Raw genomic sequence first — 72,089 nt, 5'->3', positions numbered from 1 at the left:
ATAATATCACTGTTGTTTTAAAGGCAATGTTGAGGGATGGTTAAACCAAAGGGAAGCAGAAAGAAAAACTGTTTAATTGTAGTGCAGAAAGATCTTTCTTGTAGCTTATTTTAAATTCTCTGGGGCACCTAGTAATTTTGTAGCAATACCTGCTGCACAAGAATCTTAACAACAAAAAAAAACAAAAAACAGTAATAATAATCAGAAAGAACTTTGCATCGAGTTTTCTAATACTGGAGGGCTTATTTGTGTTGTGCTGATATTGCAACGCAATGTGCATACGGTCACACTGAGTGACAGCAAGGGGTCCCTCTCTGCTTCCAGGTCATGTGCAGGCGTGTGTGTAAGTGCTGGCTGTTCCGTGTGTCAGGCTCCAGTCTGGGTGAAGCACATCCACATTAATCGCCAGTTAGACAGCATTGTGCAGCTTTGCAACAAACTGGAGGAGCTGGTGAATCACAGAGACACTGCAGGTATGTCCAGCTTGGTCTGAATGCCTCTTTAAACTGCAAGGTCTCGCAATCATGTTCAATTGTACGCTATACATACTTCGAGTGCCTGTTCTGCTTTATCAAAAAAGAAAAAACCTTCCCTTAGATTAAATCAGAATTGTGGTGCTGCTGTCCTTAGTGGCAGCATGTACCAAAAACTGTGATAACCCAGTGCAATTATTTCAAGTTAACGAAGTATGAAATTACAAACAGACATCAGTTATCTTTTTTGTTGTTGTTTTTTTTTGTAGTTGCAGTTTGTTTTGTTAGCTACATCCCAGTTTATTTACATTAATTGAAAAAATAAAATATTTTACAGCAGCCTTGCTGTGTGACATGCATGATTGATGATTTCATAGCACTCTGCAATCAATCAGTGTTTAATGTGTTCTCAATTATCTATCCTTTTTTTTTTTTTTTCAGCAGACAAAAGAAAATGTATACCCCCAAACCAAAGAGTTGAGACCAATAATTTTTCTTCATGGCCTTTTGTTGCCTCTCAATACTTTCAATATGACAAGATGCATTAAATAGCATAAATGCAACTACATGTAGCTGCCCATGATGTATATCTGAAAAAATATAGAGCAGTGCTTTATCCCATACAACAGCATTTTAGATTATTTTGCGACAGATATAGATATATGAACAATATATATTTATGAATGATTTGGACACAGTTATCAGGGCTTTACTGTTCTCTGTGTATGGGTGTGGTACACAAAAACAATTCCTAAATAAATGGTGCTTCCCTAAATGAAGATATTATGGAGTATTTGTTTTATCTGTGCCCCTCCCATATTTTTTCTCCTTTTAGATGTAATAAAGGATCCAAAACCAATGCCAAGCAGTCCGCAGCGCGCTGCAAATACCAAACCGAAGAAGAACTTTAAACTCTGGTTCAGCCCACGGAGCCGCAAAGTGAGATGCAAGGTGCAGAAGCCAAAGGCATCTTCAAGGGTAGATCCACAGCAACAGAAAGAAAAGAGAGAGGGGGCCAAGGTAACCAACACTGTACCGGACACAGCTCACTTGTCCGTTTTCAATTTTCCACCTTCTTCTTCATCCCAGGGCTCTTTGAGCCCCCCTAGAAAACCTGCACCAAAAAGGAAGCCAACCGCCAAGGCAAGTAAAAAGAAAAGGCTGAAAGACATCAACCAAGAGTGGGGATTCGGGAAGAAGAGGACTGGACAAAGACAGAATAAGGAAAAACAAGAGAAAGAGGAGGAGGTTGATGAGGAAAGGCAGGTCAATGAACTTTCATCCAAGAAAGTGGTATCCTTCCTCCGCAGCCCTTCTGCGGAGATGGAGGCTGGAGAATCTGAGGAACCCAAGGTAAATGTTCCTCAAGTTGAAGTTGAGTCCAGGATAGGACCTTTACACACGGGCAGGACCTTAAAGAAGGGGAACGTGGTTGAGGATGGTCCAGCCACTGAGGGGAACAGTGATGATGAGACCAACCAGGAAAGTCCAAGGCCAAGTTCTCCAGGAACCAAAGATCCTTTAGGGCAAAGTCCCAAACGGTCAAGCTCAGTGTCTTCCAACCCCTCCACATTGCAAAGCCAAACCACCAAGCGGCCAAGACAGGTACAGGATTCAAGTGTTGATAGCACTCCCAAGAGGCCCAGGAAGTGTTCTGACCAGAGAAGGAGCCCCTCAGAGTCAAGTGTGGTCCAGACGACTCCTCCTGAAAGCTCCCGTGCTTCCACCCCCTCCAGGAAAGGAAGAAGCAGCAGCAGAGATCTGGGGGTAGCTCTTCCCACTTCTCCCCACACCCCTCTGTTGAAGTCCCAGAGTAGCAGTCTCCTAGGATCCCCTGGTGTTCTCACCTCCCAAGGAAGCCCTGGAGTCACCAAGAAGAACCACAAAGGAGAGACCCTGCTGCACCTTGCATGTATTAAGGTAAGGCGGCTGCCCAAGAGGCACGTGTGCATGTTAATGCACCATTTGAGAAACTGCATGTTTTGCGTCGGAGGTTTTTTTTTTTTTACCCCGATTTTATTATTTATATATAGTATTTATTGCTATAAATCCTATTGCCCAATAGCCCTGAACATAAGTGAAGGCCAGTTTATTCCCTGTGTAACAGCTAGTGATTGTACATGCTGAGTTGTATGCATAACTTCAAAGCTTTTACACCAGTCTTCAAAGATGAAGAAAAAAGAGAAGAGTGTAAAGCAGTGCATATGCACAGTCAGCAAAAAAGGTGCAAAGCATTTTGAGCATTGCTGCCTTTTACTATTCTTTGTGTATTCTGTACCAAGGCTACTGAAGCAAGCACCTTCAGGGCTTCATCCAGAGAGAATGGTGTACAGTGACTCTTTCCTTTATCACGCTGCAGCACATAGACAGAGTATCAAGGGGCCCGACCCTGGAAGCATGAACTGTGGAATGGGTTTTCTTGTAAATTACCCATTCATTACCCTGTAGTTGTAATTGCAGTACCAGCCTGGTAATTACCACCATTTTCTCATTAAATCTTTATTAATTAAGGGCTGGGCTGAGGTTAGCTGGAGAGTTGGGCTCTGCAGTAATCTGCAGCATGCTTTTCACAATGTAATTATCGGCTGGGAGACGTGGAAAAGCTTTAGCAGTGGTTCAGGGTTGCAGCAGGGCTGTGAGGAGGGGGAGGGAGGGGGTTCATAATAATCTTGTCTTTTTACAGGAAGCTGTTAATGGCTGGGGTGGGGAAGCAACATGGCTTTAATTTAATTTATTTATTTAATATAATCAGTGGGGGGGGAAAGGAAACAAATATAATTAGGTCTACTGCTGCATTCTTGTGCATTTTGGTGAGGGGGGGTGGAATTACTCATTAGCTAGACATTAAGTAGCATCACAGTGGCAACTGTATAAGCCTGACAGGAAATCCCCACATGCTTTACCAAGTAAAGGAGTTATTTCTGTCCCCCCCCAGGGCGATGTATCATCAGTAGAGCAGCTGCTGGAGAGTGGAGCAGATCCCAATCTCAAAGACCATGCAGGCTGGACCCCACTTGTGAGTGTCAGCTGACTTTTTTTCTCTTGTATGCAGGTGTGTTTTCAGATGAAGTAAAGATAGAAGACATTCAATTTACAGTTCCCAGAGAAAGAAACCAAATGGTTAAATTGGAATTGGTACTGTATCTAGTCAATATAAGCACTATTTGGGATTGTTCAAGGATGGCAATAAGACTCCTATTGCATAGCAGTTACACCCGTACCGGGTTTTACTACAAACTTGATTATCCAGTGTATAGGAAACAAACTCAAGCGTAACTTATTAAACTGAGTAAAATGTATTTTCCATCCCTGTTGTTTAATAACTGGAGGTCTGGACTAAGGACCGCAGCGTGAAGTGAAGTGTGAAAGTAGAAGCTACTCTGAGATGAGGCTGTTGTTCATGTTGCAGCATGAGGCCTGCAATCATGGGCACGTGAAGGTGGTGGAGCTGCTGCTGCAGCAGGGGGCGCTGTTGAACACCACCGGCTACCAGAACGAGTCCCCGCTGCACGACGCTGTGAAGAACGGACATGCTGGCATCGTGGAGCTCCTACTGCGCAATGGAGCCTCCCAAGAAGTGCTGTGAGTCTATAGCCATGTAATACAGCTGTGGGCAAAAGAATTATCTCATTTTGCATCATAAAGTCAAAGGAAACCTGCTGAATAATGTTATGTTAGCATATTGAATTACATACCGCTTTGTAGTTTTTCCATATGCTGACAAAAATTAATAATGTGACATTTTGAAATCTAACATGAAATACTGTACTACTATTATGGCTTCTGGTAGACTTTTGCGATATCATTTGGTAGTTTATTTGATAACATGATGTTAAATAAAAGATAAAAATTTATGTTCATACAGTTTTTTTTTTTTTTTTTAATTATACCCGGTGATGAAAACTTTTGTCCAGAGCTGTAGAATGGTTCCCCTGTGCCAGAATAAACTGTTTTGTTTATTTGTGTGAAATCTCTCAGCCTCTTTTTAGAGTGCCGTTCTCTGGGCCCTGCCCTCATTCTGTTCTTACAGTTTGGGTTCTCTGTTTTGGGGGTCCATGTAGGATGTTGGCCAAAATGAACTGATCTAACTGGACATGGCAACATTCTCATCTGTTATCATACTAAATGTGACTGTGTTATCCTGTCATTCCTAATCCGGTCACAAAGGGGCAGTCATGTCCAACTCGGCTATCAGGAGGGAATGGATCAGTGGGCTACCAGAATCCGTTCTATAATGGCAGTAACAGGTACCCGCTTTTTAAGTAACAACAACACCACCACAATACAGATCTTGCAATTGAACTGCAGATTTGTAATTTCCCAAAACTGTGAACAGGTCACAAAATACTGAACGTCAAGACGGTATACCAGTTAGACAGCTGGATTTCACAGGCTGATCAAGACTGGTACCACCATGAGTGAGCATGGTCTTGGTTTTCACTGAGGTCCCAGGAAGAGTGGCAGTATGTTATATAAATAAACAAGCAGACATGCCGTGCACAGTGCTCCCAATAATAACTCTTAAATCCTCAGCTCCGGTCCGTAAACCCTTCCCTTTTCCCAGTGATGGGTTGACAATGCTGGGGACTGACTGATGTACGCCAGAGAGTGCCCATGGAAAGATGGAGCTGTAGATTGATGCATGGACACATTGAGTGGATGGATGTTTGAATAGTTAGCTGGAAGGATAGGTAATGGATCCTGGGTGGTATGTAGATGGATGGATGGGTATTGCTTTGAGTAGAAGGATTATATGGATAGGGTATAATCATCTTTATGTACTTTGATTCGTCTTTATGTACTTTGATTTAATTGGACTCATTGAATCGGTCGGGCCTGCTGTCTTCTAGTTCATATATCTCTTTTTGGGAACCAGTCATCTGAATTTCCCCCCTGCCTGCCCTGGGTGGGATATTATAACAATATCCTGCAGGCTATAATTCCACAAAGCAGAAGGATAGTGTGAAGTACAAGAGTCTTGAGAATGTAGGTTTATTACTCTTGATCTGGGCTGGGACAGAGGGGTTGTACTGAACATTTTGAATTGACTTTTGATCGAAAATGCTCAAACCCAATTACAACGTTTGGCCACACTGAGGTGCTGTCATTCTAGCATCACCCATTAAGTACCACAAATATTTTTCTTTGAAAAATTCTGAACACAAGCTGTATTTATGTAATTTGATACATTACATTTAACCCTTTGCGGTCCTATGTCGGACCCTGTCCGAATTCATCGAAAAAAATACTTTTAAACAGCGTGTCTAAAAGTTACCATAGCGATATAGTTAGAGACAAGTCAAATAACGCAGATGGCAGTTACAAATGCTCCAAAAATGACAAAGTAGCCTGTCCTCAAATGAGCACTTGGTGGGTTAAAATGAATACCGGCTGCCAGCCAAAATTCATCATGTTGGTAGCTACCTGACAATGAGAGATGCTCTGTGTTAATTCAGTTCATTTTATGCATTTAACTGTTTTATTTTGCATTTATCCATTTCTAAGAACACCCTACAGGGGAGGGGGAAAAAAACGGATCAGAATACTCAAATAGCTTTTTCATTCCAATAGCTGAAAAATACTGCATGAATCCGAATTAAATATTTTATGGACCAGTGGACCTATTAATTGTCCCCTAGGATTTATCTGCAGAGCAGTTATTTAATCTCCAGAACCAAACCTATTTCTTTTATTTATTTATTTATTTATTTATTTATTTATTTGTTTGTTTGTGCTTCTTTTAATTAATCGCTTGGTATGGTTCCCAGCATTACCCTCCATTTCACTTGGAGCCGATCCCAAGCGCAATCTCCCTAAAAGTGTTTCCAATTCATATTAAACTTCACCGTCCTCTCTATCGAGCACCTCTTGGACGCTACAGGATGCTAATGAGAAGGGAGGCTGTGTTTTAGGCTCAAGTGTTGGATTCGACAGTTGGTTAGAAACAATGATTTTTTTACTTTGTGCTTTCTGAAGTGAAATTTATACAGAGAAAGACCGCCATGTAAAAAAAAACCAGGTTTTTACATAATTTTACAGTACCTGCAAGGTTAAAATCATGCTGGTTTTCTGTGACCTGCCCTGCGCATCATTCCAACCCCTTCCCAAATCAAATAAACAACCTGTACAGTCTGATCCTCCCAGTACAGTCTAGAAACAGAAATCTGTTTATCTTCAAACCAGAAACCTGCTACACTTCTGAATCTACCTGCCTGAGCTTGAGTTCATCGGTACTGGGATCTCTGCTTTGAATTTGCTGGCCAGACTTTTTTGTTGTGGGATTATGACTGTAGTCTTGCGTTTTACCCTGTCATGCATTCCTCAGGGTATTGGTCAGAAACTGATTCAGTTCTTTGCATTAGTCATTCCCCAACAGCTGTGCACCTCTGAGTAAGAACCCTACTGTCTTCTGAAATATTCAGGACTAAATACTACAAAGCAGTTGTGCAGGTAGTTGTCTTGCAAGACATTCTGTATCCGTCTGAAATATTGTAATGTAGGTGGCAAATTGATGTGTATTGACGCATTCAGATTGCATGTAATTTGTAGTTTGGTAGAACAAGCATTGCTTAGTGTTCAGAAGATGCAGTGCTGCAAGATGTGAATATGTTTTATATCTTCTCTACATTCATTGTCCTTTTTAATTGCAGCACATGTTGTCTTCATACTGTTGCATCTCCTGCATTGAAGTTCCACAAGTTGCAGTGTCGATATCGATTTGAAACCGAGCATGAGAGAATTTTTAAAGACAGCGGTCCCCAGTGTACGGTATAGATTGAATGAGTGTAATTACTCGAGTGATTTTCATGAAGACAGACAGCTTGGGGAAAATCCTTATTGTGTTCTCTTAGATTTGAACCAATTTAACAAGGACCTTCATTAAGGAGATGAGCACAGTGTATGAGGGCTGGGGATCACAGAGTGGGGGTGTGCTTATTGATTGAATGAATTGTGCTGAATCGGATCTCATTCCTGCAGTAATTCTTCAAATTGAACAGATACTTCCATTGTCGCTGCTCACTGGAAAATGTCATCTAAAACCAGCTTTGTGTTCTTGTGGTACTTGCTATTTCCACTTGCACTGCCTGCTGACTCGTGCAGCACGTCTGTATGGACTGGACTGTGTGGTGATTAAGTCGTATTCCGTTGTGTTCCCTTGCCACAGTAACATCTTCGGACTGCGGCCCATTGACCATGCAGAGACGGATGAGATGAGGGCTCTCCTACTGGCTGCACACAAGGGTCCCGCACCCATCCCTGCCCCACACCCCCCTTGCCAGAGTCTCAGCAAGGTACCAGGAACTTTAATTTTGCAGCAACAGAACCACTCAGAATGATCACAAACAGTATCAAATATCAATGGCACTATATTATAAAGCAATTAAAATGACAATCCAAGCTAATTACTCCTTAAATAAACAGCAGGGTTCTAATATATATTATAATACATAATGCGCAGTAAAGAAATGTCTACACAAAACAACTTAAACACATTGTCGATTCATGTAGTAGTATAATACATAATGTGTTTTTAGGGGGTGGGTGTACTTTGAAGTATAATTAGGGCTTCTGATTTTTGGTGTTAACGGATAAAACACGATTAAAACACCCCCGATACCAAAAAAAAATGAAATCGGTGGATAGCCAATAAACACCGGGAAAACTGTGGAAATGGTTAATCAATTTACGTTGACTTTACCTTTTTTCAATTAAAAAAAAAAAAAAAAACTACTACAAAAATAATAATAAATACATTTCCCAGTGCTGCTGGGCAATGTCCCGCCTTCCTGACTTGCCTCTATCATTGATTTGTTCTGAATACTTTAAACCCGCCCCAGCTACTGAGTGACAGCACATTCCTATATTTCTATTGGAGACTCTGCTTGCGAGATTTAAAACGAGATTACAATCAGGATGGAGGCTTGTTAGCGGGATTTAAAGCTGTATTACAGTTAAGATAGGAGGATTTTAAATAGAATTGTGGTGAAATGTACAAAAATGCCTACACACAAAAACCTCAGAAGAATGTGCCCGTGATCATAGGGATTTTGTTGTGGAATACAGCAAAGGAAAGAAGGTACAACTTAAGTGTGCAAGTACTGTCGAGTTACTACTATACATATTTTTGACAGAAAAAACAAAACAAAAAACGCTCAAGCATTTTGGAAAGTAACCAAAAACACTAATTTCATACAGTATATAAAAAACGAACGCCCTGAACAAAACGATTTACATAAAACGCGAAAATAGCTAAAAATAAGCACAGAAAAATACAATTAATAAAACATGAAAAACAGAAGCCCTAAATATAATTTACTTGTAAGTTTAAAAAAATAAAACAAAAAAAAACAAAAAAAAAACAAACTGAAGTGGGTAGCATCATAGATAATTGGTAAGAGTGACATTCCAATGCAGTTTAAGGCATTTCAGGCACTTTAATAAGACTTTTCCTATAGGCCATGGGCTTGAGTGAATCCAATTTAAGCCCACAGTAAAGCCTGAAATGGGTTAAACCGCCCTGTCACATTGGAGTACTGTTGAGCGTAATTCCTTCCTTTCTTCTAGACCCCAGTCAGCCAGAGACGCAGCGTGTTGCTGAGCAGCGGCCTGACAAGAGCGCAGCAATCCAAAGTGAACAAGCTGGCCACGCTGCTGAAAGCAGGGAAGAGCAACGAATTCAATAACTCGGGTATGGTACACAACAGGCTTCTTTTTTAATTTTTGTGGTTGGTAAAATTGTGTAGGAAATACTATTGAGTGAGAATCTGGGGATCTATCTGGGGATATAATATAGCAGTTGCATAACTGCTTCTCCAATTATGTTGAAACTTGGCAAAAAAAAAATCTGGACTCTGGAATCCGAGCGAGGAGCCCGTCTGGTCCTTTCTCCCGTTGGACTGTTTTTTCTTCCAGAACTGTAAATCGGTGTTGGGCTTGTATTTTTTTTGATTGAATTTGGGTTTTAGCATGCCATTGCCATTTATACTTTCTTTAGTTGTAGCAGCACTGTAACATAAACAAAATTCAGAACCTTTTCTTTCTTTCCTCCTTTTTCAGTGACCCATATTATCATCTCAGGTGACCATATGCCATGTACTATGAAGTGCCTTCTGGGGGTCTTGACAGGCTGCTGGATATTGAAGTTTCAGTGTAAGTACAAACGTACTGTGGTACTGTGGTTTTGACAGACCAACTTGCTGAGACAATAGACATGGGTTATGAAACATGCGTGACTATGGGGACTGGGATCTCTGATGGAATAGTATGTGAACATTAAGTAAAATGTCTCTGTGAAAAGAGATCTGTGGAAAGGATAAGGCCAGTGGATAAAACGATATGGCAGTGAAATGGTTCATTATCTCCATATCACCAGTCAATGCATCTTCATCACCAAGGCAGCTACATTCCTACATCAGAAGGAATGACAGTAACTTTGAAGCTCTCATTACAAACATGAGTAATAAAGCACAGATTCGTGTCTGGAGAGTTCCATGAAAGGCAACAATACAAGCAAAAGCAGAAAAGCCACATTGAGATTGAACTCCAGGGAATCAGCAGCCGTTGTTACAAAGCAGTACATTTGGTAACCAGGACAGCGGTGTGGAGGTGCAAGTCTTCCAGAGCTCTCTCTCTCTCGCTCTCTCTGCTCTCTCTCTTCTGCTGTTCACCTCTGTCTCTCCCAGCAGCAGTGTTCAGCTCAACTTTCTCCAAATGTTTATAATTAACAACATCCGTGTTGCTCCGATCTGTCTGAGTCACAGGTTTCCAATTAAGATTGTTGCAACAAATCCTGTATTTGGGCCCCCTGTTGAGGAAATATTTGTCTGAGAGGCAGGCTGTTTATTCTAGAAAGTCAGTGTTGGTGTTGGTCTGCTGCTTTTAGGATGTTAAGAGCATCTATTTATGTCACTGGCAGCTGATGCCCAGCTGTTAAGCCACCAGAGGAAAGCTAAAGCTTGGAGTTTTATTTCTTTCAAACAGTTCCAGTTATAGACGGTGGGATTTCCACTGATGCTACCCTGAATTGGCGTAGCTGCTCCTTTCATCTCATGATAAAGGTCTAATTTTTGGTGGCCTTAACAGCTGTTGTCAAGTTACTAGACTCCTTGTGCAACAGAGGGATGAATCAAACACATCCTCCTACAGTATACCATGCAGGAGCACGAGTGGCAATGCAGCGCCTTCTACAGGTCCCCAGACAAACAAGATTGGAACCAGGCTTGCATGACTGATGGCCACACACAGTATGTCAACGTTGCAAAAACAAAGAATTACCATAATATCTCTTCTCATGAGAAGGATTGCCTTCTGTCTATTGCTTGATTTCCTTGCCGTTAACGCAGCATATCAAATGCATTTTATTATACCGCAACATCCATGATGGAGGTAGTCTATTAAAGCAAGAGGACAATAGTAGTAAATTCTACAGAATTCAGATTGAACATGATGCAGTGATAATGTTCCTTCACAAATCCTGGCTGAAATGCAGATGAACTGAAGCCTGCATTAAAACTATTGCTCTCTAGCTCCTCTCTGAGTGTTCATTTGGGGGAATGATGTGGGGACCCTCTCTGTGAGTGTTCAGTTGGGAGAGCGATGTGGGGACCCTCTCTGTCGGTCTGTAGTCAATGGCATGCTGTGATTACTGGGGATTACTTTAGGAAAAAATATTGAAATGGCAATAGGCTGTTGGGCCAGCATGGGTAGGCTAGGAAGGCGCTGGTTTTGCATGATGAGAGCGCAGGATGTTTGGAGATTCCAGTCTCTTAAGATCTTCGCAAGGGGAAATCTCTGTTTTCTCTGCTCGTTTCGATACAGAACAAGGTATACTTGAAGACTCCCATTGCAGAGCAGTTTCAGCTGTTCCAGCTTTTGTACAAAACTTACAATCAAGATGCATGGGGCGGGAAAGAAAAACAGAAATGGCTCAAACCGCTAATCTCTGGAAGTCAGAAATTGTCCCCCATCTTCCGATAAGCTCCCCATGTAAGCCATCTATCAGTCAGTCACATAGGAAAAGACATCAGATCGAACAAACACTGGATGCAACAAGGCGATGCTGTGGAGCAGTTCATGTTGCAGGTGCTGCTAAAACAATTTCACAAGGAACGTCAGTATTTGTGTGTGTTTTAATTGCTATCTTACTCCTGGTTTCTTAGTTCCCACACATTCCTTTTGAAGCACATCAGCGGGTGCATAATTCAAAACGAATTCTTGCTTCGAATCTAACATTGAAACACTGGCAGGTGTGTTGGTGATACTTGTTGAAAAAAATCGATTTCCGTGTCAGATGCCAATGTGCCTCCTCTATCGGGACGCAGATTACGATGTCTTATTTACCCCCTGCAAATGAAGGTATTTGCCAGAGGCGGTTTAAGTGAATTAGTCACTGAGATGAAGCTGTTCCAGACGCTTGCTGCTGGTGTGCTTGTCAGGTGCCAGGCTCTGTGTGATCCCGCATACAGGCCTGCAGTCCTGTCACATTGTATTTTGGTCTTGTCAGACCTGGGAAGCTGCTGTAGGCATGCCAGTATAATCAGTCCATCAGGTGCTGTATGAAGGGCTTTTATGTATTTTGTTTCCAAACGTGCATGCTGCTGTTAATGATTAGTTATTTAACTCAAAATATACCTTCGGCAGGTTAAACAGATAAATCCTCCCATTGCAGCTTGAACCATTTCAGGCTCTACCATGAGATTATCTAGATACAGCTGGAAAGCTGTACTCGACTTCTCATTGACCCAGCTTTGCTGAAGTTTTACATTATTTAGTGCATTTGAATAATTATTATTATTATTATTATTATTATTATTATTATTATTATTATTAAAGGAGGCAGTGTGGTCCAGTGGTTAAAGTCCAGGGCTTGTAACTAGAAGGTCACCGGTTTAAATCCCACCTCACTGACTGACTCGCTTTGCGACCCTGAGCAAGTCACTTCACCTCCTTGTGCTCCATCCTGCGGATGAGATGTTAAATCAGTGTCCTATTGTAAGTGACTCTGCATATAATGCACAGTTCACAGCCTACCCCTTATAAAGTGCTTTGTGATGGTGGTCCACTATGAAAGGCGCTATATAAAAATAGTTGTTGATTATTATTATTATTATTATTATTATTATTATTATTATTATTATTATTATTATTATTATGTTGGTGAAATCCCAATTTTATGCAAAAATCAGATTCAGCTTTATGGTAAGTAAATGCACTTTTCTTTGTTTCGTGCCACTTTTCAATAAGGAACAGTCCAGCCCCAGTGTGGTTTTGTACCTTTCAGCAATGCCTGGGAGAGTGAACCACGCTGCCTTGTGCTTTCTCTCCTCAGGGGTGACCGCTTGTCTGGAGGCCGGGGAGCAGGCACCGGAGCAGGAGTACGAAGTGGCTGAGGGTCCGCGCCGCGGCCGGCTGAACCGGGAGCAGCTGGTCAGTGATCTCGTCGCTCGTTGCAATCTGGGCAGCTAGCGGCTGTAGACAGAATTGACACCTAAACTGCGGATTGGGGTGGTGTGAATTTGGGTGTACAATGGAGAACAAGAACTTTTATATGAAATGCTGCTAGAAAAACTTAAAGCATGAAAATGTCTGTTCAACTTTCATTTTCTATGGATTGGTTATGCAATTTCTTAATTCTTTATTTTTGTAATACCTGTAGAGAGGACAGTACAATAGCCCCAGCCCCTCATTATTCACATTACTGTATATCAGTGATGTATTAACCATGCTGTAAAAGAAGCAGCTGCAGGTTAGTCTGAAGAGGAAAAACAGTTCAAAGTGAAACTGATCTTTCTAGGATCTGGAGAGAAATCTCTTTGCTGTCATTTAAGAGTTGATAAATGACCTATGGTATGTGAATAGCATATGAAAGCAATGGTAATTCTCCCAAAATAGAAAAAGGATATTATAGGAATATGTGAAGTACAATATTGTATTCCTTAACACTTCAAAGTGTTCAGTGACAATTGAAATCTGCTTAGTCCTCTCTATCCTGTAAAGCGGTTTGTGATAGTGGTCCACTATGAAAGGTGCTATATAAAATAAAGATTGATTGATTGATTGATTGATTGATTGGTTCTATGTAATACAGAGACTAAGCCAAACAAACCTGTTCTTGTTGTTCCAGTTGCCCCGGCTCTTTGACGGCTGTCACTTCTACTTCCTGGGCTGCTTTAAGAAACCCCCGAAGGAGGACCTGGTGCGGCTGGTGAGGGAAGGCGGGGGTCAGATCCTCTGCCGGCAGCCCAAGCCAGACAGCGACGTCACGCAGACCATCAACACGGCCGCTTACCACGCCCCACCCAAGTCTGACCAGTCCTTCTGCACCCAGTACATCCTGTACGAGCCCGGAGCCAGTGCCCTCCCCGAGAGGGTTCGCATGGGCAAAGTGTGGTCCGCCCCGTCCTCCTGGCTCATCCAATGCAGCGCTGCCTTCCAGTTCCTACCCGTACCCGAGCCCAGCAGCTTAGAGGGGTGATGGAACCTGTATATATAATCTCACCACCCGTAGGAACTACAATGTTCTTTCCAGGTTTTCCTAGTCTGTGGTTCCTGCTGCCACTCTGTAAATTCACTTCCTGGGCAGTGAGTATTTAGGATAGCTCCTGATGCCATATGGAGCCCTTAGACTGTAAGTGTGAAGATCAGGTGGGGTTCTGGTTGCACAGGGTGTGAATTTTGTTATTTTATACTTTTGATCCGTGGCATGTGAATAGTACTTGTAACAAGGCTTGTTCTGTAATGTTGGCTCAATCAATAGAACTCCAAAGTCCCCCCAAATTAATCAACATGTATTGGGAGGTATTTCCACCCCCTGCCTCCATGAGTTACCTGTATAAATATTAGATATATACATGTATTTAAATAAGCATTTATGAAATGAGGCTGAACATCCATGGTATAGAAATGAAACATTCTGTCATTTTGCGCAGTTCAGATTTTTGTAAATTTGAAATCATATTCTGTTAAACTGTTTGTAAAAAGTCTGATTTGAGTGGTGTGTTTTTACATGATAGGCAGTAAGGCGTAAGTATGGCTTTTGTTTGGCATTGTCAATAAGAAAAAAATAACACTGGTTTAAAAGAATAAATAAAAAAAAATAATCAGATTGTACCATGTGTCTGTCTTGCTATGTCTGTGGATGTGGATCTCGCTCCTCAGAAGTGTTGCTATGTCTGTGGATGTGGATCTCGCTCCTCAGAAGTGTTGCTATGTCTGTGGATGTGGATCTCATTCCTCTGAAGTGTTGCTATGTCTGTGGATGTGGATCTCATTCCTCTGAAGTGTTGCTGTATCTGTGGATGGGATCTCATTCCTCTGAAGTGTTGCTATGTCTGTAGATGTGGATCTCATTCCTCTGAAGTGTTGCTGTGTCTGTGGATGTGGATCTCATTCCTCTGAAGTGTTGCTATGTCTGTGGATGTGGATCTCATTCCTCTGAAGTGTTGCTATGTCTGTAGATGTGGATCTCATTCCTCTGAAGTGTTGCTGTGTCTGTGGATGTGGATCTCATTCCTCTGAAGTGTTGCTATGTCTGTGGATGTGGATCCCATTCCTCTGAAGTGTTGCTATTCCCACTGTGCCCCGTTTAACTTGTGCAGTTAAATGCTTCTTCTACAGTAAGTCACTGAGTAGCAGTTTTTCTCAGAGTTTTTAAGACTAAAGCAATGCATTCCTCCGTGCAGCCACCAGTTGTGTCGATTTCTTGTGAAGAGCGTACACAAGTGCTTGTTGTTTCGTTGACACTCATCAGGAAGCTTGCACATCACTTGCCTTCTCTCTCCCCAAAGGCGCTGCTTCGCCAGGACCCAAAGAGAGCCTTTCTATAGCATTAGATAGGATGCTCTTAATTGCTATTGATTGCAGCTTTCTGCTTTAAATTGCATCTCCAACTTAGCCAAGAGGATGGCGGAGGCAATGAATGGATCGGGAGATTTCCAGAGTTGTGATTAATTGGAGCTCAGAAAGGGGAGGGGATGGTGCAGTGTTATCAGACCTCTTCTCATCTTGTGAAATACGGGGTGGCGCTTTGCTTTATTTCCATTCTGTACGGAGACTTCAATGTTACCGTAACCCTCTTGCACGTTATACTACAAAATGAATCCCACAGTACTGACTTAAGTTACACAATTCTAGTTCAAAGGAAATGGCACAGTTTTTATGCTATTATCAAAGAAAAAGAAAAAAAATATATATAAATTAAGATATTTTTCTCAGATTCGCTCCTGAGTTCTGATAGTCTCAATGGTGATTTTTAAATGAACTTGGAAGGCCAGTAAGCGGGTTTCTACAGGTCAAATACCAGCAGTGAGGGCTGAGTTCCTCCCCAGTGTGAAGTATTCTTAACCATTGATCCTCATCATTGATTAAGAAAATAACACTGATTTGGAAATAGATACTCAACAGCAATGAAGGGCTCCATGCTGGTCAGCCATCCTCGCTCATGTCAATAAATACGGCTTTGTGGCGTTTCCTGTACTTAGATGTATTGTGTTCATCTGTCCATATCCATTTCCATTATTGTATAGACATCTATAACTGTATTAATAATAGTAGTATTAAAAAAGAGAAATCATTAAATACAGAGACAAATCTGAAGAAAAACACAACACTGTTTGCTGAATAACACATGTTCTTATATTTAACAAAATAGTCTTTTATATATAATACACAATTTGCTTTTCTTTTACCAGTTTTTGTATCTTGGGTTTTTTCTTTAGTACACATTACACACATTTGTTAATATATACTGTATATGTAGAATTTCTTCTTTTATTACAGCAGAATAGGTGATTAACAGTTGTATTTTTTTCATTTTCAGGCACACTCATTTTGAAACACAAAAAAATAATGAGCAGTTGTTTTTCGCTGCCAGCTACAGTAAGTCAGTGTAGATTTCAGCAGCACACACATCAGTAGGGTCACCGGTTAAGGAAATAAGGGGTACAAAACAGTAGTTCGATAACTGAATGAGCAATAGTTTGCCTGCAAACGGTTCCTCAAGTGCAAAGCTGAGCAACAAGACTAGCATTCTAAATAACATCCCAGATACATCCCATTCCCTAACTTTGAACCATCATAAATCCAAATCAGCTCACAGAAAATGGCATGACACCATTGTTAAACTTGAGGATCACCTCACCCAATTGGAATAAAGATGAATGGTAATTTCTATACATTTTTCTTTTTTAAAATACAAATGCTACTCTGTGCAGCTGGTATTTACTGTTCAATACTTTGTTTGGTTTCACCATGGCTAGGTATCGTTCTAGCAGCTACAGTATGCAGGATAAAATATTCTGCTAGTGCTAACCGTTCAAGCCACTGGGTAGAATTGGCTAGGAGGAAGGGGGGTGTTATTTATTGTTGCTATGTCTATATATAAAATCATTAAAAAAAAAAATACAGCATTTTAACTGATGAATTTTAAAGTGAAAGAAATTTCATGAGAAATTACGGTGCAGCATCCAAGTAAATATAATGTTCCAAATTAAAATGAAGCTAAAATATCTTATTGTAGAACAAATGTCTGCTTGTGAATATTAACAAGCACTGTTTAGCAACAAAGAAACAAACAACATAAAAAACAACAATAAACAAATCTTTATTGTACTACTTGAGGGTAATTCCTGCTGCAGCCGAATGTTCTTGTGCTCAGAAGAACACATGCTCAACACACAGTACAGTGACATTTACAAACCCTGCCTGTAATAGCACAGCCATCGGGACTCTAAAGCAGTCGACATACGCACATTGACATTTTTGCAGACTGATTGTAAAAGCAATAGAGACCTTGGCATTTTCTTGTTTGTTTTGTGATTTCTATGTTCTATATTTATTTTTTATATACAAACCTGTGTTTATATGTTACATTCTGAAGCAGTAGGAGAGAGGGATGGGGGGGGGGGGGGGGGGGTTATTTTTGTAAGATCCAAGGTGAACCCTTCATGAGAAAGTGCTGACGTTGAGAAGGTGTGCTCCATGCTGTCTGACAGATATCATCTCTGCATATTCTGCACATACCCTGCCTAGTTCTACAGCCCTGTACAAAACCTATCCGCTCAATTGCAGTTTAAATACAACACAACAATGAAGTAAACCGTGAACGCAAGCTACAGTCAGATGTTCTTTTTTTACATAAATAAAATACACATTAGAAATGACATAAGAAACAGGACAACCTTTTTAAAATAATGTGTAAAAATGTACTGCAGTAACACAGAAATCCCGTCTGATGAATGCCATAGCAATAACCTTGTGTGGATTTGCAGCCATTTTTTAAGTTTAGACCTTGAATAATGTGCACCACTGAGCTAGTTGTACAGTTTAGTGATGATCAAACTTTCATTAACTCCCAAGATTTAAAATACAAAGCTTTGTAAACGGCTCCACTGAAGAAGACACTTTCCAAAGGTTTCTTTCGTAGACTAAGATGATACTTTGTTCAAGCAAAGGAAGATGTAAGCTCATGTAATATCGTTATTTGAGAAATTGTGAAGAAACATTTGTATAATACGCCTTCAGGGATGCAAGGTGATCACTGTGATTTCAGGACCATCTTTAACAATGCATTAGGTCTTTGGGAATGGTCTACATACAAGTTAAGTCTTCTGTAATAAAGTCACAGTTTCCAATTGAGATATTCCCAGTGGGTTTGTTGCAGCTATGTTTGTTTTGTTATTGGTTCCCAGTTAATCGAGGCTAACATTTTGAACATTTGCATCACAAAATTGACTCTTTGCCCCCCTGCCCCCCTGCCGTTCATTGCAGACCAGGCCCTGCACTCAAGTGTTTCTATCTATACTGGGGAGAGATGGGGCACAGGATTAAAAAAACTGAATGGAACTGTGAAAATCAGTGAAAAATATGGCAAGAGTAAAACGAACCCTGCTGGGCAATATAATCCATTATTTACTGTAAATGTCTGTGGGCCTCAACTTAAAATGCATGCATATGTTAGAATAATAATTGGAAGTTTCTGCACATTTCTACTGATGGCATCATACTGTTAAACCTCTGCATCAGCACAGAGGGTGACTTTTTTATTTTTTTATTTTCTGTATTAGAAACATGAAAATGATCTCCTTAGCAGCGCTCATCAATCAACTTGGCGAAGGAGTTTCACTGCACTGGATCAGAACAGGTGTCTGTGCCCTGCCTGTGTTTTCTGTCTCTGTGTGTCTATGAATTCTGTTTGATTTGGCACTCGCGTTTCGAACACTGCGCTGGCTTCCACCAGTCTCCGTTGTGACAGTGACAGATGTTGCATTCGTCAACCTTCACTTCGATCCCAGCTGGGATTATTGTCGTTCCAGCAAAGCAGTTTGGACCTGGTTTAAAACAGACACACACACACACACACACAAAGAGACTGTTAATATTGTTAGAGGTCTGCATGAAAGTGATTGATGTGCTTAGGTAGGGGTATCCAATCCCAGTCCTGGAGGGCCATTTCACTCCAGGTTTAAGAGGCAAGACTAGATCATTAACTACTTCAGGGTCTGGATGGTTTTATTGGTTCAATTAAACAATTTAGAACACAGTTGGAACAAAGACCAGAAGTGGAAGCACCAACATGGACCACCCCTATGCTAAGCTGTCTAAAAAGATAAGGCATCTGGCTTTTAAAGTTTATTTTTGCAAATGTTTAGCATAAAGTTGGCATTAACTTCTCAAAGCTATTTGCACCTATTCATTATTACCACCTTTGTTTCAGAAAGAACACACCCAATGCAGTTTCCAAACCACAAATAAACTACTAAGACTTTTCACTTCAATGAAATATAAAGTCGTTTCTTATTCACTTTTCCATTGCGTCAATGCTGATTTGGAGTAGACAGCTTTGAGTATCATGTTTGCATTACAGGGAACTGTTCACTAACCCAGTAGTTGTTTAAAGTTTTTTTTTTGTTTCAGTGCAGTCTGTTCTGTTAATGAGGTCTGGTGTTAAATCAGCTGACTGCAGTCTAGAAAACGATCCGAATTATCAAACTTTACTGTAACCAGTGAAAACATAGAACGCCTTGTTTGGTTCTCATCCCAGTTCTCTTGAAAGACACTGACGCAAAACCTAAAATAAAGAAACACCAGCTTATCTGACTTCATAGGCTGGTGCTACCCTATCTAATGGGATTTACGGTGAGCTAACCTTCATAAAACTAAAAGTAATAAAATCGATTGAGTGGAAGCAGGGGAGCTATTAACAGACAGTGCCAAGTCCTAATTCATATTGATCCGAAGAGCACTGAATATAAATAATCTGGTAAAAAAAAAAAATAAAAAAAAAAATAGAAGTAAAAGCAATGTCGTCTATTGTTTATGGTCAAAGCATGTCACTCCTCATTGTAATTGAGTTTCACAGGCATCTTAGAAACAGGAAATGATTCCGAATGCACAGAATAACAGATATTCATCTGAAAACAGAATCACACATCTGGGACATACTGCACTGGCATATTTTAGAGTCAAGAAGTTGTTGTTGCATTTGTAGTGTTCAGAGATCTTACTGTGGGTTCCACTTGCAAATATGTGGCTTCACAGACCTAGGCATTGATCTTAACCCCTGTACAAAAGAGCCAGTCTCTTGGATGAGCAGTTACAGATATAGGCCTGATATATTGTCTTCTCATTCACTACCTCCTCAGTCTCTCTCAGACTCTTTTCCCCTGCATGTCTTACTTTGAGCTGCACATACTATATGTGTAGCACATACAGAGCCATTGCCATCGCCCTCTGAAGAAGAACACTGTGCAGAACAGGCTTCTGCTTCCTGAGAGAGGTGAGGGCAGTCACAACAAACACAAACCCTCTCAAACCTACTGCCGTTGTTAATAGACATTTAGCAGAATGGTGCAACAGAGTACATGTAAAAGGGGTGTGAAACCAGGATTCACAGTTGCATTGCAGACAAAGCAAACAATGCCAAGTGGTCATTTTTTTTACTTTTTTTTTTTTAAACAAAGGGTGTTTGCCAAGCTCTTCAAAGGGATATCTGGCAGAAGTTTAACTTCATGGAAAAGCAGTTTGTGTGGATTCTGGAAGTTAATCGCCCTTCTGTGGCAGCGAAAGGAGGTCAGTGTCCCTGACGTCAGTTATCTGGGGTCTAATGATGCTGTCACAGGGAGCTGCCAAGTGCAGTTACCGTCTCTTACACAGTTAGCGGTTTCAATTAGTCAGGAGTCGCCTCTCATTTGATCTCTGTGTACAATCCTCTGGCAGTGGCTTAATCTTTAGGGCCTTCCACCCTTGTTCCTAGATAAAGCTGTCAGCCCACAAAATGGCTGCTTCACCAACCTGACAAAGACTTGCGCTGTGGTGGTCTGGGTTCTGGGTGTAGGAAGAGTGAGTGTGTGGGCTTTAAAAAGATAAGAGGCACGGCTGTCTTCATTTAAATCTATCTTGAGAGCTCCTAGGAGCTTTCTATTGCAAGACGCTGCTGTCAATTCCAGAGCTCGCAGTACTACGCAGAAGCTTTTTTTGTGAGTTTTTTCATTTTAAGAGACACATACAGCAAAAATGGGGTAAAAATGCCATTGTAACAATTAGAATTTCCTTGGGTAATTATTTCACAACCATAAATCACAGAACAAATTTCAGAGAGCAGTCATTTTCTATCATTTTTTGGATACTGCCTCATGGAGATATGTTTTTCATCTTTGACAAAGACTAACATAGCGCAATCTACATGAGAAACTGAATTTGTTTTCGACTGGGACACCTAAAGTGAGTAGGAATGGAAAAGGGGTATTTTTTAGTAGTGTCTGAAGAGCCCCCATGGCGCTGCATAATCATGGGTGATTGACAAGCACAGCAGACATTCCCAGAGATGGGTTTTGGCTGCTCTGTTCACTGCCGCACCTCTGCCTGCCAGCAGTGATTGCCCGACTGATCCCTGAGGACTGGATGATATGCATCAACCCTCCTACAAGTGCCAGAGTAATCACAGCTACAATATGTTTTTTCTGCCTGTTTGAAATCTCATAGTAGGTATCTGTAGGCAATGTGCAAACAGTAACATGTACTTAAAGTGCATCGGATCCCATTAGAACTCGTGAACACCTGTCACAGAAACCTTCCCCTCTGGTATGTGAGTACAGGTACACATTTTTAATAGACACTCACAGATGCAAACAGTGCGAGGTAAATAAGTGCATGCTGAAAAAAGCAATAAGCATTGCTAGATATTACCAGCAATGGCCACAGAACAGGTCAGGAACAGAGAGGGTAGTCTTGATACAGCAACACTCGAGTACTGATATGACTCCATGGTACTGCAATGGATCAGCAGTGTGTATAGGTTCATGTCATATCACATTTCTACCTATATCATATCATTGTACCTGCCTTGTCCTACCATTAGATCTTAGTAAAAAACCACGACATAAGCACTTAAGATCATTTGGCAAGACTTATATTATCAGCTAGTGTGGGCATTAACCAATCTTACAATGTGTGTGTCTACAAGAAGTTAGAGAATCCCTCATCCACAGAGTCTCTGCAATAACTGAGTTGCCATGCTTGAAAAAGCAAACAGCAAAGTGCCAGCTTTAATTTCTGCATTTATTAGATGTGCCTCCTGTCTGCCGTGCTTTACGGTTCAGTTCAACATTGCTTCCTTCATATATCTGCACAAGATTAGGCTGCAAGCCAGACACAAACAATGTGGTTGCATTAGTGACCCTGGTCATGCATTCCATAAAGAATATATTCATTTTCTTCTTTTCTTCTTATAGTTTAGTGGTGGCTTTCAGAAGCAGAGACAGGAACTATATCAACACTACTGGAGACCGGTTTGAAACAGTATTGAACCATAAAGCAAAAAAAAAAAAAAAAAAAAACTATTATAAATTCCACAGCATTCTACTAGTAAATGGTACAGAGAACTGTACAATGCAATACAACTTGTTGATTGAAGCTGTACATAGCAAGTAGAACTCGCAAAGATTTTGTCACAGGGGCTAAATGCAGTGAATTAACACTACAACACCAACGCATAGCATTAACTACATGATATACATGTTTAAATGACACCATTAAAATTTTGAACAATAAAAGCAATTCCTTAAATTAAAAATCTAACCAAAACAGAACCACCACTAACAGCAATTATGTCTTGCTTTATCACCTTGTGTGTTTTATTAGGCTGAGGGATTTACCTGCAGTCATGCCATTCTGATCTTGTTCACATTCAAAAGATTAACAGGATTGGGTCTGGTCAGAACCTGGGTGGGTGTCACATAGGGTTAGGGCTGGGGTAAGAGTTGGGGTTAGGGTTAGGGTTGGGGCTGGGGTTGGGGCTGGGGCTGGTGTTAGGGCTAGGGTAAGAGTTGGGGTTAGGGTTGGAGTTGGGGTTGGGGCGAGGGCTGGGTTTAGGGCTAGGGTAAGAGTTGGGGTTAGGGTTAGAGTTGGGGTTGGGGCGAGGGCTGGGTTTAGGGCTAGGGTAAGATTTGGGGTTAGGGTTGGGGTTGGGGTTGGGGCGAGGGCTGGGTTTAGGGCTAGGGTAAGATTTGGGGTTAGGGTTGGGGTTGGGGCTGTTGCTGGGGCTGGGTTTAGCGTTACGGTTGGGGCTGGGGTTATATCTAGCTGCTATTGAAATGGGAGTAGGTTAATTATTTTGGAGGGACTCCAAAAGACTTGGGCTGTTGAAATTGTGACTGAGGTCCTGTATACATTGTTGGTTAGATCAGAGTTGTCAACCACAGTGCCCTGCATAATGGCAAATATATCAAAGATATATTTGGTGTCTCCAGCTTTTACAAATATCTTGAGTTAAGGACCTACAAAACCCATGATTCACTTTGTCCTCAGCCAGACAGGAAATGGAAATATCTTTCCTAACAGGACAGGGAATGGGGTTCTATTTGCTGGGCTATGAGCATCTTGTCTTCACCCGTTATCCTAAAGGCTTTGCTCTACCCATGTAGCTATCAATTTCTATGCCTGACTTAATTATCCAAGACCAGACAACCAGTGTTTTCCAGGGGGAAGGTTAAAGCTGGAATTATGCCGACTCCACAATATCACGATCCTTACGAGCCAATAACAATTGGAATCCTATAATGGTAATTTGAGAGCTGGTCTGCTCTGCATCAGCGTGTGAAGCGGGGGCAGGGGGGAGAGACTCGGGCCCCCTTTGGGGCTCAGGTCTGATATCATTAATCAGTGTAACTATTTCAGGAATTATTCATTATGAAACGTAATGCCTGTCATTCTACTTGCAGGTGATATTTGGCTGCTGTTGCTGGAACAGCACGCATCAAACAAACAAAACAGGTGGTTTATTATTCCACCAGATTACATAAGAAACAAGAATTAATAACAAGCTGGGATGTTTCCTGGATAGTCACATTAAAAGTTAATTATGTACGGTTTTACAATCCTTGCTCATACCCCTTAATACCTTCAGAATCATTTCAGACTGATTTATTGTAAGACGAATGTCACACATTTTTGGATAAGGGCTCACTCTTTGGAGAGTAACGGTACCCCCCTCAGTGTTCATAAGAATAAGAACAGAATGCCTGCTTGAGACTACAGAGCAGACCTCTCTCCATGTTAGTCTGTGGATAATTGAGACCCCCAGTATTCATTTCTGTCATTAAAACATATCCCATCGTTTTTGTACCACTGTGCGACGGCACCGTTTGTGTTGCCTCCAAAATTAATTTGTATTCAAAGCATGATTCTCCTATGACCACTGGCTGATAGTGCACTAAACCAGACATACAGTTTACATGTTTCCCATGTCTAGCTTTTTAATTTAATTTAATAAATAAATAAATAAGTAAACTTTTGACATGAAAAAACATTTAATTTCCTTTTCTCGACCAACAGTGTAAAGCAGGTGAATACAACAAAAACGTGACACAAGGTCCCTGATCAGTCTCTGCAGCCCAGTGTCTCTATGCCTGTTTACAGTTGTAAATACCCAATCAGTCTGTCTATATAATCTATGAGCCTGCCTAGTAACCCATCAATCTGCCTGTCCTGAGAGAAGGCTTACTCTGCATGCTTTCCTGTTGGAGGGTGGATAATGAACAGATGCTTACCGTTTTTACACACAGGGCAGCACTGTTCAGGTTCATACACGGGGTTGACACACTCCGGGACGGCGCAGTCAGCAACTACGCAGTGGACCTCATTGTTCGGCTCACAACGGCACCACTCACAGGGGGAGGGCTAAGAGAGAGAGAGAGAGAGAGAGAGAGAGAGAGAGAGAGAGAGAGAGAGAGAGAGAGAGAGAGAGAGAGAGAGAGAGAGAGAGAGAGAGAGAGAGAGAGAGAGAGAGAGAGAGAGAGAGAGAGAGAGAGAGAGAGAGAGAGAGAGAGAGAGGGAGAGAGAGGGAGAGAGGCAGAATCTTAAAAAGCTAAACCAGCAGGACCAGACAGAACTGCTAAAAGCTTGCATGGAAGATTAGCTCAAGATCCACGCTGCTTGTATTAGCAAACAGGGAAGACTGCCAGCAGCTAGCACCGGATTGGGGTTAACATCGTTCAAAATGGTCCTGTATTCATACAGTATGCTTTACTGTTTTATTTAACCTGCTGACATAGAGTTAGTTTCAGAGCCATGTTTAGCAAAAGAAACTGAATATCATCGGAAAAGTTTCCTGTATATACAGGGGTTTGCAGAAGTATTCACCCCCCAGCAAAGTTTTCACATTTTGTTGGCACCTGAGCGTACTCAACGACACTTTCAAATTAGACTTTACATGTAGAATCTACACAAACTACTCCACATTGTTAAAGTTAAAAAATGCAGATTTACAGAGAAAAACAGATTAATCTCAGTTGCATAAGTATTCAACCCCTTTGCTACTGCAGCCCTAAATCAGCTCAGGTGCAAACGATTTGTTTGAAAGGTCACAAAATTAGTGAAATGGTTTCAGCCTGTGTGTACTCAAAGTGGTTTAACTTGTAGATAATTTCCCTCAGGTATAGCAACACTTTTAAGCTGCATAGTGATCCAACAAAGCAACCATGAAGACCAAGGAGCTTTCGAAACAAGTCAAGGATAAAGTGGTAGAGAGGCACAGAGCAGGAGACGGGTACAAGAAATTTCAGAGGCGCTGATTATCCCTCTCAGCACAGTGAAGTCCATCATTAAGAAGTGGAAGATGTATCATACCACCCAGACACATCTTAAAGCACGTATGGAGTTTGCGAAAAAGCATGTAGATGATACTGCAGACATGTGGGAAAAGGTTTTGTGGTCAGACGAGACAAAAATTGAACTTTTATTGAACTCTAAATTCCAAGCATTACGTCTGGCACAAGCCCAACACTGCACATCACCCAGTCATCACCATCCCAACTGTCAAGCACGGTGGTGGTGGCAGCATCATGTTATGGGGATGCTTCTCTTCAGCAGGGACTGGGAAGCTTGACAGGATAGATGGGAGAATGGATGGTGCAAAGTACAGGTGAATCCTTGAGGAAAACCTGTCTGAGTCAGCCAAGACTGAAACTAGGGAGGAAATTCACATTTCAGCAGGACAATGACCCAAAGCACAAAGCCAAAGCGACACTGGAGTGGTTGAACAAGAAGAGAATTAATGTTCTTGAGTGGCCCAGTCAAAGTCCTGACTTGAATCCAATCGAAAATTTATGGCGAGACTTGAAGATTGCAGTCCATCGACGATCCCCAACAAACTTATCAGAACTGGAGCAATTTTCCCGTGAAGAATGGGCAAAAAATTCACCATTCTACTGTGCAAAGCTAGTAGAGACCTATCCAAAAAGACTCATAGCAGTAATTGCTGCAAAAGGTGCTTCTATCAAGTAATGACTTAAGGGGCTGAATACTTATGCAACCAGTAAATTTCATTTTGTACAATTTCTTTGCAAGTTTTGCTGACATTTAACCTCTTCCTCATATAACAGTGTTCAGTTTAACCACTACAGCTTTGCATAAAAAAAGTTAGTTTGAAAAACTGTACATACATTATTTGTAATTCAACAAAACGTGACATTATTGGTAGAGGGTGAATACTTCTGCAAATATATATATATATATACACACACACACACACACACACACACACACACACACACACACACACACACACACACACACACCTAGGCACCAATATTTGTACATCAGTGGTTTTAAAGTATAAAGATTGCAGTCTTATAATGACAGTACTGTAATTCTCCAGAGCGCTAGTCTTCACAGGTTACCTATCCCCAAACCCAGCTACAGAGACACAGAATGAGTTGGCTCTGGGCTATTTGAACACATGGGTGCAGTGAGCTGGAAAGGAAGAACAGAGGACAAACAGACAGCTATATGAAACATGACTTCACAAGTTACTGCCAAGTTCATAGAGTCATCTTGCTAACCGTGTATCATAGTATCACTATAGAGTAAGCTGGACAGTTAATTAAAGCTCCCTTTTAATGGGACCAGTGTCCAGTACTGGAAAAAAACTGCTCCTGACGGGCACACGTTAGGGGTACCAGGTGTAAAGGATTCAATGGAAAACTCTGTGATAGGAATTGATATTGAACATTTGAGCACTGTTGTTTATTAAATGCAAATATTTCAAGCAAATACATCCAAACTTTTAATTTGCCACCTGCAGTTATTAATTAACTAATATATTAATTGCACCAGCAAGATTACACTATAGACAGATGGGGCGTGCGCAGGATTCATGTATCCGCTATTCATTCAATCCAGGCTTCAATCACTGGAGTGCCCTGGCACAGCAGCAAGTCAAGAATCAATAAAATAATCATATCAAACAAGTTATCAAGCAAGGCCTGACATAGAGGATGAACTGCATTTCAAGAGAGCTGCTTTCTCCTTCCAAATATATGCACTGTGCATCACACCAAAACATCCCACTACTTTCATTTCTTATTTATCTTAGGGAATAGCGGGCAGGTCCTGCAGGTGATTGATGTGATACCGTATGGTGTATAAAGTAACTTTTGGCAGTTTATATGAAACGCCTCAATGCCGACTCAACGATTCCAGCAAAAAACAAAAAAGCTTCTGAAAAGACTTATGGTAATTGTCTGGAAGTGACTTCCCCATAATCCAAGTTTTTTTCAGAAATGTTTCTTACTGGAGTAGTTAGTAAGCATGGCAATGAATGAGCAGAAGCTACAACAGAGAATCATCCAGAACACACATGACCACGCACTGAACAGGTTAGAAATGCAATGCGTGCATGATGCACATTGTATAGTATTGAAGCATTGCTTTAACTCCTTGTTCAAACAGGTCCTTCTTAAAACATACTTGAGAGTGTCTCATCACAAGGAAACTGGCAATTTGGATGAACAGATCCAACCAGTTAGTACATTTTAAACCTTGTTGTGTGTGTGCACTTCATTGCAAAAATAATGAAAACAAATGTATTCAGGTGAAGAATTGATTTAAAAAAGATCAAGGAGCTGTGAAGTAGGAGCATCTATAATAATAATAAAAATAGGTAATTAAAAACACAAGTCTGTTAATTGAAGTGGTCTGCAAGGACGTAATGCATGATTAAAACGACAATAACTTGACATCTTCATTGAAGAATACAGAGCATTACAAGCATTCTCAGCAGCAAGATCCAAGGGTGGCCACACACAGCATGGTTAACGTGGTTACGTGTTGTGAAAACAAGCAGAGGTTTTACAGAGCCATGCCAGAATAGCACGGACACACACCTCTCCATTAGACACTGAAAATCAGAACTGGTGCTCATTGGGTCCTGCTGGTTGTTGCTCTTCTTGCTCACATCCTGAGCAGTGACATTTCAATCCCATTTCAATTTATTGATAAATCACTAGAAATCAATCCTGCATTGAGCCTGTTTTAAGGTTCTTTAATAGTTACCATATAAAGCCTTCAAGCAACAATAGAATTGCAGACTAGTACATTTCTAGTTTATATTCACCAGGGACTGATATCATGATGTATGTTTTTTGTATTCTGTAGTCTACTAAAGTGAATTTATTTAAGAGCATTTAGCAGATGGAATTCATTGGAAGATAAATAACACAATGATGAAACACTTTTTTAAATCCAAATCTATATTATGTATTGTTTATTTAATATTAATAAGAAAACAAAGAAGAAATAGAAGCAGAATCAGAATCAGAAGGAGATGCAGAAGGAGAAGGGGAAGCAAAAGGGGAAGGAGAATGAGAAGCAGAAGGGGAAACAGAAGGAGAAACAAAAGGGGAAGCAGAAGGAGAAGCAGAAGGAGAAGCAGAAGGAGAAGGAGAAGCAGAAGGGGAAGCAGAAGGGGAAGCAGAAGGGGAAGCAGAAGGAGAAGAAGGAGAAGGAGAAGCAGAAGGGGAAGCAGAAGGAGAAGAAGGAGAAGGAGAAGCAGAAGGAGAAGCAGAAGGGGAAGCAGAAGGAGAAGAAGCAGAAGGGGAAGCAGAAGGGGAAGCAGAAGGGGAAGCAGAAGGAGAAGCAGAAGGGGAAGAAGGAGAAGGAGAAGAAGGAGAAGGAGAAGCAGAAGGGGAAGCAGAAGGAGAAGAAGGAGAAGGAGAAGCAGAAGGAGAAGCAGAAGGGGAAGCAGAAGAAGAAGAAGGGGAAGCAGAAGGGGAAGCAGAAGGGGAAGCAGAAGGAGAAGCAGAAGGGGAAGCAGAAGGGGAAGCAGAAGGGGAAGCAGAAGGAGAAGCAGAAGGGGAAGCAAAAGGGGAAGCAGAAGGGGAAGCAGAAGGAGAAGTAGAAGGAGAAGCAAGAGAAGAAGAGATGTTTAAGAGATATTTAATAAATACAAATGCCTCGACCGACTCCTCAGGACAGCTGTACAAACCAACCTGCAAAATCAGCAAATCAAAATGACCTCCAGAGCTGAGCTTCTGAAGAGAGGGGAATGTATTCAACAAAAAATGCTGCAATGATGAAAAAATATAAAAGATAGACAAGAATTATAATGAATGCACCTGGAGTAACTAATTGATTTGCTTCGTGCTCACAAAAACCTAAAATTTAAGCCCAATATTCTTATTGAAAGAGCAAAAAATGTTTCAGCTTTTCAATTGTGATGATCAATTCAATCGCTATTAAAGTATAGTATGTGGGAAACAGACAGCAATTACTCAGCTATTATCCATTTGTCTTTGTTATTTGCTGTTTGATTTTGTGTGTGTATACATTATTATTATTATTATTATTATTATTATTATTATTATTATTATTATTATTATGTGGCCAATATGAACAATATTGGTTACATAATAATATAATTCATTATATTCATTATATAAACTAACTTTCTTTGCAGTAAACCCTTTTATGGCAAACAGCTTCGGTAAAATGTTTTGTATTAAAAAAATGTAAATAATAATAATAATAATAATAATAATAATAATAATAATAATGATAATAATAATAATAATAATAATAATAATAATAATAATCCCTCTAGAAACATGTCTTAATGCTATTCACATTTTGGAAAATCTAATAGCACTCACTGAAACCGCGGGACACTCTAGTTAGTAAAAGAGACTCTTCATCTCAATGAATCAAGGCAAATAAATAATTAAATTCCTTCTGAATAAATATATTTATCTTGTGGGTCCCTGCTCAAATGTATTGTTAAACACATTGTCTCTTGCATGCATTGCTATAGTCTGTAGCCAGCTCTATCTTTTATGAGAGCAGAGAAAGAGCAGGTGAGCCACTAGGGGCCACACACAGAATAAAGGTCAGGAGCCTATTTATGAAGGTATTTATTTACTGTGGTAAACTACGGTAAAATCATAGCAAAGTATAGTGAAGTTCAGCAAGCACAGAACAATAGAGACAGAATGTTAAATGCATAGTGGAAGCAGGGGAAAAGTCTAGTAAACTGAGGAAATAAGCAGGTCAATGTACCATTATAAACTTTAAAAGAAACAGTCAATGCAATGAAAAACAAGAAAGCTGCATAAGTAAACTTCACCTTCCCTTTTTATGATTAGGTTTCGTAATGTAATTGTAATTGCAATAGCATTTCTGTTCTCTCTGTTGGGAATATATTTAATGGTATGTCATGCCCAAGCTATGTGCCCACCCTGACAGGATTGTGAAATCACTGTGTGTGTCTGTGGTCACTGAGTTGTAGGCAGAGGATGGCAGGACTACAAGGCCATCTATAATGGATTATCTATTAATGGACATTGTGCTGCTCAGCTGTATTACTCATCATAATAAACATATTTCCATTACAGTCAAAGAAGAAGAATTCTAGATTTCAATTTGATCTGCTTTTGCAGAGTTGTGAATAGTCTGGCCTAAACACATGTAGCTTTTAAACTTCAAATTGTTACTGTGGAATGTGGGATGGAAACAGTGGCCTTGGATGAAAAGGTTACACTCCCCTTTCCTGTCCATGCTAACAGAAGGTAGTTTAAGCATGGATATCAGGACATGCTTTATTAAAAGTAGACCTGTGGTGCGTTACATGCATAATGACCCTGTGACCCCTACCTGGCCTGTTTGTAACACTTCATGACAACCTCTAAGGGAACAAATCAGCTGCTTTGCCATTAGCCTAAAAACAAGCAGAATCTCTTACAGGGGACTCATGCTTCTTGTAACGGCTCGCTCCATCGGCTTTGCTTTCGTACACTTTCTCCTTTCTGAGACCTGAACTGGTTCTATGAGCCAGTAGAAGCTTTGGAGGGATGTGTCTTTGTGTTTGCATATCAGTTTGATAATGTTTTTCACAAAAGCTGGAGCTGGGTTCAGAATTTCAAAAATGTGTCACATGGTATTTCAAAATGAGTCAGAGAGTGATAAAAATAAACTGTATCCGTCACAATCGACCTATCACACAGGATTCATTTGTATAATTATGAACCCAAAGACATTTTCAGCAAGACAAGAAGGAGCAGTAAAATCAGAGAGTGGGGATTCTCATTTTTTTAAGGACGACACAGAACATTGTGTAATTATTTCCTTGGATGGTCAGTTTTATCTTTGTAGTTTAGTTTTAAAATAATGATATGTTGTGGTTCTGTAGCAATTGAAATTCCAGATGATTTCTTCAGGCTTCAGAGAGGCAATCAGGTGCACAAGTTCTAATTGTCACAATGTTTCCTTATTCCCTCAATGCAGGAGGTTGTAAATGTAAATGTGCAAGAACATGTGCTGTGTTCTACCGTGACACAGGCATGCTTTAGATGAGAAGATGTGCTCCAGGCAGAACAAAAGTAATCTAGTGCCTGTCCAGGCTTTTGCTATAGAGCTTTAACATATCAATATCCACCAAAACCAGTTTCATTTTAAAATGAAACTACATATAGAAAATTGACAGCACAAAGAAGAAAAAGGAAGTGATGCCTTTCGTATGACGAATTGCACAATGAGACGGATGGATTCAGGGATGGAAATAATCTATTCCTGGTTTTACTGTGAGTTTAATAAGACACACCTGGGCTTGTCATCTATACCCTGTGGCTATAAACCTGGAATGGGTGAAACTGCTATGCAGAAAGGAGTCTTATTTCCATCGCTGGGATTTAAGTGGTAGGTGAAAGCTACATGTTTATCACATAGGATTAGTATTCTTTGTTTGTCCATGTTATCATATTAGCGTTGCATTTCCATTTTATGTCATTCTTTCTGCTCCTTGCAGTTGTAATAAAGTGTTACTACGAGGCTATGAAGAAGATCATGTATGCAACAACACTGTAGGCTAACTTCAAATAATGCCTTACAAAAATGAATCACGTATTACATCCGAGCAAGCACTCCCAATTAGAGCAATCCGTGGCCCAGGCCAGGTAGCTCACCACACTAGTGTCCTGTGATCCTCGGCCACAGAAGGACCTGAGTTCACATCCCAGCACAACCAGTCCGGTTGGGATCTGAACTCACCCTAAAGTGTCCGGTTCTTGATTGCAGCTGTGGGGAGGTCACAGGTAATTCAGTCCCATCCTCTGTCAGCGGGGATCCCTGTAGGTGAAACACCTACTAAGGGTGAGTCAGTGTATTTCAGGGAACAAAAGATCACAACACAGAACAATCTCTATTATCTGGACTTGCACTTTCTCATCATCAGAGCCAAGCGGCGACACCCAATTGACAGGTGGCAACACCAGGGTCTTCATTTTAGAGAGCGCCTCTATACAGTATCTAGCCAGACACAGCTTACCTGAAACTAAAACATACACACATTTCTAATTGCTACTAATGATGTTTACATAACATTATACAGTAGCACCAAAAAGCAATCCCTACTCCAGGGTACAGCATTATAAAAACATACGTTAACAAGGAGTTAATAGAACATGAAATCCACACAGTCATTGTGTTAAAGACAAAACAAAATAAAACAAATACATTAAAAAAAAGGGCTGGATTGATGTGGATTTACTAAAATGATGTATTTTTTGTTCTATGCTGGTGCAGATAGTTCTCATTGGAAAATTGAACCGTTTGGCTCTGTTGTTAACACGTTTTAAGTATATATCTATATATATATATATATATATATATATATATATATATATATATATATATATATAAGAAATTATGCATTGACCAACATGGAACAAGGTATACAATGTGCAATGCAGTGCATGTATGCATGTAGACCTGCTGTCTGCGTGTGGTCGAGTAAAGGTGTAGAGATAAAGTAATGAGATGGTAGCTATACATTACAGGTTATGTTATGAAAAACAGACTTGTAAAAAAAAAAAAAAGACAATGTACTTTAGCTTATGGTATACAGCCTCTTTTCCATGTAAAGTGTGTTTAAAAGATAGATAGAGCAAATATCTTAGACTGCGGCTGTCAAGGAAGCTCGTCTAGGGGTGACACACTACAGGGGTATATGCCTACAAATATGTTTGCAGACTGAACCACAAAACAAAACCAACAGCACCTACTGTACCCCAACTGCCCCTGTCTGACATACTAATACAAGCTCACAACAGGCCTGTGCTATTTCAATCAGATTCACTTTATTTATTTATTTCTTTTAAATGTGCCCAAGCATGTATTTTACCACTGTTTTCTCCTCCCCAATTGTAAAGTCTTGTCAACGCTGCAAAGCAGTGTCTGACTCCAGAAGAGGACTGGAGATAAAGCGTCAGCCTCCATTCCTGTATTCTAACTATCGCCTCTTAAGAACTTAAGCGGCCCCTGCTGAACCCTGGCCTCGTCCGGCACCTGACCTGAGCAGTAAGGTTTGCAGTGGGACGGTGAGATGAGCAAACCCAGGCTGATTTACCTGTACCTCCCTACCCTGCTCCCTGTGGGTCGGCAACTCAGCGTAGACAGAATTCAATTCAACAAGCTCTCCGGTGACTCAACCTGCACTCCCAGAGATAGTGCCTTTACTGGGTGAGTTACTGGGAATGAGCGCAACCCTCTGGAGAAGGAATGGTGTGACGATCCTTAAGTCCATTAACAGTATTCCAGGATGGAGCCTTAATGAACAACCGGTGGTTCTCCAGGTTTTATGAATCACTTAGATGTTTTTAGATGCTTAGATTAAAAGCCTCAGTGTTGTCAAGGTCGGGGTGAATTAGGCTCTAAGTCTTCCAGACTTTGCACCAGCTTGGTTGTTAATTGATGTACTCTATGTGAACACACAAGCATGCCTGTTTTATTGATGAACATTTATTTCCACAACAATTGTTGACATCAAGTAACATTTAGGGATGGATAAAATAAAAAAAAATATGCAAACAATAAGTTAATAAGTAACAGGAGCAATATATCTATATAGTTTAATTGATCCTACTAAGCTTCTTTTTAAAATGAGACCCTGTTTATTTATTATTATTATTATTATTATTATTATTATTTATTTCTTAGCAGACGCCCTTATCCAGGGCGACTTACAATCGCAAGCAAATACAAATACATTCAAGTGTTACAATATAAGTCATACAATAAGAACAAGAAATACAATAATTCTCAAGTGTGACAAACCACAATTCAATAATACAGCAGATAATAGTGAAAGTTACATCAGGATATGATTAAGTAGTGATAGTTACATCAGGATATGATTAAGTACAAAATACTACAGATTAAACACTTGGCAGATTACAATATTCTGAGGTACAGGATTAAATGCAGTAAAATAGGGGGCAGATAAGAGCAAAATAAAGCATATTTAAATGAAGGGTGATAGTGTCCCAGGATACAACAGAGGAGTTCTACAGGTGCTGTTTGAAGAGGTGAGTCTTAAGGAGGCGTCGGAATGTGGTCAGGGACTGGGCAGTCCTGACATCTGTAGGAAGGTCGTTCCACCACTGCGGAGCAAGGGTGGAGAAGGAGCGGGCTCGGGAGGCAGGGGAGCGTAGCGGAGGTAGAGCCAGTCTTCTAGTGCAGGCGGAGCGGAGAGGTCGAGTGGGGGTGTAGGGAGAGATGAGGGTCTGGAGGTAGCTGGGTGCAGTCTGATCAAGGCATCTGTAGGCTAGTACAAGAGTCTTGAACTGGATGCGAGCGGTGATCGGGAGCCAGTGGAGCGAGCGGAGTAGTGGAGTAGCGTGGGCGAAGCGAGGTAGAGAGAACACCAGGCGAGCAGCAGAGTTCTGGATGAGCTGGAGCGGACGGGTGGCGGACGCAGGGAGGCCAGCCAGGAGGGAGTTGCAGTAGTCTAGGCGGGAGAGTACCAGGGCCTGGACCAGGAGCTGGGTAGCATAGTTGGTGAGGAAGGGTCGGATTCTTCGGATGTTGCTCAGGAAGAATCTGCAAGTGCGTGCCAGAGTGGAGATGTGCTGGGAATAAGAGAGGCAGGGGTCCAGGGTGACTCCAAGGTTTTTAGCTGAGGAAGAGGGAGAGAGTGTGGTAGATTCCAGAGGAACAGAGATAGAGAGATCAGAGGAGGGGGAGGAGGAGGGAAAGAAAAGGAGGTCAGATTTAGAGAGGTTGAGTTTCAGGTGATGCGAGTGCATCCAGGAGGAAATAGCAGACAGACAGGTAGAGATACGGGAGGAGATGGTGGAGTCAGAGGTGGGGAAGGAGAGGAAAATCTGAGCATCATCAGCATAGAAATGGTATGAGAAACCATAGGATGCGATGAGGGGGCCCAGGGAGCGGGTGTAGAGAGAGAACAGGAGAGGACCCAAGACTGACCCTTGGGGGACTCCAGTCAAGAGAGGGTGAGGTGTGGAGGTTGCTCCACGCCAGGTTACCTGGTAAGTGCGGTTGGAGAGGTAGGAGGAGAACCAGGCCAGAGCAGTGCCAGAGATCCCCAGGTCAGCAAGAGATGATAGTAGAATAGAGTGATCAACAGTGTCAAAGGCAGCAGAGAGGTCGAGGAGAATTAGGACAGAGGAGAGAGAGGCAGCTCGGGCACACTTAAGTGAGTTGGTGACAGAGAGAAGGGCGGTTTCAGTGGAGTGAGCAGAGCGGAAGCCAGATTGGAGAGGGTCAAGCAGAGAGTGGTTGGACAGGAAAGCAGAGAGCTGGCGGTGTACAGTCCGCTCGAGGGTTTTGGAGAGGAAGGGTAGGAGGGAGACAGGACGGTAGCTCTGGAGGGAGGTGGGGTCGAGGGTAGGTTTTTTGAGGAGGGGAGTGATAGAGGCTTTTTTGAAGGCAGAGGGGAAGATGCCAGAAAGTAGAGAGGTGTTGAGGAGGGAGGAGATGAAGGGGAGTAGAGCAGGAGCAGCAGCTTGAAAGAGGTGAGTGGGGAGGGGGTCCAAGGCACACGTGGTGGGTTTGTGACCCTGGAGCAGGGAGGAGAGGTCAGAGTCTGAGAGGGGCAAGAAGGTGGAGAGGGAGGGCGAGTTAGTAGGGGATGTAGTGGGTGTAGGGGTTGGAGCAGGAGGGGGTGCGGGGGAGGGAGAGGTGTTAAAGAGTTTGCGGATATCTGAGATTTTAGAAGAGAAGAAGGAGGCAAAGTCGTCAGGGGAGATAGAGGAGGGAGGAGGAGGGGGGGGAGGGTTTAGGAGGGAGGAGAAGGTAGAGAATAGTTTACGTGGGTTGTTAGTGGAGGCTTGGATTACAGATTGGAAATAAGCACATTTAGCAGAGGAGAGAGTAGAGGAGAAGGAGGAGAGAAGAGTGCGGTAAAGGTCTAGGGCAGCAGGGAGTTTGGTTCTCTTCCATTTCTTTTCAGCAGATCGCAGTGTGATTCTTGCCGAGCGGAGCACAGAGGAGAGCCAGGGATGGGGAGGGGAGGGGCGAGCGGGTCGGGAGGTGAGGGGACAGAGGGAGTCGAGGGAGGAGGTGAGTGAGGAGAAGAGGGTGGAGGTAGCAGAGTCTACGGAGAGTTGTGAAAAGGAGTCGATAGGAGGGAGGTGAGAGAGAGCAGTGGAGGCAAGGACAGAGGGGGAGAGAGAGCGGAGGTTACGGCGAGAGGTGACAGTGGGGGTAGGAGGAGCAGGGAGAGGGGGGAGAGACAGAGAAAAAGAGATGAAATAGTGATCAGAGAGGTCCAGGGGGGTGACAGAGAGGTTGGAGGGGCAGCAGGCCCTGGAGAAGGTGAGGTCCAGTTGACGGCCAGCTTTGTGGGTAGGAGGGGACGGAGAGAGACAGAAGTCGAAGGAGTGAAGGAGAGGGAGGAATCCAGCAGAGTGGCTGGGGTTGGAGAGATGGATGTTGAAGTCACCCAACAGGACAGTCGGGGTAGACAGAGAGGGGAGGGAGGAGAGTAGATAGTCGAGTTCATCCAGAAAGTGAGTGAGAGGCCCAGGGGGGCGGTACAAAACAATGAGCAGGAGTTGACAGGGAGAGGTTAGTTGGACTGCATGAAATTCAAAGGTAGTGACAGAGAGGGAGGTGAGATCAGAGGGGACAGAAAAGAGTAAGGAGGGAGAGAGGAGAAGACCCGTCCCACCTCCCCGTCCGGTGAGACGCGGGGTATGGGACAGGACGTAGAGAGAGGACAGGGCAGCAGGAGTAACAGTGTTATCAGGGGACAGCCAGGTTTCAGTGAGAGCAAGGAAATCGAGCGAGAGGTGGGAGGCAAAGGCAGAGATGAAATCAGCTTTGTTAGCAGAAGAGTGACAGTTCCAGAGTGCACCAGAGAGTGTGCGGGAGGGGGGGAGAGGCAGAGAAATGAGGTTAGAGGGGTTGGAGGAGCAGTAGCGGAGGGAGGGCAGAGGACGAGGACGGGAGGACAGAACAGGGATGTGAGAGACAGTCATAGCAGGACAAGCAAGACAAAAGACACAGTAGGAGCAGTGGGGTGGAGGATACAGAACTGACTAGTAGATGGCTTCTTCCAGAGCGCTGGTAGGTTCGGATCTAGTCGAACAGCGTCTCAGCGCAGGCCTCCCCTCGCTGGACTCCCACAGCTAGACTCCCGGCTCCTTTGTTGAGGCGCTTCTGTTGGCTGGCGCTTCGTGCTGGCGCTAAAATAAGCTGCTTGAATAAATGTTGTTACCCCTGCTTGGCAAAAGAACCAACTAAACTGTGTGGAAACCAATCAAATAGCAAAATCAACTGCTAATCAATTTAGCCACTCACCTGGTACTAATCACACACAAACTCAGCCAATTCAAACACCACCTTACAATGTCACCAAATGTAGTAGTTACAATTACAAAAAGCAGGAACTTATCTATCTGCCTCTCTCCCTGGTTCCCTGAAGACTGAACTAATTACCAGATGCCCACTCTTAAATAACTCCCTTCACTTAGCAAGGGAACTAGCTGCTAACTGCTCTGGAGACAATAGTTTCACACACTTTGATGGGATCACACAACTGCAGGAGCTGTGTGGAGACCAATTCAAATGCAAACTGCTCTAATCAAGTTAACCCACCCTGATTCAAATTTACAAATTACAAATTAAGTACTCAAAATAAGCACACTGCCTGGGATAAAATCACACACTCCTCCCCAATTAGAAACACCAGGTAATACTATATAGTTAATGGAAAAATTACTAGGAGCAGGATCAAATACCTATCTTGCTTCAAATGCTGGTTACCTGGTTACCTGTCGACTCCCACAGCTAGACTCCCGGCTCTTTTGTTGAGGCTCTTCTGTTGGCTGGCGCTTCGTGCTGGCGCTAAAATACGCTGCTTGAATAAATGTTGTTACCCCTGCTTGGCAAAAGAACCAACTAAACTGTGTGGAAACCAATCAAATAGCAAAATCAACTGCTAATCAATTTAGCCACTCACCTGGTACTAATCACACACAAACTCAGCCAATTCAAACACCACCTTACAATGTCACCAAATGTAGTAGTTACAATTACAAAAAGCAGGAACTTATCTATCTGCCTCTCTCCCTGGTTCCCTGAAGACTGAACTAATTACCAGATGCCCACTCTTAAATAACTCCCTTCACTTAGCAAGGGAACTAGCTGCTAACTGCTCTGGAGACAATAGTTTCACACACTTTGATGGGATCACACAACTGCAGGAGCTGTGTGGAGACCAATTCAAATGCAAACTGCTCTAATCAAGTTAACCCACCCTGATTCAAATTTACAAATTACAAATTAAGTACTCAAAATAAGCACACTGCCTGGGATAAAATCACACACTCCTCCCCAATTAGAAACACCAGGTAATACTATATAGTTAATGGAAAAATTACTAGGAGCAGGATCAAATACCTATCTTGCTTCAAATGCTGGTTACCTGGTTACCTGTCGACTCCCACAGCTAGACTCCCGGCTCTTTTGTTGAGGCTCTTCTGTTGGCTGGCGCTTCGTGCTGGCGCTAAAATAAGCTGCTTGAATAAATGTTGTTACCCCTGCTTGGCAAAAGAACCAACTAAACTGTGTGGAAACCAATCAAATAGCAAAATCAACTGCTAATCAATTTAGCCACTCACCTGGTACTAATCACACACAAACTCAGCCAATTCAAACACCACCTTACAATGTCACCAAATGTAGTAGTTACAATTACAAAAAGCAGGAACTTATCTATCTGCCTCTCTCCCTGGTTCCCTGAAGACTGTATTTATGTATTAATTGGTACTGCAGTAACATTTAGAAAGCAAATGCTGCTTTCAATGTTGCTAAAATCAAGTACACATAAAATGAAAACTATTACAAGTTAATGTTGTTTAATGCAATAGTTTACATGCCGCGGTAATGTCTGTGCAGCGCACGTCTCTTCCCTGTACTATTCTGGTTCAGTCCAGTGAGTTTAAATGACAAAACCTATGGTGGCATCAAGAATCCCATTCAAGACTGCTAGAGCCGAACGATAAACAAAAAGAGCTAATCGCCAGCGAGCAGAGTGTTGATAGAGTGTAAACTTCATCATTTTCATGTGTAAGCATCAATCACGATCACTGGGCTAGAATTATCAGACGTTTCAGCAGATGTGCGGAGAAGTGCGGTTGCTCTGATGAACAGGATCACCTAGGCATTGTTCTGATTGAATCACACCTAACTAGGATGTTGTATTAAGTGATTCATTTATTTATGTATGTATGTTTTTATTTATGTATTTGTGTATTGCAGTTACTCAGAACAGTTATTTACGCAGCAAAACAGAACAGCATAAATCGTGTATGTTGCTGTATCAATCCTTAATTCCCCTAGAATGTGTGTGTGTGTGTGTGTGTGTGTGTGTGTGTGTGTGTGTGTGTGTGTGTGTGTGTGTGTGTGTGTGTGCTCAGAAACACAGAGTATTTGTGTTATGTTTAGTTTGGTCACGTTGTGTTGTCCTCTCTCTCTCTTTCACACACACACACACACACACACACACACACACACACACACACACACACATATATGAGTACAACATAAACGTATTTGGCTGTTGTTTCTTTGCATTGATGAACGAATGATTCTGATTCTGATTCGGGCTCATATTTAATACAATAATAAAATACTATAGGTATTTAAGCACTGCTCATTAGACAGGCGATTAGTTATATTGTTAATTGTAAAAGGCGCTCGTCATGTCATTGTTCCATCACTCTCTTCTTGGCTGGTATGTATGCTGAGTAAAAGCTTTACTTTACCTTTAATTTGTGTGTTACTATACAAAGGACGGGCCAGCAGAGCATCAATAAATCCACTAAACAGCCAGAAACCACCTTTACAATGACTGTCCAAGAGGCATTACAAAAATCACAAAGCATTTTCTGTAGAGCTTTTATCTAAGATTGCAGTAACTGTTATTATTATTTGTTTATTTAGCAGACGCCTTTATCCAAGGCGACTTACAGAGACTAGGGTGTGTGAACTATGCATCAGCTGAGTCACTTACAATTACGTCTCACCCGAAAGACGGAGCACAAGGAGGTTAAGTGACTTGCTCAGGATCACACAATGAGTCAGTGGCTGAGGTGGGATTTGAACCGGGGATCTCCTGGTTACAAGACCCTTTATTTAACCACTGGACCACACAGCCTCCAACTGTTCTTAAGGCTTACCTGCTCAGAGAGTAAATCAAACCCCAGTGTGCGCGATTTATAGCCAACACGAAAGCTTTTATGCACTAAAGAGGCAAACGTTTTAAAACGCGGCAATTACTAGTGAAAGGATCTGAAATGTGTATAATTTACGCATGAACACTTCGACCCTTTGTCGTTAATGCAGTATGTAGTAAATAAAGTATATGCATACACGACACAAAATAAATACAGACACGAATAGCAGCAGCATGTGGTTGATCTTACCTTGAATTCTTCCAGGATTGTGTACGTCTTCCCACGATATTCACAAAATAAATACAGACACGAATAGCAGCAGCATGTGGTTGATCTTACCTTGAATTCTTCCAGGATTGTGTACGTCTTCCCACGATATTCACAAAAGTTTTTAACTTCCTTGCACTCGGGGCAGCAGCCATTGTGTTCCACTTTGGTGCACTTGGGGTGAATTTTGGGGCAGTCCGGCTGGTCACACACGGGCCCGTCCTCTGTACACACGCACGGGCAGTTCGAGTGACCAGGGAAAAAGCGCTCCCCGAGCTTATAGACAAATCCACTGTCATCCACGCACCCTTTCCCCCGGTAATCGTCAAAGATTAGATCGTTGTTGTTGGAGGTAGGGTCGCCCTCGTCAGCCGGGTAGTCTTCATGGTTGATGGCCGCTGGGCTGACCATTGATGGGGGGGCTAAAAGGAGGACACAAGCTACTTGAACAAGAAGAGCCATCCTTCCACGCAGACTTCCTAGACATTAAAAGATCAGGTCTTAATCACAGACCAGGTTTCAGTACCGCTCACATTCACAAGAAGAGCGGGTTGATACCACACATAGACCAGCGAACATCACACCAAGAGAGGATTGACATGACAGCTCAGAAAAGTAAGGAGTAGTGGCATCCATTGTCACATTCCCATATGAATACACACATACAGCGCAGGGGAGGGACTATGGTCGAGTAAACAACATGCCGTCAGGCTAGAAGTACATTCATTTCGGATCTGCTGTAACGTTAAACTAGAACTAACTTAAATCATGATTACTGCGGGAAGGCTGTAGCAGAACACCTCTTAATCAGGTCATTAATTATCATGCTCCTGCACAGAGTGCTTCCCCTGCAGCCACCATACCGACACGAAATGAGTGATCAGAATGTGCGTGACTGGTCAGTTAAAAATATTAGTTTACCCCCAGTAGTGGTATGCAGTGCTTTGGATGGGAGGTTTACAATTACTTCTTACATGACAGTGTTACTTGATTTTAAATTCCTTGCTTGTCAATATGTGTATCATGTAAATCTTGGATTTTTTTAAAAAAAAGTATTTTGCAATTTCGAAAAGCTTCCTAAATGCAGATCAAAATGTCGTATTTAATAAACAAGGTTTTTAATTCATTCTTTAAAGTTACAATAGGCAATGCTTCTACTTACCGCTCAGAGGGATACAAGTCTTGCACAGCCGCAGTTTGATTACTGTGACAACCAGAATGAAGCCAATTCGCTGCCTCCCGCAAATCTACAGCACACCGTGGAACTTACAACTTTAGCATTTGGACATGAAGAATAAAACAGACCGCTGTATGGCACCACAAACAATGCTTTGTTAAGAGAGTCGTGTTTAAACGATACGATTGTTTTAATCAAGCTGATCGATAACTTGCTCCCGTTGCAGCAAGGACGTTTTGGTTAGCTTCACGTATAGCCTGGTTGATTTCATGGTTGTCTTTTCTTTTGCCAAAGTCCAAGGGTATATCAGTTATACCAACAACAACACCCGCTTCCTATGTACCGTTATCCTTCTTCACAGCGATTTTCAATGCGAATTAACTTCAGCGTTCAGATGCTGCGGGCACGTCACTCTCTGCAATCAGCTACACTTCGGATCATTCCAGCGAAACACGGCTGTGCAAGCACAACTGTCATTCCAAATAGGACTCGAACAGTGCAGTAACACAGGTATTGAATATGCCAAGCTGTCGGCATTCCTAAAGGTCCTTTTTACTACACAGTATACAGCCCTTCCGAGTTCTTTGAAACATACAAAAGAGCTGTTCGCTTTGTAAGTATGTAGTTCAGAGTGCAGGGAGAAAAACAACCTTCCTATAAGAGCCCCGTAACGTTGAATCAAAGCACTTACATTCAATCCTGAAATACAAGCCCACTCGTACACAGGCACTGCTTCAGAGCAGCACATCAGAGCAGCACATCAGAGCTACAACAGAGCCGCAGATCCACAGGGCTGAAACAAATCGCGTCCCAGTACTACAGCACCATGGACAGCGTCTGTCCATGTCAGCGGTCACCACTGTACTGCACTGTCTATCAGATCTATCTTCCGCGACAACACTGCCTCGCTCTTAACAATCTATTGAATTTGTGATACGCTCTCTCTGTGATGTGTCCCTGCTGCTGTGGCGCTTGGTTTTCTTCAAATGAAGGAGTGATGCATCATATATATATATATATATATATATATATATATATATATATATATATATATATATATATATATATATATATATATATATATGAAGACTGTTCTCTGCCTGCAAAATAAGCAATCGATAATGCTGTTTGTTTCCAAGCGAAAGCTTCGTCTAAGGGAGCTGTCAATCTAACCTGGGATTAGTTGTTTTTAACTCTACAAGTCCGGAAAAAACACATGCGTGATCAGGCATAAAGCCACGCAACTCAACAAACTGCGGGTAATATTGCCGCTAAATTCTTCCTCCACTTTCAGATTGAGCATGTTTGAAAAAACATTTTTTCAAAGACTTTCAATAAAACTATATATATATATATATATATATATATATATATATATATATATATATATATATATATATATATATATATATATATATATATATATAGTGTATATAACCTTGAGGTCTGTACCGCACAAGTGCCCTTTGGCATGCAATACTTGAGTTTGCCTATAGGCGTCACTGTCTTACTGCATAGCACAAACAAGTGCTATTTAACTCGCAGCGTGGTCAGAAAAAACCCACAACAGTAAATACATATACCCTATGTCTTGATCGAAAAGGGATAATTCAATATGAAAGCATTAACTCTCTTTAAAGCCATAGCTGTAACTGTAGGCATTGTGATAACTGTAGTTCTCAGCTTATTAACTAAAACATACATATAAAGACAAGAGTAAAAAAAAAAAAAAAAAAAAAAAAAATCAATTATCTGGTTACAGCAGGTGATTAAATGTCGATTTGGTTAATTATAGCATATTGAAAAGTGGAAAAGAGGTTGAAATGTTGAAAAGCCGCATATTTTATTTGCATCCTAATTACTGCTGTATTTAAGAACATTTATAAAAGTTTATTCGGCTCATCTTGCTCGTTTGGTTGTTAGTAACTTATTGATCCCAGAATCTCATCAAGCAGCTTCTTGAAGCATCCCAGGGTGTCAGCTTCAATAACATTACTGGGGAGTTGGTTCCAGACTCCCACAATTCTCTGTGTAAAAAAGTGCCTCCTATTTTCTGTTCTGTATGCCCCTTTATCTAATAATTCTGGTTGCTCTTCTTTGCACTCTTTCTACAGCAGCAATATCCTTTTTGTAGTGAGGTGACCAGAACTGAACACAATATTTTAGATGAGGTGTTACTAATGCATTGTAAAGTTTTAACATCATTTCCCTTGATTTAAATTCAACACTTTTCACTATATATCCAAGCATTTTATTGGCTTTTTTTATAGCTTCCCCACATTGTCTAGATGAAGACATTTCTGAGTCAACATAAACTCATAGATCTTTTTCATAGATTCCTTCTTCAATTTCAGTATCTCCCATATGGTATTTATAATGCACATTTGTATTGCCTATGTGCAGTACCTTACACTTTTCTCTATTAAATGTCATTTGCCATGTGTCTGCCCAATTCTGAATGCTGTCTAGATCGTTTTGAATGACCTTTGTTTGCCACTCCTCCTATTTTTGTGTTGTCTGCACATTTAACAAGTTTGCTTACTATACCAGAATCTAAGTCATTAATGTAGATTAGGAAGAGCAGAGATCCTAATACTGATCCCAGCAGAGGACCTAATACTGATTCACTGATACTGATTTACAGACAGTGCTTCTTATAAAAAAATGATTTATCATGTATGGAAACCCCATGTTAGCTCACTGCAAAAGAGACATGTATTTATGTATTTGATGTACTGTGCCTGGGGTTTACCTCTGCCTGTAATGTTGTTCCCCACATGCTCCAGGACAAACTGTACTTTATTGAACTATATTGGCATAGCATCAGGGCTTCATACATCCTGCACAGCTAACAGACTTCCACAAAATTTCTCATTTCTCACCCTAATCCTAACCCTAATCCCAACCAAAACCCCAACCCCAACCCTAATCCTAACTCTAATCCCAACTCTAACCCCAACCCAACCCTAATCCTAACCCTAATCCCAACCCTAACCCTAACCCTAACCCTAACCCTAACCCTAATCCCAACCCCAACCCCAACCCTAACCCTAACCCTAACCCTAATCCTAATCCCAACCCCAACTCCAACCTTAACCCTAATCCTACCCCCAACGCCAACCTTAACTCTGCAGCTACAGTGTGATTACATTGTAATTAGAAAAACACATGTGTAAATGCAATGTAATTACAGAAGATGCTAGGTACTGCAAACATTTTTTCATTTTGTAATTTTACATGTTGTTGCATTGCAGTTACACACCCATATGTGTTACTAGTGTGTTACTACAGTATAATTATTGTATACGCAGAGTGACTTAAAGTGTTACCAAGTTGTGGAAACACAAAACAATTGATAACATTTGAGTTTTAATAGATAATGTTTGAATTGGAATAACTTTACCTGAGAAGGTAACGGTCAAAAAACTACACAGGGTAGGAACGAATGGTCACATTATTAAACAAAAATGATAAAAATACCAAGCTTTTAATTTTTTTTTAAAAAAGTGTTCTTTTATAAAACATAACAGCTATCATACCCTTTTTCTATTTTACTTACACAATAAACAGCTACTGCTTTAGTGCAAAGCCCCAGTCTCTAAAGTGCTTATGATCTTGTTTTCAGTGCTGGAGAAGAATATAGACCAGGCAATTGTATCCCTGCTTAATTAAAATAAAAAATAAAAACTTGGAGAGCTGAGGGGAGCTGAGGGGAGCTGCCCTTGTTTGTGATTTTCACACACTCTAAGATAATGAAGAGATCACCCCTACACTCATCCTCTCTGAAGTGTGGTGTATGGGGGCTGTCTCAAGCAATGGGGCTAGCTGCACAATGCTTCACCTCAATAAGAGTGATGTCACGTGCATTGCAGCTCTGGCTGGGGGAGATGGAGAGGTCTGTCACCCTGTCAGAACTCCCAGGCACCTGCAATTACAGCAGCAGACGGGCACTGACACCCAGGCGAGGGTCAAGGGGGTTGATTTACCATTCTGCTTGAACTAATTAAAAAAGAAAACAGCTGCAAGGATTTGTTCTGATTGCTGCATTTCTTATCAGAAAAAATTCAAGCAGTTGGTTCTTCAATGGTACAGAATAACTAAAGTGAACCTGGAACTTTAAGAACTGACACCTGTGTTGGTAAGGTTAGGTCCATGCTGCATGCCTAGAACCGTCTACATGTCCATCTGCAAGTCTGTGTGTGAAATGCACAGAGCCGGGCTGCCTTTTACATACAGGAACAAAGATAGACTGCCAATAATATTGTGTAGTATTAGCAGTATCATGTATTATGAATGCCAAGATTGTACTTGGAGAGTTCTTTAAATGCAATTCTAAAATGAACTGCAACCTCTGGAACGTCACCAAGATCATTGAAGAAGAATCACAGAAATTGTGGAAGATCTGTTACACCTCCTATTAGAATACAAGCTGTGAGCCTCAGACAATTGAGTTCAGTGAACAAGAGAAGATAAGGGTTTCAATGTGACGAGAGCCTGCCTGCTGAATCTTCCCTGTGGAACAATCCTTTCTGGCTCGTGTGCACCGCTCATTGAATGACACAGTGATAGACCTCAGAGCAACAGGAGGCTGTGTGCTACATTGAAACAAATCATAATGACTACGAATTCAGAGCAACAGCAAGCAGGACTGCAGATGGTAAGTGAGGAAGTGTGCCTTTGCCAAGTCTGTATTAAACCAGAGGCCACGGTGCTGTGTTACTAGCACCCCATGTACCTGCATTTCTTCCATGAAAGACAAACAAACGAACAAACAAACAAGCAAATAAATAAATAAATAAAAATCTACGTGACAGTTGTAAACAAAAGTGAAATGTTCAGCACACTATTATAATCTCAAATTAAACAATTCCATTACCTGTCCTGCCTTTCTAATCACTATACAGGTCACCAGTGTGCAGTTTTGAAAGAAGCACATGTCATAGCAAGCATTCCAGTTTTATTTTAAACATCTGATCTACAAATCTGATAAAAGCATGTGACTGGCTGTAATGCATGTCAGTGATTAGAGGAAGCAGCTGGTCTGTTAATGACAGGAACTAAGGCGTTTAAGAGGCGGGAGGGAATCTCACTTTGCAGTTGAAATGACATGGTAGCTGTGATCTAGGGATTGCAATTATGCCAGACTACCTGAAAGTGAGGCTTGCCATTTCACATCCTCCCTCGCCCCCAATCCATTTGTGTTATAATGAAGTTAAATTATAATGTGCACTATTTCAGAAAGCAATTCATATGTGCTGAGTTGCAATCTGATGTCAATTAAAAAACATGCAAGTTAAAAAACATACAGTTCATATAGCAAGGAGGGAAGTAACATTTATTAGATTACATTTGTTCTCCTTTGCTGCACATTTTTTTTTTATTTTACCTTTTTCAATGTGTTAGCTGAGGAACTGTATGCAGGGCTCCAGGGCTGAGTCTGACAGCTCTGAAGGCACATACGTTTAATCACAGCTCTGATGGGTTAATAAACAGCCCTGGTGCGATACAAATCTTCCCTTGAGCTGATCTAGATAACCAGGAATACTCTGAAAAGGTATTGATTGGCTCTATTGATTCTTTCTGTTGAACATGCTCTTTAAAACCAGCGAGAGCTCTGTGCATATGTGAGTGCCAAGAAATGTTTGAAATTGTGGAGATTTGCACCAATAGCTTCAAAACCAGGCACCTCAAACCTACTCCTCAGAATATGTTTTGTGTGAGGAGACGGAGTAGCCAATGCTGTTTTAGGGGTTTTTACAAAGACTATTGATTACAGTACCTCCTGACAAGGGCCACATGAATGATGATCAGCCGGCCTCAGGACGTTGTTACCTTGGGGAGGGCGAGCAGGATATAGTTGTATTCCTGTCATGGATTTTTAGTTACTGTTCTTAACTGCAGTCATGAGTTGAAAGAGAAATGGCAGGATACCACATGGGCAATACAAGAACAAGGACAAAAACACAAAGCTGTGGAGCTTTTCAACTGTGCGCCCAGGGAGGATTTTTAGGCACCAGCTTGAGGATGAAAAGAAAAAAAGAAAGTAAAGTAAAGTAAAAATCATTGTAAAGTCCAGGATGGTAAAGCATATTAAAAAAAAATAATGGTAAACTGTGGTAAAGTACAGTATAACCACATGGTAAACTTTTATAAGTGTTATATTTACATATTATTGTGGGTTTTAATTTTAGACCCATTGTGGAAAAAAATATGTAATTAAAAGTTAATTTAGTAATTAATTAACTTGCAACAATACATTATATATCAAGCAACTAAATAGATGAATATTTTAAACTACAGGATGTCAATGCTTCTCTGTCACCCTGGCTAATTCCTACAGTTTTAACTCTGTTACATTAAGTGCTATGAATATTCTTGTGATCTTGACTCAAGCAGTGAGGTCATGATGACCCAATCACATGCACTCACACACACACACACACACACACACACACACACGCGCACACACACACACACACGCGCACACACACACACACACACAGAATGGACATTTCTAATTTTAGAGTGATATCGTCAGGATGTGCTGCAGACATCCAAACACACATCATTTGCACAGCATACCTTTATGCAAACCCCCCCACAAGAATCTTTTTTGCAGCTTTTCACAATTTAATACAAAATGACAACCCACACACACATGTGATGTTAATTCCAATGGTTGCTTAATCTGTTACCTTTGCTGACACACACAGTATATATTTCGCTATTAGCATTTGTCTCCATTTAATAATTTCCCCGTGCACACCAAGATGCTGCACACAGTAGGTACATTATAGTAATTGGAAATTCCTGTATGCAGGTTGGTGGGCTGTGCAGCCTCACAATGCCAGCCACCTCCACCCACAGCCAGTTCACCTGGGTCCAGTCTTGATTGGATTTTCGTGGAATTGGTTTTGAATGCTGATGAATGACCGTTGAAGAGCCCAGATGTCATTATTGTAAAAAAGCCTGCAATGGGCCAAGGAATGAGGAAAAAAGCACAGTTTCAATTATTTCCCTTCCTCTGAGTGGCATTTGTCAGGAGAATGGAAGCCAGCTCTATTGACGTCTCTCTTCAGGTTTTCTGATTTCATTGTCAGGCTCTCGTTTTCAGCTGACTTTGACCGATGTCTCATAATGGTTTTCTTTGTGGAGGGACACTGGTCTTTTATAAAGCAGACAGCATGCCTGCTGTAAACCACCAACCGCCTTTTTAACTAAACAAACAAAACCTACTAGAAACTAAGGCTGGAACAGTTTAAATAAGGAAAATTTATGTGATATCAAGACAAATGGTTAAACTGTTCAGTAAAGATTTAATCAGTGGGAAACTAAATAAGCTAAAAAAAAAAAAAAAAAAACTTTTTAAACAGTCAAAATGCTATGGTAATAATTTACAAAAACATCCTATGCTACTTCAGAGGTAAAGACAACCTTTTATAAGGCCATATTTAGTTGGACAATTGACTGTCTTTAATAAAAATGTTTCACTGTATAGATAAAAATTAGAAGAAAACAAAACACATATCAAACATGCCTCTCAATGTATTGTATTATTACCAAACAAGCTTCAGTACCTGCAAGAACCACATTTCAGCTTTTTTTTGTTTCTTTGAAAGCTGACACAATTCTTTATAAATTTGTAAATTCTGGTAGAACTACAGTAATTAAATGGCACAATGAATGTTTTTTTTATGCACCATATACTTTTTCTTCCACTGGAATAAGCATTGTTATACAGTATATATACAGTATATATATATATATATATATACTCAATACTGAATACTTTTGTGAACACCACCATTTCTAAGCTTTTATACTGTTCTACATATTATCCAATGTTGGCGATAGAAATAAATGCAATAATATGCAAATTATCCACTCTGTTTCACAAGTGATTCATTTTGAAACACAAGCTCTGGAGGTGGCCACAGCAAACTGTTATCAAATTGTTATCGAATTGCAAGATCTTGCAGTGCTGTGCCATGATCATAAACTTGCTCTGTCCTGCTATGAATTCTAATGACTGGATTAGAAATAGGACACACTGTAGCGATTGAAATGAAAGTTAATTAGGGCTTGTCTGCTGAATTTGGTGCAGGTCATGAAATCCTATGTAGAATAAATTTAATATGAGTATCGCATCAGTCTGCAATAAATTTGGTGCAGATAAGTCGCATGACATACAAGCAGAGAGTCAGAGATAGCGTGATAATTAATGCAAAGATTCAGATGGAGATGGCTACTGTACTGTATGCCCCTGCAAGAACTGAAAAGAGTAACTGCTTTGACGATCCAATACCATATTGTAACCTTCATAGTGTAGTACATGCATTCGCTTTCAATTATAAACAATTTGACCTGATTGAAAAAGTGCTGTGTTGGCCGCAGACCATATCCTAGCAACCTGAACAATTACTATCTGTAAGGTAAGCTTGGGGCAACTCTTGAGTCAGAATTATAGGTGAATCTACTGACTTTTAACAGATGCACCATGCAACTACCTGACCAGAAAGAATGAAGATGTTAATTATGTGATGGCAGCCAAAAATGTAACCATACCACCAAGCTTTGGGATAGATCTGAGTTGCCTGAAGACGTTCATAATGTCAAAAAAGCACTGAATGTTATTTCAAGTGATCCTGGAAGATAGGAAATAGCACAGCATGGTCCAGTACATCTTACATATATTGCTATAACTTATATGCACATGATACTGTCTCTTTAACTACAATTAAATGTATTTGTTCATTTTTCCCATACTTTGGTTGACAATGATACTAATAGTTCTCACTTTTTCCAATACTTTATTTTAACTGCTCAACCCTACTGGTCCCATCGCAATTCAGTGACGATGGAGGGGCCAGCAGAGTTGAAAGGTCACAACATCATCGTATTTCCTTGGAACCAGGAAGTAGTCAAAAGGAGTGGGCAGCTAGGATTCTAATACAGAGAGCAGCACTGGAGCGACAAATGCCAGAGCTGAATGATTGTAAACATCATATGTTTTTTTTTGGGGGGGGGGGGCGGGAAATAAGAACCTGTGAGTTTCTCTTTTTAAGCACAAGCCCATCAAATGCAATGTTTTTATCAAGGCACAGCTTCAACCATTCCAGGTCTTACTACAAGCTTCCTTAGCCACTCTGTATAGGTAACAAGCTCAGGTTAGTCTTAATAAACTCATTGTAAAACCAGGAATGGATCAAACTGCTATGCAGTGGGGAGATTTCCATCCCTGATGGTAAATACGGGTACACAGTAAGGACAGTTAATCTAGTGGGGAGTGCCTGAATTGCTTGATAAAGTGGGATAATTAACATATCGATGTGTGCAGGGATCGTTCGACAGATACTGGTAAATGATGACTGTAATTGGGTTACAGATGACGGTTAAGAGTGTGTTAAAAGTCTCACTACACCGCTTGTCAAGTTAGATTTTTCTTTGAAATGTTAATTAAAGTATGTAGGACATGTAGCACACGGAGGAGTGGCTGGTGAAGCTAGTCCCTGATCAAGGTAAATCATCATATTCATATGCACCATCACCCAATGAACTGGTGTGATTTTTTTTAAGGAGGATTTTTTTTGCTTAATTAGACCTTTTTAATTGTGTTCAGCTCTTAAACAGTTGCACAGTTCAAGTTACTTATAACATTTTATAAGTAACTTGAACTGTGCAACTGTTTAACAGCTGAAAGCAATTAAAAAGGTCTAATTAAGTACATTATCAGTTCAATAAAGGGTCTAGTTAAGTAATTGAGAGGTTAGTTGGAATGAAAACCAGCAGACACAGCGAGCCCCCAGGACCTGGGTTGAGAAATATTGCAGTAGATCATGGGTCTAGGGTCCATGTCATAAAGCTACCACACACATTGTGTAAATTACAGTTATTGGTAATGTTGCTCAGTAGATTTATCCCTGCTCTGTTCTCATGTAATGCCACCCCCTTGTTGTAGATGGACATTCTGCTGGCTTGCTTCCAGAGAGAGGAAGCATTCCGATTTGCTGCTTCCTGGGGTTCATTCCCATATAGATGTGTTCCAGGCATCTGCTCCAGCAATGTGTTTCCATCATTCCCCTATAGCTTTCTACACCTAGTCCTCAGCTAAATACCCTCTTTTGTGGGGTTCATTAGTTTAGAGCAGCTATAGACAACAACTGTACATGACAGCATGGAAAAACAGATTTCTTCTGAAATAAAACATGTCCAGAACATAAGTTTCAATGGTTTAATACAGTGTATACAAAGCCTCCCATTTAACAAACGTGGTCATGAGTGAGTGAGCACTGCAATGCACAAGCAGCACATAGCACAGATGTCTTTTTGTGAAGCATCGAGCAGTCATCAAAAACTGTAACAAACAGCCCCAATTATGAAACATTTCCACTCAGTTATATTCTGTATTGGACACAATACTGCATTACAGCACAAAACACCCAAATCACAGCTCTGAGCTATTAAGCACAGATTTGTAATGTTCTCATCCCTTTTACAAGGACAAAAAACCTCTAAAAAAATAATAATTACATTTTTACTCCCATTAAATTAAATTGGGACAATTTTATATGTTTTTTATTTGCAAATGTATATATTACAATAAGATGTGCTTGTGAGTTGCCTAAATTATAACAGGCAATTTTAGGGAACAAGAATAAAAGGGAGTTTTCACAGCAGGGGTAGATGAAAGCTGATGTACTGCCTCTCTCTCTCTCTCTTTGAAATGGGAATATAGGGAGCTTAGCTGAGTATCAGCTCCTGTGAGAAAGCAGGTAAGTGGGATATAGTGATAATCATATAGAAGAGAATTGGTAATGTAAACCGGTTTGCTGGAGATGACTTTGTCATAAGTTCAGTTGCTAAGGTAACATGTTTAGAATGAGTGCAGCAATAAAGTATGTGTAAGAAAGTATGGGAAGGAGGAAATATGGTAAACAATTAACTGTAGCGCCCTTGTAAAAGAGAGTAGTTAGGGGTTGGTTGCACCTGAGTGGAGTAACAGCTGAATAACTCATTTATATTATAATTAGTAAGAAAAAAACAGAAAAAAACACTGTGGTCATGCAGTCTCTGAGCTACTATGGTATAAATATCAGACATAGAGGCACACAGACAGAGTAGCCTCTAATACCTCCAGGATCATCGTGGAACATCGGTTTTTCCAGCTGAGGTAATCTGATCTATTGCCTATATCTCTGTTAATAACAGTGGCACATATTGACAATCACTCTATTCACCTATCCTCTATTGTCAATCACTATATTCTCCTATCCTCTCTCACTACTGGCCTGGTTCTCCTCCTACCTCTCTGACTGCACCTACCAGGTAACCTGGCGCGGCTCAACCTCCACACCTACCCTCTCTCAACAGGAGTCCCCAAGGATCAGTCTTGGGTCCTCTCCTCTTCTCTCTCTACACTCACTCCCTGGGCCCCCTCATCACATCCTATGGTTTCTCATACCATTTTATTATTATTATTATTATTATTATTTATTTCTTAGCAGACGCCCTTATCTAGGGCGACTTACAATTGTTACAAGATATCACATTATACATTATTTTACATTATACAGATATCACATTATTTTTACATACAATTACCCATTTATACAGTTGGGTTTTTACTGGAGCAATCTAGGTAAAGTACCTTGCTCAAGGGTACAACAGCAGTGTCCTCCACTGGGGATTGAACCCACAACCCTCCGGTCAAGAGTCCAGAGCCCCTAACCACTACTCCACACTGCTGCCCACACTGCTGCCCTGCTGCCCTACTCCACACTGCTGCCCATTTCTATGCTGATGATGCTCAAATCTTCCTCTCCAAAAAAATACATTTCAAGAATCACAATTATTAATTATTTGTTTATTTAGCAGAGTATATATGTTACTAGAAGTTCATTAAAATGTGAATAATAATTATTGTTGAAGAAAATCTGTATTTTACTATTATTTATTTCTTAGCAGATGCCCTTATTATGGGCATCTTACAATTGTTACAAGATATCACATTATTTTTACATACAGTTACCCATTTATACAGTTTTTTTTTTTTTTACTGGAGCAATCTAGGTAAAATACCTTGCTCAAGGTTACAGTAGCAGTGTCCCCAACCTGGGATTGAACCCACGACCCTCTGGTCCAGAGTCCAAAGCCCTAACCACTACTCCACACTGCTGCCCCTTTTTAGTCGGGTACCTTCAGATTTAGGACTACAACACTGCGCCCCCCACCCCCTTCCTCTACTGCTATTTCCAGATATACTGGGCACTTGCTGCTCTAAATGTCTTGTTAGACTATGTCTGAGTAAACCTTGCTATATGCTGTCAAGTAAATTGTTAAAATAATTCACAATGGTTTAAAATGGGTAAAAAGGAGATGTGGATATGCATGCACGGTAAACCCTGGATAACTGCATGGCATTGGGCAGACTGATAGTATAGGTCTTATACAGTTAGATAACCAAGTAACGCTTTTGAAAACCTACCAAAGTGGAAAGTAGGACAAAAAAAGAAGAAAAGAAAGAGAAACGGCCAGCGGTGCGTCAAGCTGAGCTGCAGAGACGTGAGCTGACCTTGGGTCCTCAGCGCTTGTCTGGCTGCCTTTGTGTTTGGAATGATAATGGAATAGCAGATACTGTGGGAAGCCCAGGCTGAATGAATAACAAGGGGAAGAAAAAACACCTCCACAAACAGGCTGCAAAATTCACTGCGCACTTGCAGGCTGATCCCACAGACAAATGAAATCAGGAATCTTTCTGCTGAGATAACGTCAGCTCTAGGGCTGGCACAATGGCTCCTGATAAGTGCTGTTGATGTACAGGAAATACTTTTCTGGCAGCTGAACTAAAACCACTGAACTAAAAGCTTGAAATTAATTTAAAACCGTAATGATGCGTTAACAAGCGAGGACAAGCAAAGAAACGCAAACTGAGAGGCACATAGTAGGATGCCCACTCTTGAAGCAGCACAGTCTAGGAAAAGATATTTCTGAAGAACCCCAGTTGAAACAGTTGAAGTTAGCCTGGATGCTAAGTATGCATCTGTATCTCGATCTCACATGCTTGTTGCTGGTAACTGCTCTGATAGTAACTAGTAATCACTGTGTGGCAGAGCAGGGCTCTGCCCTTAGAAATACTGGCAGGGAAGGAGTTAAATTCTCCTCCCTGCCCAGATTGATTGCTTCAGGTGGGAGCAATCAACTAATTAATTATTCAATTAAGGACTGAGCCACCTGGCATAAAAGGAGGCTTCAGCCTCCCATTAGGGGAGAGAGAGTTCTGGAAGGAGAAGAAGAGTGGTTTTGTTTGTGCTGTGTTTTTAGTAGTTATTGAATCCAGTGAAGGCAACACCCAGCCTGGAAGCCTTAATTTGTAAGTTTTGTTTTGTGTCTATTTTGTGTTTTGAAACCTTTTTGTTTGGCCCTCGTGCCTGTTTATTTTGTATTTTTTGTTTATTAAAAAGCTGTATTTTGAACTTTAAACTGTCTCTGAGCCTCAACCTCTGTCATCCGTGTCACACACTGTCATTGCCTTAATGTGGTCGGCGATGTGACAATCGCGGATTGGAGGAAAAGCGACTGCACTCGCTACCTAAGGGGATGTGGCGAAGCAATCTGTTCCTTTATTATGGTTATGAAAAGACCTGTAAAAGAGAATCTCAAACTAACAGTGAGTGTTTCGAGTTGTCTTGTCTGTCTCAATAACTTACGTTTGTCATTTGTAGACGGTTAAACTATCCGGGAGCTGTCGCTAAAAGCCAGCACCAACCCCAGACCACATTGCACTACTGCTTAACCGTTGTTGTATAAATTCACCACTTCCACTAGGAGCACGCACTTTGGGAATTGTGGTAGTGCAGGTGTTTAAAGTGTGTGTTATAATTATAAAGTATTATTTCGGGACTGAACCCTGTGGGTTTTGACTGGGCTTTACACATTGCTGTGTATAGCCAGTCGTATTATTTAAGGGTCGTTATTCTATTGCACTGCACCTGTGCACTGCAAACCACTTTGCCACAAAGATGCCCCAGCTGTAAGCACATAGGTGATGCTTCAGAATGGTTCTGGATAGACCAAGGTAGGGATATAGTACATAAAAAAAACTTGCTAAGAATATTATTTAACAAATAGATGCATCAATGCATTCATATTCAAATAATGATCAGCTTGGAAAATGTTTAGCCACCTATCAGAGACTGGTCTCAGAGGAAGACAATGAAGGGCATGCTTCCGAGGACCCTCTCCATGTGCCACTGTGAGTCTGCGGGCAGCGGCTAGTTAATCACAAGCTGGGGAGGCAGAGCCGCTGCCGTCATTAATGGCTGATTTCTAGCCTCTCCAGTGCTGGAGGCAGCTGCTGATGTTAGACTGTGGACAGTAGCCAGTGCGGTCATCCATTTCAACAGGGACACAATCTATCGGTGGCTCACCAGAGCATCGCGGCGTCGACAGAGACGGAGAGGAGGAGGCCATGCCTTCACGTCTCCCGAAACCAAGGAGTCAGGAGCATTCCATTTCTTAGGTAACTCTGGACCCTCTGGAGTTCATGTGAAATAAGGGATATTACCAGACAGTAGGTAGGATTTTCGATTGCTCAGGCTTTGCATGAGTTTTGAACAATCATGGACACGCTACTATTTTTTACAGTAACATGTTTGTATGTTTTGTGAGCAGTTTGTTCTAGTTTGCAGTGAAGGTTGGAGTGGTGATGAGATAATGAATCAGATCTCTGTGTTTCAGCTTGTGCTTCCCTAGCCCTGTTCTTGACTGTGTGCTTCCCTCTGTTATGAGATAATGAATCAGATCTCTGTGTTTCAGCTTGTGCTTCCCTAGCCCTGTTCTTGACTGTGTGCTTCCCTCTGTTATGAGATAATGAATCAGATCTCTGTGTTTCAGCTTGTGCTTCCCTAGCCCTGTTCTTGACTGTGTGCTTCCCTCTGTTATGAGATAATGAATCAGATCTCCGTGTTTCAGCTTGAGCTTCCCTAGCCCTGTTAGTGTGCTTCCCTTGGTTATGCTTCACTTCACAATCTCGAATGATTGTTATCGATAATAATCCAATTGCAGAAACAGGGCAAATCACTCTCATATTAGTTTACAGTGTTTTTAGGGGTTTGAACACACAGATTGATGTCCTCCACAACAGCAATATGAACAAGACATTTAAACTGGATTAAGTACACTGAACAGATTCATTAGTTTGAGGATGCAGCATGCTTGTTGCAGTTTCTCAGTAAATAAACTAAATAAGAAAAAAATAATAATTTCACTCCCACCAAGCCTAGTGCGCCTAGTTTAATTAACAGAACGCTTTGATGGAAAATGCCAAAGAAAAACAAAACAAAAACAAAAAGCACCGCTGCCAGTGGAGTGCAAAGGGTTCTGTTTATTAGTTTGCAGGGATTTCATTTGCTGGAGTGTGCTTCAGCGATCTACCCCAAAGAGCTTTAATTAGACATGAATATCATCGCTCGTAAAAGAGGTAATTATGAGGCTGTGGTGTAGCGTCCCTGGCAAGGCTGGTCTGCGCTCTTGAATAAGTAAACCCAGATATGGAAACTGCAGTTCAAGCGCTTCTCACTCATCTTTAATATCTACTAAACACAGGAACAAAACAAAAGGCTTGAACAAAACTCTTCAAAATAAACACACCCAAGCTCAGAGGCCCACCTGCTTTATCTAATTTCCACAATACTGTCATATTAAAATAAATAAATACATTAATGAATAAATAATGGATTTTTTGCCATATTTTGCATAATTATGAGATCGACAGCCAGTGATAAAACATGCCATGCCCAGGCACTGGGCCAGCAACAGAGTGCAAATCTGATGCTAAGGGCTAATCTTCAGAAGAATTTGTATTACCAATTCAAATACTGTGTGAAACCCAGAAATGTTTCACAATAGTTACACAATAGACTCAGGAGTTATTTAAAGAAAGTTTTTCAAAATCTGTTTTTTTTTCTGCAACAGTTTAGAACAGTTGTATGAATATATTATGCAGTAACACATACATCTTAATGTAAGCTAAAGATTCATGAATAGGGCCCACTTATTCTTGTTTATAACTCAAGTTTCATCAGTTTATAGCAGAAGTTATTGTTAAAAAAGAGAACAGGCATAAATGATGTGTCAATATTTGTACTGTAACAGAGCTTGCAGACCTGAGACCGTGGAATTGCATTGTCACGCTTACTCTCAACACACGATGTATCAGAGAAGTCACGCTCCAAAAGCTTTTTCTGCAATAATAGGGTGGAGATGTCTGCCAAATCAGATTTTTTTCTTGCTCATACATTCTGGCAGAAATATGATGAAACGCCCATCTTTTCTTCCCATTGCAAAATAACTTTTGTTATTCCTTGCAAGTATGGGAATGCCAATGTCAGAAAAGAGGAGAGTGGAACTGCCAACCTGCAGCTAGATATTAGTGTGCTCCTGGCCTCTACCGCCATACACACGTTATTAGTGGATCACTTTCTATTGCTTACCATGATAAAAACCTATCAAATAGACAACATGCTTTTAAAGTGCTGTACTGGATTTGCAGTGCAGTTCATCCATCTCCAACACTGCATCCAATTAAGAAAAAAAAAACAACTTTTATTTCTGGGAGTGACAAGAAGTGTACAAAGGAAAGCACATTCTGATCATTAAAAATTAAATGTTGTTTTTGATTTGATTTCCTCATTATAATTATTTATAACAGTGAATAGCAGGGATTTAGACATAATAACCTATGAACTGAAAATATGATTTATTATTGATTTCTCACTGAATCCCACTGAAGTAATCATTAGTTTTTCATACAGTACATTCCTGACCTTTGCATATGAAATACTCACATGATGTAGGGGTTATAACAAGGTAGGATAGTTATTCATTTATATGAAATGTATTATTGGAAATCATATTCTGACACTCATTTTTTATTCTGACATGCTGAAATCCAGCAACATTACCTCAAAATGAAAAGCGTGCACCTTTCCTGTGAAATGATTCTAACCCCAAATGCACAGTCAGAATAAAGCAATAACAACCCTAGACTCCTGGAGCATGGAAGTGATAACCCTATCAGTTACTCCAACAGAAAGACTGCCACACCACTAACCTTCAGTCCCATGACTGACAGCAATCACATACTGTACAGTAGACCACACTGTTGGGCAACACTGTGTGGATTCAGGAACAACCAGAACTACTAAACACTCAATGGTGCTGTGTTTAGAAATAATACAAATTTACTTAACAAATCATTTTTCAACATCTTACATGCTTCAAGAACGGTTAGTACTGTACCCATCATAAAGCCTTGTGAAAGCAGTTATAGCCGTGTTATAGCTGTGTCACACATTTGCAATTTGCATACCTCTTTGCAATTATAACCACTTATGTAAATTGCATTTAATATAATTTGACAGACAAAGGTATTATAAGATATTATGAAGAATAATAAGCTGCGCAGCATGAATCATAGTGCTTACTGTGATCTGTGAAGCCAGATGTGAGTGTTATATAAAGCCCCATATAGTAATATGACACTTGTCTGAGCCCAACCATGTAATTATTCTTCTGAACCACAACTACTGTGCATCATGCATCACTATGCAATTATCCTATAGATGAATTATACTTGGTACCATTATTATTTAGAACAGTCAAACTGCGTGCAGTTCAGTCATCTCCTATACTAAAAAGCAGCTATAATTCAAGAATTGTGGTATCATATTTAAAATATAACCCTGTTTTGAGAGGTGTATATGCTGGATATATAAGCTAATTTGTTATTGTGATATGATTTAAATACAGAATATTCAGTATAATAAAATACATGGCTACTGTCATATTGGCCACAACTATAACCACCCATGCATCTATTCCGTAGTGTTGTGAGTTATATTTACATCAGGACAGTAGGAGCAATGGCCCAAAGTCACAGGGCAAGTGTCACAGATCAGAGGCCAAATGCCCTGGGCAATAGAAAAGCACTCGCAAATTGAATAGCAATTTCCTCACACAGTTGCTTTCTTTCTGAGACAAACCATTACTTCGACAGAACAGCTTTTCACAACCATCCGAGGAACTCTAAACTGAGACAGAATAAGAGCAGAGCAAATGAAAAAAGTACTGAGTTTACTGTCTTCTAGCAAAAGAACCCCACCTTACCCTGAGAAGAGTCTCAGTATGCTTGGACTGCTGCCTGTCCCAGAAAGGAAGCACTGCTGCTGTATCTAGCAGGTTATTATATCCTTTAATCTTCAGTCCAAGACAGCCTCCTGTTAGGGAGAATCTCTGTTTTGAAAATACTCAGAACCCCTCCTGATGTTAGCTAACGTCAGATCGGAAAAAGGATAAAACATCATATAAACAAACACTGAAAGTTGGTATTTTAAAGAGTTAACTCTTTATGCTACAATTACATATAGTACTTATTTTACCATGTTTGCTTGGTAGTTCCTTTATTAGCTAACAGATGTACTGTTTGACTGCTCTTTGACTGGATCCCTGCAACATGGGAGTTCAATGTCTTGTCCTTCATTTCGGGTGAAGCATATTATCTGGCAACCTAATGAGAAAAAACAAGAAACAAAAGGATGTTCCGCACTGATTCCAATTACTGCAATTTAGCTCATTAGTTACACACTACTGAGTACACTTAAAATTGCCATCCCAATTAAACACACTTACTGGTATTACTGAGATAATTAGCAGTCCATTAGAGTCTCTTTTTTTTGTTCAATATTAATGAGTTCATTCTGAAAACGTGACAGGATGCTGTAAAGATATGGTATGTGAGTTGTTTTTGTTTCAAGAGCATGGTGCATGCTTCTTCTTCTTCTTCTTCTTCTTCTTCTTCTTCTTCTTCTTCTTCTTCTTCTTCTTCTTCTTCCAATACTGTGTTCAGTATACCTTAACAGAAACGTGAAAGGAAAAACAATAATATTAATTAACGCAACACTGCAACACAACAGTTTGGTTATTTTTCAAACCCCCCCCAAAGTTGAGCTCCAGCTAGATATAGTACAGCAAAGTTTCAGTTCTAGCTTAGAGGGAAAGGTTTCCCTACCAAGTCACTAATTTTCACGTTAAAAAAACACAAATGGAATGTCCACAGCATAAATATTAAGTCATCATGAATTCCAACCAGTCAGAATATTACCAGGTGACCTTTCCTGCTTCTCTCTCATAGCACAGCATCTAGACTATTAAAGCCAAGGACTGCATGGAAGAGCACAAGAAAAAAAAACCCCAAAACATTGAATCAGTGTACTTCAGCACCACGGACAGCAGCTACTGTCCAAAAAATCCAAACTCAGGGACTTGCAAATATATATGTTTTAAACTTTGATATGATGGTAAATTCTTACAAAAAAAAAAAAAAAAAAAACAACTAATACAATAAATAGTACATGAATAGAAGCATTGGCATGAATTTTAGAAGCACAGAGAAATACTTTACAAAAGTAGATACTATTTAAAAAATATATATATTTCTCAATAAGGAAACTGCGAAAAACATTACTGAAGCTACCAATTACAAACCACAATATTTGCATGCTTCTCCAAGGAATAACAGAGACAGTCATAGATCGTTACCATTGCCAACAGTGTGTATACCAGGCCATAGGAAGACAATACCAGCATGCCACTGATGCCAGCCTAACCTAAAGCACAAGGCAAATTTCATGCAATCTTTTCTGGCAAAGGCATTTTCATTTTCGATCAAATGATGATTGCTTTGACATAGTTTCTTGAACATAGAGAACATTGCTGGAACTTCACTGACCCATCACTGCTTTCTACTACATGACCTGTAATACAAAACAAGAGCACACAAAAAACATAAGAAAGGAATGTGTACCAACCCAGGCTATACCTGATCTGATTGGTGTCAGCCCCTTCAACAGAGCATTATCACAGATCAACACCCCATTCTTACAGTCCTGTAGGTACATCATTACCTATTAGCAGACTGTTAGCAACAGTTCAGATTTGATGATTACAACCTATATGAAAATCTTATCTTTGAAAGATGCTCTTTTTTACTTCTAAGCTCCAATAAAAAAAAAAAAAACAGAATGGAGAATAATCAGGTAATAATAATTCTGTAAATTGGGCAACAAGTCACAGAGGAGAACATAAGCGCAAGGGACAGTTATAAAATGTTATATATCGAGGGCTGATTTCCAACAGGCTAAATTCAATGTTAGCCAAGGCAAAGCACACAGATTAAAACTCCCAGGTTCCTATAATTGCTTGCTATTTCAAGTTATAATTAAGGGAAGATTCATTGCCGGTGATAGCGACTCTGCAGCCCTCAGTGTTTGCAGCCTCTGCAGAGAGAGAGAGACCTTTAGCCTCATCAATCCACACCTGCGGGGACTCCTGCTGTATACAGTACACACTGCAGCGCTGTAACAGCTCAGCACATGATAGATCACTTAACAGTTACAGGAAAGGACAGCGATGTTCCTGATGAGCACCCAACCAGGAACCTTCCTTTTCAGTACTGTTTACACTCGCTCTTATACAGTCCATCCCCAGCAGAGCTCTACTGTTAACTGTTGTTTTGATCTATCAGATTTCTTTATCGTCAATAGCTTTGTTAATCTGTTCTATCTATCCGATAATCTGTTCATATGCCTGTATCTGATTGATCCCTCTATCAATATATATTGATCTATCAAGTCTTGTCTATGTATTTCTGTGATCCAATAATCTAGCCTAGCCTAGTCTCCTGCCACCATCCTCACAAGCCGGCTTGCCTCCTGTGCCCTTCAAACAGCTCTATTTCAACACCTACCAATTAAGCTTTCCCTTCTAAAACCTCTGCCCTCTCTGTTTCATTAGGCGCTGTAGAATATAAACCAGGGTGGAGAGCTGGTGGAAAGCATGCTGAGGATATGTGTTAGTGTTGGGGCCTGATGGTTTTCACGTGTTGTATGGGTTTAATCTGACTCCCTGCTACCGAAATACAACGCTGCCTTCCAACTCCATACCACACTTCTGTAAATAACATGAAGCCTGGAGGCTTAAATAGAAAGGAATAGTAGATTGTTAGTTACAGCATTAACTATGTAGTAAATTACAGTACAAACACATTAATAGATTTAAATAGAAATAAGTGCGTTTTTACCATGGCATCAAAAGCCTATATGTACCTTCACTGTGTGTTTTCAAACATCTTCCCTTTACAAAGGTATGTTAAACGAAGTGGCGACTGGGACTGGGAAAAGTCCCAACTATATTACTGGTTTAGAGCAAAAATCCATCCTTACAGGTGCCCTGCCTGTGTACACATCTACAAAGAGCCTTACAGATTCCTAGCCCTTACCTTTCCAAACATGTAACCTCCTCAAGCCATTTCTGAAAAAAGTGTCTAATCAGATATATGTAAATACACAATTGTATCAGAAAAAGGTTAGGGATAGAGTTAGGGTTAGGGTTGGGGTTATAATTTACACATTATGTACATAGTAACTATGCATAATAACATTTACTAAGTAACTACTATGTAAATACACAGTAAGTAGAGACACTAAATGTAAAGTGTTACCTACTACTGATTGCTGTAGATTTATAATGAGATAATGAACCAGGTTCAGTGGAAATGCTTTCAAAGTATCCAGAACTTTAATTGGCTGAAGAGAACTTGTTGCCCTTTTCAATTTTAAAATATAATTTATTGCAAGCCATTTAGAAGACAAGTCAGGCTTGATCAATCAATTATAAGCTTGTTTTTAAAGTTCATGTAGATCAAAGATGTGGGCTAAAAGAACATTTCCAGTACCATCTGGATCACAAAATCCTTTTATTTTGAAATGCAACTGGCTATTGAAATGGTCAGCGATGACTCCTGCAGGATTTTTAGGTTTTGCTTTTGCAGTCAGCAGCAAGAACACAAATATATCAGAACCCATGCATAACACTCACCTGTCCAATGCTGTGGCTCCATCAATCAATCAATGAATCAAATTTATTTTATATAGCGCCTTTCATGCCAAGGCACCCCAAAGCGCTTGTCATCACACTGTAGTTCATATTATGTGTTTTTTCACTAGAAAGGAACCTAGCTTCTGGGAAGAGAAGTTGGACGCAGACACCATTCACCAATATAACAACAAACAATAACTGAAGTCTATCTACATCTTTTCACAATTAAACGTACAGTACTTTTCTGTATATAACATGCTTTGTATAATGTGCTGTCTGTGTATAACACACATGATTAAGGCAGAATTGGGTTACATTCCTTGTATAATGCACACCTCTTGTATAAGGCACACCTTGGTAGCAATGCCCTATCAAAAACATCATACTAGTATACTATATAGATTTCCATTACATGTGTATACTGCACATCCTGTTCCTAACATGCGGTTCATATTTCACACAAAGCTCTGGTCTCAGGAGCAGCACTGGCTGTCACGTAATCCAGTGCACAGCAGTATATTACAGAGACTGTGAGCCGCTGTGTATTCACTAACAGCTCAGCAGACTGCCTTGGTCCCCCATGTTAAGCTCATGGCTTTGTTGATGCTATTGCTAGACCACTTTACATGACATGTCTCTAATTACTGTGTATTTACATAGTATTTACATAGTAGTTACTTGTATTTACATTTGTCCCCGCTGCAAAAAGGTTGTGTCCCTCTTCATTTTGCACAATAAACCTTATCAAGATAACAGAATGCATGTTCTTATGCTTCAGTAACCCTGCATGAACAGGATTGATAAATACGATCCTATAAGAACTAGCAATGACTAAAAGAAGCCTTGCTAGAGCTGAAATCACTCTATTTCACTGTGCTATGCGGTATGAGACACACTGCCAGGTATGGCCTCAGATCTGTCTATTTCACTGTGCTATGCGGTATGAGACACATTGTCAGGTATGGCCTCAGATCTGACTCTTTCACTGTGCTATGCGGTATGAGACACATTGCCAGGTATGGCCTCAGATCTGTCTATTTCACTGTGCTATGCGGTATGAGACACATTGTCAGGTATGGCCTCAGATCTGTCTATTTCACTGTGCTATGCGGTATGAGACACATTGTCAGGTATGGCCTCAGATCTGTCTATTTCACTGTGCTATGCGGTATGAGACACATTGTCAGGTATGGCCTCAGATCTGTCTATTTCACTGTGCTATGCGGTATGAGACACATTGCCAGGTATGGCCTCAGATCTGACTCTTTCACTGTGCTATGCGGTATGAGACACATTGTCAGGTATGGCCTCAGATCTGTCTATTTCACTGTGCTATGCGGTATGAGACACATTGTCAGGTATGGCCTCAGATCTGTCTATTTCACTGTGCTATGCGGTATGAGACACATTGTCAGGTATGGCCTCAGATCTGTCTATTTCACTGTGCTATGCGGTATGAGACACATTGTCAGGTATGGCCTCAGATCTGTCTATTTCACTGTGCTATGCGGTATGAGACACACTGCCAGGTATGGCCTCAGATCTGTCTATTTCACTGTGCTATGCGGTATGAGACACATTGTCAGGTATGGCCTCAGATCTGACTCTTTCACTGTGCTATGCGGTATGAGACACATTGCCAGGTATGGCCTCAGATCTGTCTATTTCACTGTGCTATGCGGTATGAGACACATTGTCAGGTATGGCCTCAGATCTGTCTATTTCACTGTGCTATGCGGTATGAGACACATTGTCAGGTATGGCCTCAGATCTGTCTATTTCACTGTGCTATGCGGTATGAGACACATTGTCAGGTATGGCCTCAGATCTGTCTATTTCACTGTGCTATGCGGTATGAGACACATTGTCAGGTATGGCCTCAGATCTGTCTATTTCACTGTGCTATGCGGTATGAGACACATTGTCAGGTATGGCCTCAGATCTGTCTATTTCACTGTGCTATGCGGTATGAGACACATTGTCAGGTATGGCCTCAGATCTGTCTATTTCACTGTGCTATGCGGTATGAGACACATTGTCAGGTATGGCCTCAGATCTGACTCTTTCACTGTGCTATGCGGTATGAGACACATTGTCAGGTATGGCCTCAGATCTGTCTATTTCACTGTGCTATGCGGTATGAGACACATTGTCAGGTATGGCCTCAGATCTGTCTATTTCACTGTGCTATGCGGTATGAGACACATTGTCAGGTATGGCCTCAGATCTCTCTATTTCACTGTGCTCTGCGGTATGAAACACATTGTCAGGTATGGCCTCAGATCTGTCTATTTCACTGTGCTATGATTGTCTGCTCCAGCAGGGGCCGGCTCTTGTTATGCTGAGACTCACAGAGCCGCTGAAGGCAGATGAAAATGTGCCCAGAGGCAGAGCAGCCCAGATCTTCGGAGGAAGGCAGGATCCACCACTCACTGTTGGAGAGCTTTCTGTCCAATTCTTTCACAATTTATTTTCCTCCTTTGGCAGTGCTTTTAGGACGGTTGCCCAGATTGTGAAAGGGACAGGCTACAGGAATGCTGAGCAGGGAGCACAACCAGAGCTTGCCAATTGAGAAAAATAAATAAATACATGATTCAAGCTCCTTGCTGATTTTAGAAACAAACTCTCTCTCCTCCTCTGTAGATGTAGATATGTAGCACACTGAATCTTTCTAAAAAAAAATATATTCTATGTATTTTATTCCTTCTTTTTTTACTCATTCGGATGAGACTGTGTAATGTTAGTTCTGAAAATCTGAAGTCAGAGAGCTCAAATATCAGAAGCATTTGAATCTACAGTACTTACAAGTAGAGGACATTTAAAATCACAGTGCCCCTAAATACCAGGCTAAGATGCAAACTGATGGAGTATGTCATCCCGCAATAAGATATCAGTCACGCATCGATCTGGGTCACACAGTAGTACCTTAGTAAACACATGTGTACTTACATATAATTACAATATTATTATGCATACTTACAATGTACTTAATGTCTAATTATTTTTGCAAGATATAACCCTAAGCTTAACCCTAGCACTAACCCTCATCACTAACTCTAAACCTAACATTAACCCTAACCCTAACCCTTATTTGATACAATTGCGTACTTACATATATTGTGCAAAATGATTGACACATTAAGTACATTGTAATTAGGCATAACATTGTAATGGTGTAAGCACACATGTATTTACAATGTAAATACTATGTAAATACACAGTAATTAGAGACACCATGTAAAGTGTTACCTCACTCTGACAGCTCCTGTTCTATTTTTGATTTAACGTAAAGCCAATAAGAGAATATTAGAATATTTCCAAAGACAGATCCCTAGAGGTTTTTTTTGTTAATTTTTTTTGCATCCTCAAGCATGAAATGAACTGAGCCTGGGTAAATACACAGAACAGATCAAAAGATTGGCAGGTTTAAAGAACATGAATAAAAATAACATGGTCTAAGAGACAGGCAAACCATATGGGGGAACTGAGTTTCAAATGAAATCCTGCTGACAGCCTGTAATAAAGACATGCTGAGCAACATAAATAAATAAAGCCATGAATTAAAAAGAGGTTGCTTTGATAATATTGTGGAAGGGAAACTCATTCACAACTTCTCGTTGCTCTCTCATGGAATTTCAATGTGACATCCATTGCCCTGTGGAATGCAATTTCCAAAGGAGGCAGCATTTTGAAGGTTTTAATGTTGCTTTGCTTGAGCGGCAGAAGTTTTTGTTCTCGCTGTAAAAGGGAAGCGTTTGAAGCGTCAACCATAAAACAACTGTGTTTTAAACCAAGACTGATTTTAAAGCAGTGGCTAAGAATTGAACTGGGTTGAGAGGACTAAGGGGGTTATTTAAACAAATCTAAACAGACCTAAACACCACCATGCTATATAAATCTATAGTGATCCTGCTGGTGACTTTCCCCCAAGGATGTTTTACATTTATGGACTGACTTTTTAACATAACTGCATGCTATAAAAAATGCACGTACCTCAAAGTTGCAAAGTCTGTTCAACCAATACATCACAGTTAGACACCCAGGTGATCAGCACTGAGCCTTTTAATGTAATCCAATTATGTTTTTATATAACTGGGAAGAGGACAATAAATAATTAATTAGATGCATGTTTAGGGTCAATATCATGCAAGCATCTCAAATATAATTTATTGCATTTCAAAGTATCATTCCTGGTAATATAAAACATCTAAGAATAATTAATTAAAATGCTCATTTTTAGATTCTATAGAGATATTTGATCTTCTTTTGAATTAATTGAAGAGGCTCCTGGTCTCTGATTTACAACAATTGTATGACTGTTCTTGCTTCACAGGATGTAGTACAGTATACTTTTTTTTACCCCATTCTCAATTAATTTTTGATCATCAGTGGGTCGACCAGACAGGAAGGATGACCTTCCGCACTGTCCTAAGCCCATGCATTGTGTCAAGTAGATGCCTCTTGTACAGGTTGTTAATACTTTCATGGGGTGTTATAACATGATACATGCATTCCATAGAAGATTAACCATAACATTTTATATAAGAGTTTCTACCTAGAAATGGGTGAAGTCTTATCTTGTTGCAGAACAGTGATCCTTGCTGGACAAAGTAGGTCTGTATTTGTTTCATAATCCGATATACACATATAAGAAACTAGAACCTACTTCAGGTTTGGGGTTCATGGATCAAACTGACTTCAGGGGTCGGATATGACCTGACTGTAACCGTAATTGAATCTTGCCTTAGATAAAGACCTCCCCCCCCCACGTACAGTTGTTCCACCTCGGCTTTATTTCTAAAAGCAATTACAATTCTGTTAAAGCGTGCACATGAACCCCTGGTTTGATTACTGGCAGCTAGACAAATCAGCCATGGAGCAGCAGTGAAATACGGCTCCTGAATGTCAGCTTGTTAACCGAAATAATTGGATTTCACAGGCCCTACTGTTGCAACCCCCCCCCCCACCACCCTTTTACAACTTGACAGCCTTTTCGATTATACTTGATAAAAAAAAGTTTTTATGCATTTGCTTTTGGTCCTAGCTTGCATCAATGAAGGAATCTATTCAGTCCCTGTAACGTTAATATAGTTGAAAATATATTCTGGACACTCATACAGCAGCCATCTCTCTCTCAACCCTTCTCCCAACTTTCTGCCACAGCCTCACTTTTATACTGGGGCTGAGGTTACTCCTCCCCTTGGAGGAAACCAAAAATGAGAACAATAAAATTTACAAACATTTAAATATTATTATTTATTTCTTAGCAGACACCCTTTTCCAGGGCAACTTACAATTGTAACAAGATATCACATTATGTTTTCTACATACAATTGGGTTTTTACTGGAGCAATCTAGGTAAAATACCTTGCTCAAGGGTACAGCAGCAGTGTCACCCACCTGGGATTGAACCCACGACTTTCCGCTCAAGAGTCCAGAGCCCTGACCACTACTCCACACTGCTGCCCAACTAGAATCATCTCAATAAGTGTTACATTTAACTTAGTACAAGTTAAAACACCCCTTTATAAATGACACCGTCTGCAATGCAGCAATACAGAATACACAATAATATCAAATTTCACTTGCGCCTAAATCAGGACTTACGGTAAATCCGAGGGATCATATGCCCCGTTAGTTATTTAGAAACCGTTTTGTTTTGTAAAAAGTGTATTTTGTGTTTATTTTCATTGAAATTTTGTTTTGACACGTTTGGCTCAGTTTCTAGAACTTAAAGAAAAGTAAAAAATAATAAATAAGGATTGCAAACGTAAACTTCTGTTGTCCGTGTGCTTCCCTGCAATACCATCTTTGACCTTTTGGCAAATCCTAACAATGGCTTATTATGTTAAATTCCACCTATACTGCTGCAAACAAAAAGAACCCTTAAAAATAGCAGCCAGACAGAAAGTTCATTTCTAAACATAATGGATTCCTTATACAGATAAAAAAGCGTGTGAAATGCTTTACAGGACCGTGAGGCATGACTATACAGCCTATTACATACAGAGCCAAGGGTGGGACTGTAACGGAGATCTTGCTCCCCGTGAATTCTCTGGATGACGTGCATGTGTGTTCGCTGCTAGATTGACAGAATATCAAAGGCGTTAAAGCATGTGCAAAATAAACTAGCCATGCCTCATAATGGGTTTACCCTTTGTATATTGCATTGCCATTGAATGTATTTTGGTAAGTACACTAACTCATTTGCATTCTGATCACACACAATGAAAGACTTCTAGAACATAAGAACATAAGAACATAAGAAGATAAGAAACAGTCTGTAGCCAAAGCAGCAATTGTTTGTGCATCAATAGAAAACAAAGCCAACATGGATGATGCATTGGCAAAGTAGGCGTCACAGTGGCGTCCTAATTACACTCACACTGCTATTCATGGGGGCCATTAAAATGTTTTATTTATTACCAAAATGCACAACTTTTTTTTTTGTTATAATAACACAGAGCTCAAAAACATTCATTTTTGACCCTCAGCTCTCTTGCTGCTAGCCACTGGTTCCCAAAATGAACCCTTGAGTACCTCTGCGTGCCATCTCTCTCTCTCTCTCTCTCTCTCTCTCTCGCTCTCTCTCTCTCTCTCTCTCTCTCTCTCTCTCTCTCTGACTTCCATTCTTCAGATTCTATTTTTCTTATTTGTAATCAACAATCCACAAATGACTCAAACCCTCACAGCAGATGGAAAGCAGTCAAACATTGCAGGCTGTACTAGTTTAAGGAGATGCTTGTCCAAGTCTCTGTAAGTCGTCTTGGATAAAGGCGTCTGCTAAATAAACAAATAATAATAATAATAATAATAATAATAATAATAGATGGGTAAGTGCTTGTATTCTCAAACATCTGCGGTGTAAAAGAATTGCTGCAGCAGGTCTCATCCTTAGTGTGGTTATCATTCCTATGGGCTTAATACATGCTCCAGACTGATATTTAATCCAGTGTTTTCAATTTACCAACAGATAAGATGCAGATTTCTGACCCAACTCCCAAGATAGTAGTTTCCACATATCCTTATATTGTATGTTCCTGTAGTTTGCATATACAGTATGTAGAAAATGTAAAAATAAACACAAAGAATAAAATTGCAATTTAAATACAGGCTATAAACCCACGGTACAGGTCATGTCTCATCCTTTAACAATGCTTCTGTGTACAGTAACTCACCATGCAGACCGCAGTAATGCTTTCACTGGTGCCCGTGTAACAGCAGACACATTTTGGGAGACTATTTACATGGCTATTACTTTACTACCATACTGTAATTCTGTATTAGAGGAAAGCAAGTTTAAATATAACAGTATTTCAGTTTTCTTTTAATGTAATAAATAGCTCCCCCCTCCCCCCAATGAAAAACATACTCTGTGTAGCATGTAATAAATAACTGCCTCCAGCTTATCAGCAATACCCAAGTTATCAGTGAAATGGGTTCATCGGGCCTATGTTGTTCATAAATTGTCTGGGGTCAATGGTTCTGATACCAAATACTACCTTATTCCACATTGGGGTCGACCCCTAATGCCAGCATTTACAGTATGTAGTAAATGAGGAGGATGGGTCAGGGTATCTGGCAAAGCAACTCGCCTGTGCAATGTCCGAGGCCAGGTACAACACACACAAAGAACCCAGTAAGCCTTGTCAGGGAGCTTAAACTCAACATGGGTATTAACTGCACATGCCCTCTTCCTTTACTGCAGAGCATGTCGCTACTCTGACACCTGCAGTAGGAGTTATTTATTCTCCACTACACAACAGAAGATTATGTCAACCAATATACCAGCTGCCATTGATGCTCATATGCAAAATAAGGGGTTTCTCAGGGGACTCTCACACTTTATGTAGAGTATCAGCAGAGAGAAGGACACCAGAAATCAATATTATTCCTCAGCTTTAATTGAAACTGACAACACTGCGGAATGCTGAATCGGTAAACCAAAATTAACTTACAAAAAAAACTAAAGAACAACGCAGCGAGCGACAGCCA

The 72,089-nt window shown here is 40.6% G+C and overlaps 2 protein-coding genes across 5 annotated transcripts in view; one reads left to right on the top strand and one right to left on the bottom strand.

Moving 5' to 3' along the window:
* The window catches only part of LOC117403681 (BRCA1-associated RING domain protein 1), a 16,694-nt gene extending 2,112 nt beyond the window's left edge, over positions 1 to 14,582 (top strand). Inside the window, exons 3-11 of the mRNA XM_034005985.3 lie at positions 325 to 473; positions 1,309 to 2,393; positions 3,409 to 3,489; positions 3,883 to 4,055; positions 7,639 to 7,765; positions 9,039 to 9,162; positions 9,531 to 9,623; positions 12,802 to 12,899; positions 13,597 to 14,582. Coding sequence (XP_033861876.3) covers positions 325 to 473; positions 1,309 to 2,393; positions 3,409 to 3,489; positions 3,883 to 4,055; positions 7,639 to 7,765; positions 9,039 to 9,162; positions 9,531 to 9,623; positions 12,802 to 12,899; positions 13,597 to 13,947 — 2,281 coding nt within the window. The 3' untranslated portion in view covers positions 13,948 to 14,582. The remainder of the gene's footprint in view (positions 1 to 324; positions 474 to 1,308; positions 2,394 to 3,408; positions 3,490 to 3,882; positions 4,056 to 7,638; positions 7,766 to 9,038; positions 9,163 to 9,530; positions 9,624 to 12,801; positions 12,900 to 13,596) is intronic.
* Positions 14,583 to 16,083: 1,501 nt separating this feature from the next.
* Positions 16,084 to 43,131, bottom strand: LOC117402045 (von Willebrand factor C domain-containing protein 2-like). 4 transcript variants are annotated; one of them, XM_034002867.3, is made up of 5 exons: positions 42,147 to 43,131; positions 41,057 to 41,463; positions 32,286 to 32,378; positions 24,518 to 24,647; positions 16,084 to 18,799 (listed from the first exon to the last, which is right to left on the bottom strand). In XM_034002867.3, the coding sequence occupies exons 2-5, from the start codon at positions 41,444 to 41,446 to the stop codon at positions 18,651 to 18,653; spliced, it is 762 nt and encodes a 253-aa protein (XP_033858758.1). In that variant the 5' UTR covers positions 41,447 to 41,463; positions 42,147 to 43,131; the 3' UTR covers positions 16,084 to 18,650. The 4 variants fall into 4 exon arrangements, with proteins under 4 accessions (XP_033858758.1, XP_033858787.1, XP_033858796.1 ...); XM_034002896.3 differs by having other exon boundaries at positions 32,286 to 32,363; XM_034002905.3 differs by having other exon boundaries at positions 41,057 to 41,406.
* Positions 43,132 to 72,089: the final 28,958 nt, after the last annotated feature.

This window comes from Acipenser ruthenus, chromosome 10 (genome assembly GCF_902713425.1).
Source record: "Acipenser ruthenus chromosome 10, fAciRut3.2 maternal haplotype, whole genome shotgun sequence".
Lineage (NCBI taxonomy): Eukaryota > Metazoa > Chordata > Actinopteri > Acipenseriformes > Acipenseridae > Acipenser > Acipenser ruthenus.
Note: the sequence above shows the minus strand (reverse complement) of the source record. Positions and strands in the feature narration are given on the sequence as shown.

What these genes read in the sequence shown, in the direction of transcription:
- LOC117402045 (XM_034002867.3), bottom strand. Translation starts at nt 41,446, where the DNA reads ATGGCTCTTCTTGTTCAAGTAGCTTGTGTCCTCCTTTTAGCCCCCCCA. An exon ending in CAAGAACCGGACACTTTAGG is followed by an intron (nt 24,648 to 32,285) that starts GTGAGTTCAGAT and finishes TCTCTCTCTTAG; the next exon opens with CCCTCCCCCTGTGAGTGGTG. An exon ending in CTGCCCTGTGTGTAAAAACG is followed by an intron (nt 18,800 to 24,517) that starts GTAAGCATCTGT and finishes GTTTTAAACCAG; the next exon opens with GTCCAAACTGCTTTGCTGGA.